Source organism: Elephas maximus, chromosome 17 (genome assembly GCF_024166365.1).
Source record: "Elephas maximus indicus isolate mEleMax1 chromosome 17, mEleMax1 primary haplotype, whole genome shotgun sequence".
Classification (NCBI taxonomy): Eukaryota; Metazoa; Chordata; class Mammalia; order Proboscidea; family Elephantidae; genus Elephas; species Elephas maximus.
In genome coordinates, this window is record NC_064835.1 from 45,392,280 (window position 1) to 45,464,368 (window position 72,089).

At 42.5% G+C, this 72,089-nt stretch overlaps 1 pseudogene and 3 gene segments (V, D, J or C); all 4 read left to right on the forward strand.

Moving 5' to 3' along the window:
- Positions 1-24,008: 24,008 nt before the first annotated feature.
- On the forward strand, positions 24,009-27,744 carry LOC126060244 (immunoglobulin kappa variable 4-1-like). The segment is given in 3 exon segments: positions 24,009-24,091; positions 24,316-24,667; positions 27,633-27,744. Coding segments are annotated over 3 exon segments (513 nt in total).
- A 2,807-nt stretch (positions 27,745-30,551) lies between these two features.
- Positions 30,552-31,358, forward strand: LOC126060454 (immunoglobulin kappa variable 3-11-like; annotated as a pseudogene).
- Positions 31,359-43,456: 12,098 nt separating this feature from the next.
- On the forward strand, positions 43,457-44,242 carry LOC126060442 (immunoglobulin kappa variable 3-15-like). The segment is given in 2 exon segments: positions 43,457-43,536; positions 43,761-44,242. Coding segments are annotated over 2 exon segments (486 nt in total).
- Positions 44,243-62,170: 17,928 nt separating this feature from the next.
- On the forward strand, positions 62,171-62,814 carry LOC126060245 (immunoglobulin kappa variable 3-15-like). The segment is given in 2 exon segments: positions 62,171-62,231; positions 62,456-62,814. Coding segments are annotated over 2 exon segments (408 nt in total).
- The last annotated feature ends 9,275 nt before the right edge of the window (positions 62,815-72,089 follow it).

The window sequence follows — 72,089 nt, forward strand, 5'->3', positions numbered from 1 at the left end:
CAGAGGGCCTGGCCTCAGGTAGGAGGACTGTCTGCTCAACTACAGTAATAGGAAGGAAGGAAGGAAGGCAGCACATGGGGTGTAGATGCCTGTGGGTCAGAAGATGCATGAGAGGAGCTAGTGGAAGCTCTTCTAAGACACAGGAAATGAGGTCATTTGCTGAAAGGTGGGATGAGAAGTAGGTGTTAAAATTGAAGAGAAAAGAAAAGACAAAGGGTGGAGACTGAATGAACCAGGTAAATGAAGTAGGATTGTGAGGCAGGATTAAGGGCTGTCCTGAGGTAGTGTGCATAAATTTACGATGAGAGAATCAGAGTCATTACGTGTTTTTCCCCAGCCACATTACAAACATGGATGCAGGTGTGTGGAGGGTGGAGTTTTTTCCAGGGTTTAGGTTTTGCAAGATAAATGTGATGAAATAAGGGAGGGGCCGTGGCATTCTTTGTTTAGGTGAGGGCACTATTATAAAGGAGAAGCTTGGAATTTACAGTGGGTTTTTATGGATTGAATATCAACTTAGTGGCAGCTAGCAACAAGAAGTAGGGAAATGGGAACATGAGGGGTGCAGAGAAAGCCAAAATAGATATGTTAAAAACTTAAGAAAAAGGTAAAATTCTGTCTTATAAAATACAAAAAAAAAAGGAGACACTCCATTTTTTAATTTTTCTTTTGATTGAAGGATCTTACTTTCTGTTCCTCAGTTTTATACTAGGAATTTTTTTTTTAATGTATTTGGGAAGATATAACTTGCATTGCTTTTTTACAAAAGGTAAGCAGGGACCTAGTATTTTTCATTCCCGAGATGTTTTCTCTGACATAAACTTGAGTGGGGAAACAGGGATTGGAATGCTCAGGGGATAGTGGCTCTAGCCTTTGGCCTAGAGAGGAGGTGCTGTTCCGGGGCAGCAGTAAAGGAATTTGGGAGTCAGGATTCACACAGATTAGAGAGGGTCAGATGGGACTGCAAATGACCAGGTAGTGAAGCCCAGAGTAAGGGCTGAGAGCAGATTTGAAGGAACTAAGCAGAATGGGCAGGAGGCCTGCTATCTTTTGGAGCCAGAGAAGGCCCAGCTGCCAATTTTCTGACTACTTCATGCCAACTTTTTTGCGTGATCAAAACAAATAAACCGAGAAATAGTATAAACTGAGAAGAACTCATACTTTCTGGTTACGAGGAGGGGAGGGAGGGAAGGTGGGAGAGGGTTATATACTGATTAGTTAGTAGATAAGAACTACTTTAGGTGAAGGGAAGGACAATCCTCAATACACGGAAGGTCAGCTCAACTGGACTGGACCAAAAGCAAAGAAGTTTCCGGGATTAACTGAATGCTTCGAAGGTCAGCGGAGCAAGGGCGGGGGTTGAGGACTATGGCTTAAGGAGACTTCTAAGTCAGTTGGCATAATAAACTCTATTATGAAAACATTCTGCATCCCACTTTGAGCTGTGGCGTCTGGGGTCTTAAATGCTAACAAGCGGCCATCTAAGATGCATCAATTGGTCTCAACCCACCTGGATCAAAGGAGAATGAAGAACACCAAGGTCACACGATAACTATGAGCCCGAGACAGAAAGGGCCACATGAACTAGAGACTTACATCATCCTGAGACCAGATTGTGCCCCGCCACAACCGATGACTGCCCTGACAGAGAGCACAACAGAGAACTCCTGAGGGAGCAGGAGAACAGTGGGATGCACACCCCAGATTCTCATAAAAAGACCAGACTTAATGGTCTGACTGAGACTGCAAGAATCCCGGCGGTCATGGTCCCCAAACTTTCTGTCGGCCCAGGACAGGAAACATTCCCGAAGACAACTCAAGAGACATGGAAGGTGCTGGACAATGGGTTGGAGAGAGATGCTGATGAAGAGTGAGCTACTTGTATCAGGTGGACACTTGAGACTGTATTGGCATCTCCTGTCTGGAGGGGAGATGGGAGGGTAGAGAGGGTAAGAAACTGGCAAAAAGTTCACGAAAGGAGAGACTGGAAGAAGGGAGTGGGCTGACTCATCGGGGGAGAGTAAATGGGAGTATGTAGTAAGGTGTATAAAAGCTTATATGTGACAGACTGACTTGATTTGTAAACTTTCACTTAAAGCACAATAAAAATTATTTTTAAAAAAATTGATGAAAGGAAAGAAATATTAGGCAACTTTTGTGCACGTGTTTAGAACAGTGGCAACACAGAAAGAGGCAGAAACGTTGAGGGCTGTAAAATAAACTGACCAGGGGTGGATCTTGAGCTAATTGCTTAACTTCTTTAAGCCTCATTTTCCTTATCTATGCAGCTTTTTTTTTTTTTATGCAGCTGAGCTATCAGTACATAGTTCAGACATGTAATGAAGAATACATGAAGGAATATAAATAGCCCAGTGTTGTACATGGTTTATGTCATACATGTTGTTTTCCTTCTTCTTCATTTCTTCTTTGAGTGAGAAGTTATTTTACAAACTACTTAAGTTGCTGTTCACACATATATAACCAAGTTAAATAAAGAAATAAATTAAAAAAAAACAAAAACAAAAGGTACAACATAAATGTAATGAGTTAATGATCAAGTAAAGCTTCAATTTGGACAATTCATGAATTAAAAATAAGTTACGCTGATGATCGACTAGCTTAGAGCATTTTCTAACATCAATCAGTAACTTTTTCCCTTGCACTGAAAAAATATACTCAAATGACTGCTTTATTTCCTTGGTAGCACTGAATAAGAAAATCTGCATTAAAACAAACAAATAAACCCCTGAAATCTCTGTGACAGTTTCTAGTGAGTGGGACCCTTCCCTCACCGCTGCCCTGGTAAGATGTTTATATCTGGGGTCACTTTATTATGAGAGGATATCTTGATTTTGGAACACAGTAATTTGTTGTACTATCTTTGATCCGATGATGCTGATAGCAAGAGAGAAGAAGTTGGCCCCAGATCCACTGCCAGTGAAACAGATAGACGCGGTATCAACGTTGGTGGAAGTGGGGTAAATGAGGACCCTAGGAGTCTTTCCAGTTAAGTGGTGCCTCAGGTCATTGTAGAGAAGACTCTGACTGGCCCTTCAGCTGATGGAGACTCTCTCCCTGGGAGACAGCCAGGGGTTCTGGTGCCTGTGTCTTCGCCATCTGCTGGCAGAAACCCGTAATGACAGGCACAGGGGTATGATGCAGAGATGCTGGGCAATCAGGCATAGAAGAAATAACCAAACCAAAATAGGTGCGATAGGTGGATGGGACTGTGTTGCTGTGCCACTTATTTCATATCTCATTTTAAAATTGTAGATGGGAATGGAAGGATTAGTCTGGAGAGAAAACTCTGTCTCTAGGATTGCACATATCCTCTCCCCTGGAACAGAGCAGAGCAGGAGCCTGAGGTTCTGGGTGGTGTTACCTTCCTGTAGCTTCTCTCTTGTGTGATGTTGCTCAGGTTCCACCCTCCAGAAAAGGCTCCACTACGAGGCTCAGGTCAGCCCAGGCGGGGTGGTGGCAAGGAGACATTTACACCAAAACCCAGGGAGTATGATGGTGACGCCTTAGAGCACAGGATTGTGGTAGAAAATCTTGTAGGGTGCTCTCTTCTAAATTCCATTTTATATATGGCAGTCATGGACACCTTTCACCTTGTGTTCTCTGTCCAAAACTAAGATTTATCTAGAGATGTGGAGCAAATGTTTCATGCTGGACCACTTACAGAGAAAGTTAGCAGTTCGAATCCACCCATGAGGCCTTGGAAGAAAGGACTGAGAATCTTCTTTTACAAGATTAATAACTGTTTGCAGTTGAGTAGATTCTGACTTATGGTGACCCAACCTGTGTCCGAGTAGTACTGTGACCACAGCATTTTCAAAGGCTGATTCTTCAGAAGTAGATTGTCAGGCATTTTGTTTGCTTGTTTTTTTCTGTTTTTGAGGTCACTTTTGATAGCCTAGGAGCTGAGGATGTTATCCATTAAATGTAATTTTTATTAATTAATTCTTTTTATTGTTGTTTCCTGTTTGAGGGTAAATTTTGTCCTTGTTATTGCATCTAGCCTACAAGTGGAAGTCTTTCTTCCACTGACTTTTACAATTTTAAAATTCCATTTCTAATTTCTAGAAATTCAATTGGTTGTTTTTCAGATCTGAAGTGTCCCTGTTTTAGTTTCCTGCAGTTCCTCATTTATCTCTTTAAAAAAAACTCCTATAATGCCCAAATCTGAAGTGTGAATAGAACTCCTTTTTTTGTTGTTGTTGTTACTTCTGTTGCATCACGTTTGTATTCATATCCTGTTGTTGTTGTTGTTGTTGTTAGGTGCCATCAAATCAGATCCAACTTATAGTGACCATAAGTACAACAGAAAAAACACTCCCTGGTCCTACACCATTCTCAAAATCTTTACTATCTTCAAGCCCATTTTTGCAGCCATTGTGTCAATCTATCCCATTTAGGATCCTCCTATTTTTGCTGACCCTCTGCTTTACCAAGAATGACGTCCTTCTCCAAGTACTGGTCCTTTCTGATAACATGTCCAAAGTAAGAGAGATGAAGTCTTGCCACCCTGAAGGATACTTTAAAGTCACTGCAAACACTTGAAATAGGATTCAAGGACTGTGCCTGGAATTCCAGGACTATGCCAGACAAATGGAAGACAGGCCCAAAATTTAGGCCTGTGCAAAGTCCTCAGGGACCCTATTGAGCTAGGGTCCAGGAGAGCTGGAATCATTGGCCAGCAGCATTCTGGCTCAAAAACAGATCGGTTCATTCTTCTGTCAGTTCATGGTATACTCAACACCATAATTTAAAAGCATCAATTCTTCTTTGGTCTTTCTTATTCATTGATGTTCAACCATTTCAAGAGGTAGTATATGATCAGGAACCAGTGGTGCTAAAGGAAGAAGTCCAAGCTGCCCTGAAGGCATTGGCTAAAAGCAAGGCTCCAGGAATTGGCAAAATATCAACTGAGATGTTTCAACAAATGGATGCAGTGCTAGAAGTGCTCACTCATCTAATCAAGAAATTTGCAAGACAGCTACCTGACCTACCAACTGGAAGAGAGCCACATTTATGCCTATTCCCAAGAAAGCTGATCCAACAGAATGAGGAAATTATCAAACAATATCATTAATATCACACACAAGCAAAATGTTGCTGAAGATCATTGAAAAGCAGCTGCAGCAGTAGTATATCGACAGGCAACTGCCAGAAACTCAGGCTGGATTCAGAAGAGGATGTGGAACCAGGGATGTCAGTGCTGAGGTCAGGTGGGCCTGGCTGAAAGGAGAGAATACCAGAAAGATGTTTACCTGTGTTTTGTTGACTGTGCAGAAGCATTTGACTGTGTGGATAATGACAAATTATGGATAACACTGCAAAGAATGAGAATTCCATAACACTTAATTGCGCTCATCAGGAACCTGTACATAGATCAAGAGGCAGTTGTTCGGACAGAACAAGGGGATACTGAGTGGTTTAAAGTCAGGAAAGATATGCGTCAGAGTTGTATTTTTTCATCATACCTATTCTATCTGTATGCTGAGCAAATAGTCTGAGAAGCTGGACTATATGAAGAAAAACATGGCCTCAGGGTTGGAGGAAGACTCATTAACAACCTGTGTAATCCAGATGACACAACCTTGCTTGTTGAAAGTGAAGAGGACTTTGAGCACTTACTGATGAAGTCCTAAGGCCACAGCCTTCCGTATGGATTACACCTCAACATAAAGAAAACAAAAATCCTCACAACTAAACCAATAAGCCACATCATGATAAACAGAGAGAAGACTGAAGTTGTCAAGGATTTCATTTTCCTTGGATCCACAATCAACACCCATGAAAGCAGCTGTCAAGAAATCAAAAGATGCATTGCATTGGGCAACTCTGCTGCAAAGGGCCTCTTTAAAGTGTTGAAAGCAATGATGTCGCCTTGAAGTCGAAGGTGCGCCTGACCCAGGCTGTGGTATTTTCAATCGCACCACATGCATGTGAAAGCTGGACATGAAAAAGGAAGACCAAAGAACAATTGATGACTTTGATTTGTGGCATTGCTGAAGAATATTGAAGAGTTCATGGAGTACCAAAAGAACAAACAAATCTGTCTTGGAAGAAGTACAACTAGAATGCTCCTTAGAAGCAAGGATAATGAGACTGTGTCTTACATACTTTGGACATGTTGTCAGGAGGGATCAGTCCCTGAACAAGGACATCATGGTTGGTAAACTACAGGGTCAGTGGAAAAGAGAAAGGCCCTCAACAAGATGGATTGACACAGCGGCTTCAACAACGGGCTCAAGCATAACAATGATTATAAGGATGGTGCAGGACTGGGCGCTGTTTTCATTCTGTGCTACGTAGGGTCACTATAAGTTGGAACCAATGTGACTGCACCTAACAACAACAGCTACATTCATTGGCCAGCTTTTCCATACATATGAGGCGATTGAAATACCATGGCTTGGTCAGGCTAACGTTAGTCCTCCTAGTAACAAAAAAAAAAAAAATCACCGTCCAGTTGGTTTTGACTCATAGCAACCCTATAGAACAGAGTAGAACTGCTCAATAGGGTTTCCACAGAGCTCCTGGTAGATTCAAACTGCCGACCTTTTAGTTAACAGCCGTAGCTCCTAGTGACACATTTGCTTTTCAACACTTTAAAGGGGTCTTTTGCAGCTAATTTGTCCAAATCAATACATTGTTTGATTTCTTGACTGCTGCTTCCAGGAGCATTGACTGTGGATTCAATTAAAATGAAATCCTTGACAACTTGAGTATTTTCTCCATTTAATATACTGTTACTTATTGGTGCAGTTGTGAAGATTTTTTTATGTGAGGTGTAATCCATTCTGAAGGCTGTAGTTTTTGATCTTCATCAGTAAGTGCTTCAAATCCTCTATGCTTTTAGCACGCAAGGCTATACTAGTTATGTTTTGTCCTTGGATGTCAAGAGTCTCTGAATTCTTGGTGATATTGGCCCTTGAAAAATTATTTGTGAGGTTTCCTGAAGATTTATGAAGGGCGTGCCCTCTTCCAGAGGGGCTTCCATTTGTTGGCCCTACCAGTTGGTCTACCTTAAAACAACTTCAAGATTGAAGAGTTCCAGGCACACCAAGGCCTGGAATGAAACTCCTTGAAGTGTTCACGTTTAATCACAACTTCAAAATGAAATCCTGTATTTTTTTTTTTTCCTGTCTATTTCCACAATGAATCTAGAGCCTTATTATCACTTCCTAGCCATTTTTTTTTTTAGCCATGGTGGGCATGATAGATTCCACTTTCTCTTTGGTTCACACTTACTTTGAGATTCGAGCTCTCCTGGACTCTATTTAATAGGGTCCCCGAGGACTTTCCGCAAGGGTAAATTCTGGACCTGTCTTCCATTTCTCTGGCATAGTCCTGGCATTCCAGGCATAGCCCTGGAATCCTATCTCAAGTGTTTGCAGTGTCGTTCAAGTATCCTTCAGGATAAAAGTATCTTTGGAGCTCATTTTCTAGGTATAAATTTTTATGAAAAATTGAGGCAGAAATTTTCCATATTCTTCCATTTCCCTTGTTATTTTTTTCCAGCATTTTTTATTATTTCTCAAAACTGTTGATTTGAGGAAACTAGTCCATCATTTATGGAATATTAACCCATTTGAAACTGTTTCTGAGTTAGAACAGAAGCCATTCTTTAGATCACGGTGCTTCAAGCAGTTTGTGACGGGCTGTCAACCTGAAGGTTAGCACTTGGAACCCAACTAGTGGTGCCACAGAAGAAAAGTCTGACAATCTGCTTCTGTAAAGAACACAGGCAAGAAAACCCTATGGAGCAGTTCTACGCTGTACCACATGGGGTCTCCGGAAGTTGGAATACACTGAGTTGCAACAGATTTTTTTGTGTGTGTGTAAGTTGATATTAGAGCTTCTAAGTCACTACTGTGTCTTTTCTAGTCATAAAATTACACTTTTTGTGAAAATATTTTTGGCTCTTAATGTCTATTGGTTAATTTTACAAATCACTGCCCATGAAATTTGCATTCAGTTCACTGAATGCCCCTCCACACCAGGCTGGCTGCTCAGATATTATAAATGGGGCCTTTGCAGTGTGACCTTATCTGCATCAGGAAGGCAGGGGCAGCAAGATGGAGCCACAGACTCTAGTTCCCATGTCCCTGTTGCTCGGGGCCCCTGCTGAGAAATTAAAAGTGCTTCAATCCCTCTAAAACAGCTTCTTTGTAGAGCTGAAAAATGGTTTTAAGACATAGTGGGTAATGATTGCTATTTGCAAAATGAAACCAATTACATGCTGATATGTAATATCACTAAACGTTGTGGTATAAATAGTATATTTAAATGTGTGTGTATATATGTCTGAAAAGTAATTGTCCACTGTGATTACAGGTGCCAGTGGGGACATTGTGATGACCCAGTCTCCAGCCTCTCTGGCTATGTCTCAAGGGGAAACGGTCACCATCGACTGCAAAGCCAGCCAGACTGTGAGCAGCTACTTAGCCTGGTACCAGCAGAAACCAGAAGAGGGTCCGAAGCGACTCATCTCCGGGACGTCTAACCGGGATCCTGGGGTCCCTGACCGGTTCAGTGGCCGTGGGTCTGGGACAGATTTCACTCTCACCATCAGCAACTTCCAGGCTGAAGACGCCGCAGTTTATTACTGTATGCAAGGTTATAATAATCCACCCACAGTGCTTCAGCCTCAAAAACAAACCTCCTCCCGAGGGCTACAGGCCAGTGAGTCTTCACTACACCAGCTACTTCCTTTCTGCTCAGCCCTGAACATGCACGCTTCCTCTGTCTGCCCCAAAGGCCACATCTCCTGACGAATTCCTCATAGTATTTGCAGGTTCCGGGGAAAATAAAGGGATGTGGCTTCTTCTGGATCCCCTTTTGTGGGAAATTATAAAAAAAAAGAATGCTGTAAAAATCCCTTGTAGGCTTTGTCAGGAGTTTTCATATCACAGGAACCTCCTTGTTTCGCATGGATAGATCACATGACTGGTTCGGGAAAGGGTCCAGTGAGTTTTCTACCCTGAAAGATCAGTTCTCTCTTCATTGTGCCTTCTTGACTCTAGAACGTTCTCATTTTAATTTCTTATTTTTCTGGACATTCTCCCTTTTCTGCAATCAACCCTCACAACTCTGCACCTAACCCGATATTCAACCTGGGTCATTCATATTTGAAATCTCCCTCACAGAAGGTAGTATCCTCTCTTACTTTTTTCCTTCCATGGATCCTGTTTTCAGGCAAGCCATCCTGGTCAATGTCAATGAAGGCATTTCCTGCTCTAAGCTCCCTTTGTAGTGCCCTTTTCTCCTCTCTCCATGTCTTTCAGTGGCACTCATTCTTTCAAAGGCCAGTCTCGAACTCATTAAACCTATCACCCTAGAAACATGTGACAGCTTTCCCATGTTCTATTTTCATTAGTTGTCAATTCCTCTTTAAAGGAATCCCATGGGCACCCAAGATTAATTTAGTGACTGAAGGAAATCATGGTTCCTTCTTGTTAGTTGCCATCTTGTCAGTCCCTAAGTCATGATAACCCAAAGAACAATAAGATCTGAATGTTGTCATCCATAGGATTTTCACTGGCTGATTTTTCAGAAATAGATCACCAGGCCTTTCTCTCTAGTCTCTATTAGTCTGAAAGTGCTGCTGAAGCCTGTTCAGCATCACAACACGCATAGAGGAAGTGAGGTAAAGGAGGCCTGTGGGCCCCTCCTCAGGTTTATGCAGATGCCAGCCTGAGTAGAGTTCCCAGTCAGTGTAGAGGAGACTCCAACTGGCCCTGCAGCTAATGGAGACTTTCTCTCCTGGGAGACAGCAGAGATTCTGACCCCTAGTGAGCAGGATCTGCCCGCTGTGACCTAAAAGGACAGGCATCCGAGGATGATCCAGAGATACTGTGCAGTCAGGGACAGAAGGGAAATCAAACCAAAATGGGCTCTAACTGAGACACATGGACAGGACTGTGTGGCTTGTAACATTTATTTCATATCTCTTTTCAAACTGTAGACCTATCTGAATAGGAGGATCACCCTGGAGAGAAAACTCCATGTCTAGGTTTGTCTCAGCTGGAACATAGTAGAGCAGAAGCCTAGCATCTGGGTGGTGCCTGTCCTACAGCTTCTCTTTGTGTGATGTTGCTAAGATTCCATCCCCCAAGAAATTCTCTTTCATAGTTTTTTTTTTTTTTTTCAATTTAGTATTTTGTTGTAGGAGCACTGGTTGCACAGTGGTTAAGAGCTATGTTTGCTAACCAAAAGGTCAGCAGTTCAAATCTACTGGCTACACCTTGAAAATTCTATGGGGCAGTTCTACTCTTTCCTATATGTTACTATGAGTTGAAATTGTCTTGATGGGAAAGGGTTTCGTTTTTGTTGTTGTTGTTGTTATTGCTGTTGAGAATATACACAAGAAAGCACACACAGGTTCAACAGTTTCTATCCTGCATAGCTTTTTATGAGGTTCAGGTCAGCAGGTGTGAGCTAAGGTTGAGTTGTGGCAAGGGGACATTTATGCAAAGAACCTTGGAGAGTAATGGTGAACTTCTTAGATCACAGGATTGTGGTTAATACAGTTGTAAACTGCATGTCTCTTACTTTTTGAAAAGGGCAGTACTATTTGAATATGGCATATACTACTTTTGTGGATTCTCTGATGAAAATAATTATATTTTAGTTTTCCTCTTACACTTGCTGTAGGTCCCTGAGTGGTGCAAATAGTTTGTGCTCAGCTACTAACCGAAAGGTTGACAGTTGGAACCCACCCAGTGCAGCCAGAGAAGAAAGGCTTAGTGGTCTGCTTCCATAAAGATTACAGCACAGAAAAGTCTATGGAGCTCAGGGCTGCTCTGTAACACATGTGGTCGCTATGAATTGGAATCAAGTCAATGGTAATGGGTTTGATTTTGGTTGATTACACTTTCTGCGAATGAAAATAAATTCTTGAAGAGCACTTTTTGAAACTGCTCATAAGGAAATGGTACTAATAATGCTCAATTCACAGAGCCAACAATGTTTGCAAACAGAATGGTAGCAGAGGCTTCCAATATTCGTTAGGATATTGCTCATTTTTGTTGTTGTTGTTAGGTGCTGTCCAGTCAATTCTGACTCTTAGTGAGCCTATGAACAACCTGATGAAGCAGTGCCCAGGCCCGGGCCAGCCTCACTATTTTTGTTATTTGAGCCCATTGTTGCAAGCACTGAGTCAATCCATCTCGTTGAGCGTCTTTCTCTTTTTTTGTTGACCCTCCACTTTACTAAGCATAATGTCCTTCTGCAGGGACTGATCCTACCTGATAACTTATCCAACATATATGAGACGAAGTTTCGCCAACCTCCCTCCTAAAGATCACTCTGGCTGTACTTCTTCCAAGACAAATTTCTTCCTTCTTCTGAATATCCACGGTATGTTAAATATTCTTCACCAGCGCAATAATTGAAAGACGTCATTTCTTCTTTGGTCTTCCTTCTTCCTTGCCCAACTATCACATGCAAAAGAAGTGATTGAAAACATCATGGCTTGGTTCAGATGCCTCTTAGTCTTTAAAGTGACATCTTTGCTTTTTAACACTTTAAAGAGGTTTTTTGCAGCCAAATTGCCCAGCGCAATGCATCCTTTGATTTCTTGAATGCTGTTTCTGTGGGCATTGATTGCGGATCCAAGGAAAAAGAAATCCATGACAATTTCAGTATTTTCTCCATTGGCCCAGTAGTGAGGGTTTTTATTTTCTTTTTGTTGAAGCATAATCCATACTGAAGGCTGTGGTCCTTGAACTTCATCAGTAAATGCTTCAAGTCCCCTTCATTTTCAGCAAACAAGTTTGTGTCATCTGCATCATGCAGGTTGCTGATGAGTCTTCCCCCAATCCTGATTCCTCATTCTTCTTCATATAATGCATCTTCTCAATTTGCTCAGCATATTTTTTTTTTCATAGACTGAATAAGTATGGTGAAAGGATACAACCATGACACAGCAAATTTTTGACTGTGAACCAAGCCAAAAAAAAAAAAAAAAGTACCATCAAGTAGATTCCGTCTCGTAGCGACCTTATAGGACAGAGTAGAACTGCGCCATACAGTTTCCAAGGGGCGGCCGGCGGATTCAAGCTGCCGACCCTTTGGTTAGCAGCCGTAGCACTTAACCACTACGCCACCAGAGTTTCTGTAAACCATGCAGTATGTTCTTATTCTGTTTGAATGACTGCCTGTTGATCTACTCCTCATGAGTACATTTAGGTGTTCTGGAATTCCCATTCTTCCCAATTGTTATCCATAATTTGTTACAAATCACACAGTTGAATGCTTTGCATAGTCAATAAAACACAGATTAACAACTTTCTGATACTATCTGCTTTCAGCCAAGATCCATCTGACATTAGCAATGATATCCCTTGTTCCACTTTGTTTTCTGAATCTGGCTTGCATTCCTAGCAGTTCCCTGTTAATATACTGCTGTAGCCACTTTTCAAAGAATATTGTTCAATAATTTCTACACCCGGTTCGATTACCTCTCACGGGAATAGGCATAAATGTGGAACTTTTCCAGTCGGTTGGCCACGTACCTCTCTTCTGAGTTTCTTGGCATAGACGACTGAGAACTTCCAGCACTGCACCTGTTTGTTGAAACACCTCGATTGGTATTGGGTCAATTCCCAGAGTCTTGTTTTTCCCCAATGCTTTCAGTGCAGCTTGAACTTCTTCCTTCAGTTCCTGATCATATGTTACCTCCTGAAATGTTTGAACGTTGACCTATTCTTTTTGGTATAGTTACTCCGTGTATTCCTTCCATCTTCTTTTGATGCTTCATGTGTTGACTAGTATTGTCCTCATAGAATCCCTCAATATTGCAACTTGAGACTTGAATTTTTCCTTCAGTTCTTTCAGCCTGAGAAATGCTGAGTATGTGCTTCCCTTTTGATTTTCTATCTCCAGACCTTTGCACATGTCAGCATAATACTTTACTTTGTCTTCTCGAGCTGCCCTTCAAAAACTTTTGTTTAGCTTTTTTACTGCATCATTTTTTCCTTTTGCTTTAGCTCCTTGACATTCAAGAACAATTCTCAGAGTCTCTTCTGACATCCATTTAGGTCTTTCCTTTCCCTCCTGTCTTCTTCATGACCTCTTGTTTCCTTCATGTGTGATGTCCTTGATGTCATTCAACAACTCGGCTGGTTTTTGGTCATTAGTGTTCAACGTGTCAACTCTGTTCCTGAGATGGTCTCTAAATTCAGGTGGGATCTACTCAAGGTCATTCTTTGGCTCTCCAGGACTGGTTCTAATTTTCTTCAGTTTTGACTTGAAATTGCAAATGAGTAGTTGATGGTCTGATTTGCAGTCAATGTCTGACCTTGTTCTGATTTATGATATTGAGCTTTTCCATCATCTCTTTTCACAGGTGTAGTTGATTTGATTTCTGTGTATTCCATCTTGTGGGGTCCATGTGTATAGCCGCCATTTATATTGGTGGAAAAAGGTATTTGCAATGAAGAAGTTTTTGGTCTTGCAATACTCAATCATGCAGTCTCTGGCATCATTTCTATCACCAAGGCCATATTTAACAACTACTGACCCTACCTTTTTTTTTTTTTAACCAAATTTGCTTTCCAATCACCAGTAATTATCAGTGCATCCTGATTGCATATTCGATCAATTTCAGACTGCAGACGTTGGTAAAAATCTTGTATTTCTTCATCTTTGACCTTAGTAGTTTGTGGATAAATTTGAGCAATACTCGTATTGACTGATCTTCCTTTAGATGTCTGGATGGTAGTCTATCACTGACAGCACTGTACTTTGTTTTTTTTTTTTTTTGATGATGCTGAATGCAATGCCATTCCTCTTCAAGTTATCATTCCCTGCATAGTAGACCATATAATTTTCTGATTCAAAATGACCATTGCCTGTCCATTTCAGCTGACTAATGACAAAATATTGATCTTTATGCATTCTATTTCATTTTTGACAATTTTCATTTTCTGAGACTCGTATTTTGCACGTTCCACATTTAGATCATTAATAGATGTACTGAGCTGTTTCATCTCATTTTGAGTCATGCCACATCAGCACATGAATGTCCTGAAAACTTGACTCCATGTGTTTCATTAAGGTCAACTCTACTTTAAGGAGGCAGCTCTCCCCCAGCTCTCTTTTGAGTGTCTTTCAACCTAAGGGCCTCATCTTCTGGCACTACTTAACAGATATTATTCTGTTGCTATTAATAAGGTTTCACTGGCTAATTCTTTCAGAAGCAGACCACCAGGTCCTTTTTCTAGTCTGCCTTAGTCTGGAAGCTCAGCTGAAACCTGTCCACTGTGGTGACCCTGCTGGTATTATTATATTGGCAGTATAGCATCCAGCATCAAAGCAACACGCAAGTCCCCACAGGATGACAAACTGACAGAAGTGTATTCTGCATCTAATTTCTAGAAAAAAATTTTTTTCAGATCTATAGTACCTCCGCTTTTAGTTTTCTGTGCCTTGCATGGAATGTAAAGGTTATCATTTATTTCTTTATAAAAACTCACGTAACTCCCGAGTCTCAAGTGTAAGGAGAACTCCTTTTGTTCACTGTTATTTCACTTTCATCACGTTCATATTCATATCCTAGTTATCTTATGTTCTTGGGTATCAAGAATGTCTGACTCCTTGGTGGTAACAGTCTTTGAAAAATTATTTGTGAGGTGTTCTGTGGATTTATGATGGGCGTGCCCTCTTACAGAGAAGCTTCCATTTGTTGGTTCTATCAGTTGGGCTGTCTTAAACTAATTTCAAGGTTGGAGAGATCCAGACACTCATAGACCATACACACTTGGAGTTAAACTCCTTGGAGCACTGACTTTCACAAGCAACTTTACAAGGAAACTTGCTTATTTTTTCTGTCCATGTAGTTTGCTTCCACGTTCAATGATGGCTTTGTATAGACCCTCCAGGCCCAGTCTGACTGCTCAGATTATATAAATGGGGGCTTTGCAACGTGTGCTGATTTTTATCAGGCAGATGGAGGCAGCGAGATGGTGTTCCAGGCTCTGCCCTCATGCCCCTGTTGCTCTGGGTTTCTGGTGAGAAATGAAAAGTGCCTCAATTCCTTGAGAGAAGTATTTTTGTAGAGTTGAACAATGATATTAAGACGTAGTGGGAAATGATGGCTATGTCCAAAATTGACTCAATTATGTGTGACATGTATTCCACTAAAATGCACATTTAAAATGGTATATATTAATGTGCCTATGAAAAAGTGCGTGTATACATGTATGTATGGTAATTGTCCTCTCTGATTGCATGTGTCAGTGGAGACATGGTGATAACCCAGCCTCCTGTCTCCCTGACTGTGTCTCCAGGAGAAACGGTCACCATCAGAGGAAGTCCAGCCAGAGTGTTACCAACGCCTTAACCTCATACAAGCAGAAACCAGGGTAGTCTCCTAAGCTTCTTATCTCCTTGGCATCCAACTGGACATATGAGATACCTGACAGGTTTAGTGGCATTAGGTCTGGGACAGACTTCGCTCTCACCATCAGCAGCCTCCAGGCTGAGGGTGTGGCAGGCTATTGCTCTTAGCAACTTTATGGCTACCCTCTCACAGTGCTTCAGCCTGGAACGCAAGCCTCCTCACCAGGGCTGCAGGCCTATGAGTCTTCACTGCACCTGCTGCTTCCTTATCACACAGTCCTGAACAAGTACACTTCCTCTCTCTGCCCCAGATGCCTCATCTCCTGACTAATTCCTTGAGCCCTTCAGGAAAGTAAGAGCCACGGACTTTCCTAAACTACTTTTTCCGGGACATTACGGTAGAAAAGTGCTTTAACCCTTTCTTATAGCCTTTGTCATGTCAGGAATTTTCATAGTACAGAAACCTGCATGTTTCACATGGCTAGATCACAAGGCTCATATGGAGAAGCATTCAGTGAGTTTTATACCCTGAGAGATGAATTCTCTCTTCCCTGTGCCATCTTGACTCTGGAATATTCCCAATTTAATTCCTTGTCTCCCTGGCTTTTCCCTTCTCTGTAATTACCCCTTATCTCTTGACTTTCCCAAGATTAAATCTTTAACCCTTCATATTCTGAACTTCCTTCATAGAAGGTAGTATTCTTCTCTTGCTTTATCCTTCCACAGATCCCCTTTTTGACCAAGCCTTTCTGGTCAATGTCACTGATGGTGTTTTTCTGTTCTACTTCCTTTTTTGTTCACCCTTCTCTTCTCTCCATTTCCTTCAGTGGCATTCATTCTTTCAAAAGCAAGTGTCTAATTGATTAACCCTTTCACTCTATAAATATGTGAAATTATTTCAATCTTTTTTCATTAACTGACAACTCTAAGTTCACCCCCTGGGCACCCAGTCTAACTTTTTAACTGAAAGAAATCATGGTTCTTTTTATTCTTAGCTGCTATGGTTCCTAGAACAATGGTGATTTCATGAAAAATGGGATTGGGTCATGGTGATTCATAGGGTTGTCACTGGCTGATTTTTCTATGTTGATCTCTAGGACTTTCTTCCCAGTTGTTCTTAGTCTTGAAGGTTTCCTAAAATCTGTTCAACATCATAGCAATATACAAGCCTCCACTGACAGAGGAGTAGTGCCTGTGTTTGAGGAGAAATGGATTGGCATCAAACCCAGGTCTTCTGCATGGAGGCGAGAATTTTACCACTGAACCACTGTTGCCACCCAGGGTTCTTTGTTCAGCTATAATTGAATCCTTCTGACAACATTTAATTAACATTCTCATCTCAGTGTAATAATACAAAAACTCCAGGTATTCTAGTGTTATTCCTATATCTCCTTCTGAAATACATGTATTGATAAAATTTGGCATCGGGGTGATCTCAAAAAAATTGATCGGTATACTGTGAACATTCTTATGTACATAACAGCACCTTTTCTCTAACAATGAGAAATATTTTCAAAGAATGGATGTTAAAGTTTCCATGTCATTTATTCACTCAAGATATATTAATTGAGAGCTTACTCTGTGTCATACTCAGATACATTGCTATCATCCTAGTTGGGGAAGATGGAAAATAAACACATGGATAAGTAAAAATTTACTAAGTAATTTTGTAATCAGTATGAAGAAAAATAAAGAGTGGGAAGGAAGAAGAGCTTGCTGGTGTAAGATGTTATATTAGTTATCTAGTGCTGCTTATAACTGAAATATCAGAAGAGGATGGGTTTAATGAAGTGAAATTTATTCTCTCACAGTCTAGGAGGCTAGAAGTCCCAAATAAGAGTCCCAGCTCTAGTAGAAGGCTTTCTCTCTCTTTTGGCTCTGGAGAAAGGTCTTTGTCATCAATCTTCCCCTGGTCTAGGAGCTTCTCAGCACAGGGACACCCAGTCCAAAGAACGAGCTCCCCTCCTGGTTCTTCACTCTTGGTGGTGGAAGTCTCTACTATCTGCTCGAGTCTTACTTTTATATTTCAAAAGAGATTAACTCAAGGTAATCCTAACCCTGTAGTTTGAGTCCTGCCTCATTAATGTAACTGCCTCTAATCCTGCCTCATTAACATCATAGAGGTAGGATTGATAACACATAGGATAATCACATCAGATCAAAAAATCTTGGACAACCACCCAATACTGGAAATCATGGCCTAGCCAAGTTGGCATACATTTTTTGGGACACAATTCAATCCACAGTAGATGAGTAGCAATGTAAATAAGGATGATATATCAGTTCGCTCTTGCCATCCACAAAACCCAGTGGCTAAAAGCATTAAGCATTTTTATTGCTTTCATGTTTATTGGTGAGTTGGACCAGTAAAGAGTTCTGTTGATATGCACCAGTCTTCAGTGATCTTGTCTGGAAAGTTCATGCATTTACAGTTATCTGGCAGGTCACCTGGGTGCTAGCTCATCTAGAAAGGCTCAGGTAACTTTCACATGTCTCTAGTTGGCTGGCCATCAGATGCAGCTATTGAGGTGACTTGGCCACATTTCTCTAAACACTTGCCAGAGTGAAACTAGTTTGTTGTGATAGCAATTGGCAGAATTCCAAGAGAGTAAGTAAAAGCACATAAGTACCGTTGAAGTCTAGGTTCAGTACTGGCACAGTGTCTCTTTTGCTGCATGTTATCTATCAACACAATTCACACAACCAACTCTTATTGAAGGAGAGGGCAAATAGCACTTATCCCCGAATAGGAACAACTATAAAGTCATGTCACCAGTAGTATGGATACAGGGAGGGATAAAGAATTGGGGTGTTTTTGCAATTCCTGTACAATAGATGGTGATGGAAGGCTGCACTGAGAAGGAATGCACTGATCAAAGTCTTAATGTTGGTGAGAAAATGAGTCATAGGAATAATTCCTGCCAAAAGTGTTGTAGTTAGACGAAATCACACATTTCTGAGGCAGAAATGTAACCAGCATGCTGGGAAAGAGGCAAGGAAGCCAGTGTTGGTGAAGCAGCGTTGTGAAGGGTAGTGTGGGCGATAAAGACAAAGAAATAATGAAGGGGCTCATTTTGTAGGATTTGTAGACTACTTTAAGGATTTTCTTTTCATTTTAAAGGATGTGATAATAACTGGAATAGTTTTCAAAAGAGGACAGGTTTTGATTTGTAGCTTAACAGGAAATCCTTGGGGGACAAGGGCAGGAGAAGTATCAGTTAGCTGGCCATTACCGTCATCCAGGTAGAGAGGACAATTGCTTCAGTGATGGTAGTAGCAGTGGAGGGGATGAGGAGTGGCACATTTTGAAAATAGATATACCATGCTTAGTCTGACAAGTGTGAGTCCTGCTCCCTGTGACCCTTCAATTCAATTGAGAGACACCAGGCCTTTGAGAAAGATAAATTAGAATTTATTGCAAGCCAGTCAAGCCAGGAGTTCAGAGACTAAGTCTAAAATCAAGCTCCCCGAAGTCGGGGGTTTTAGGGCAGTTGTAAGGTTGTGCAGAATTCATGAAATTTCTGAGAATACGTTGGCATTTTCAGGAACCAGACACCACATATCAGAGTGCACTAGGGGTGCAATATGGCAGCAAGAAGGGCAGCTTTGTGGCTAATTGCCCCTGTCTGAATGGAGGGGGTGAGGCAGTGGGCGGTGAAGCGGTCTGGAGAAGAGCAGCAGTAAGTTGCACGTTGGGCTGTTGCACAGAATGCTTCATCAGGAGCTCACAGGCCCTGATATGATGGGAGTGGTGGGAACAGTTTAACCCTGTCGGTACAGCACCCTGAAGATTTTGTCAAAGAGCATGAGAAGTCTCAAGATGACTTCAAGGTTTCACTGTGAGTAACTAGAAGGGCAGAGCTGACAATTATTCAGATAGGAAAGATCTTGGGAGGGGTGGATTTGGGAGGGAAAATCAGGAATTTTAGGTTTGAGTTGTGTATTAGACCTCCCCCTGTGGCTGTCAAGTAGACAATTGGACTTGAGTTTGGAGTTCAGCAGAGAGATATGGGCTGGAGAATTAAATCTGATAAGCAATGAATTGAGTGTTGCATAGATGAAGAGCAAAAGATGCCCAGGGACTGAGCTTTCAGGCAACGGAGACTAGGAGGATCCAGCAATGAGTCTGAGAAGGAGCAGTGTGGACGGAAAAGAAGACGTGTGATGCCCGGGAGCTCAGTGAGGAGGCTGTATTAAGGAGGAAGGCATTACCAATGTGTTTAATGCCACTGGTGTATTTGGTAGGAGGACTCAAAAGTGACCACTGGATTCATCAGTGTGGAAGTCTTCGGTGGCTTTGAGTAGAGCAGTTTCTATGAAAAGGTGGAGTTAACAACTTCAATGGAGGGAGCCCAAGGGAGTATGAAAAGTGACAGTCTGTGTTTGGTGACTACATACAAGTGTTTCAATGAGCTTTAAGGTAAAGGAGAAGAGTGAAAGAGGACATAACTGGAGGGAGGTATGAAATTGAAAGATTTTTTTAAAAATACTGTTTCATGCTGATAGGAATGATGCTAAAGTGAGGGGAACATGGACAGCTTACAAAAGAGAGGTGAGGAATGCCAAGAAATACCCTTGGAAGGGACAGGGGTTTAAGAGCAGAGGGTCGGGCCTCAGGTAGGAAGGCTGTCTGCTCATCTATAGTAATAGGAAGGAAGGAAGGAAGGAAGGAAGGAAGGAAGGAAGGAAGGAAGGAAGGAAGGAAGGAAGGAAGGAAGGAAGGAAGGAAGGAAGGAAGGAAGGAAGGAAGGAAGGAAGGAAGGAAGGAAGGAAGGAAGGAAGGAAGGAAGGAAGGAAGGAAGGAAGGAAGGAAGGAAGGAAGGAAGGAAGGAAGGAAGGAAGGAAGGACACACATGGGGGTGTAGACGCATGTGGATCAGAAGAAGCATGAGAGGAGCTAGTGGAAGCTCATCCAAGACACAGGAAATGAGGTCATTTGCTGAAAGGTAGGATGAGAAGTACGTATTAAAACTTGAAGAGAAAAGAAGAGAGAAAGGGTGGAGACTGAACCAACCAGGTAAATGAAGTACCAGTGTGAGGCAGGATTAAGGGCTGTCCTGAGGTAGTGTGCATAAATTTGTGGTGAGAGAATCAGAATAATCATGTGTTTTTCTCCAGCCACATTAGGGCCATGGAGGCAGGTATGCGGATGGTGGAGTTTCCAGGGTTTAGGTTTTGCGAGATGAATGTGATGAAATAAGAGAGGGGCCGTGGCGTTCTTGGTTTGGCTGAGGGCATTATTATAAAGGAGAAGCTTGGAATTTTAAATATCAAATCGACTTAACAGCAGGTAACAACAAGAAGTAGGGAAAAGGGAATGTGAGGGGTGCAGACACAGCCAAAATAGATTTTTTAAAAACCTCTTTTCAGAAAAAGGTCAAATTCTGACTCATAAAATACAAGAAACATTTTGTTTTTCCCCCCGATGGAAGGAACTTATTTTCTCTTCCTCACTTTCATATTTGGATTTGTTGTTGTTGTGAAAATGTGTTTGGGAAGACATAACCTGCATTGCTTTTACACAAGACTAAGCAGGGGTCTAGTACTTTCTCAACCCTGAGATGTGTTCTCTGACATAAACTTGATCAGGGACCCAAGGACAGGAATGCCCAGGGGATAGGGGCTGTAGCCTTTGGCCTAGAGAGGAGGTGCTGTTCCGGGGCAGCAGGAAAGGCATTTGGGAGTCAGGGTTGACGCAGGTTAGAGAGGGTCAGATGGGACTGCAAATGGCCACCTAGTGACGCCCAGGGTGAGGGCTGGAAACAGATTTGAAGGAAGCGAGCAGGAAGGGCAGGAGGCCTGCTCTCTTTTGGAGCCAGAGAAGGCCCAGCTGCCGATTTTCTGACTACTTCATGCCAACTTTTTTGCGTGATCAAAAGAAATAAACCACAGCAGTCTCTGTGACAGTGTCTAGTAAGTGAGACCTTCTCCCACCTCTGCCCTGGTAAGAGGTTTATATCTGGGGTCACATTATTTTGGGAGGATATCTTGATTTTGGAACACAGTAGTTTGTTGTACTACCTTTGATCTGAGGGTGAGGATGGTGAGAGTGCAGTTGGCCTCAGACCACCACCACTGAAGCGGGCGGGCACCCCATCAACGCGGGTGGAAGTGAAGTCGATGAGGGCCTTAGGAGTCTGTCTAGGTTAAGTGGCCTCTCAGGTCAGTGTAGAGAAGACTCTGACTGGCCCTTCAGCTGATGGAAGCCCTTCCAGGGAGAGCTGTGAAGCCTGTGTCACCGCCATCTGCTGGCAGGAACCTGCAATGACAGTCACCCGGGATGATGCAGGGATTCTGTGCAATCAGGGATAGAAGAAACAATGAAGCCAAAATGAACTCTGTCTACGATAGGTGGACAGGCCTGTGTTGCTGTAGCATTTATTTCATGTCTCATTTTAAAATTGTAGCTCTGAATGGAAGGATTACTCTGGAGAGAAAACTCCCTCTCTAGGTTTGCAAGTATCCTCTTCCCTAGAACAGAGCAGAGCAGGAGCCTGAGGTTCTGGATGGTGTCACCATCCTGCAGCTTCTGTCTCCTGTGATGTTGTTCAGGTTCCATTCTCCAGAAAAGGCTCCATTAATGAGGCTCAGGTCAGTAGGGCTGGGCCCAGGGTGGGGTGGTGGTGAGGGGACATTTAAAGCAAGCGCCAGGGACTTTGATGGTGAAAGTCTTGGGACACAGGGTTGTGGTAAAAAAATATTGAAGGTGCTCTTTTCTGACTTACTCTTTGAATATGGCAGTGATGGGCACCTTTGATCTTGGATTATCTTCCCCAAATGAAGATTTAGCTAGCAATGTGGAGCTAATGTTTTGTGCTAGACTACTACTGAAAGGTTAACAGTTCAAATCCACCCGGGACGGCTTGGAAGAGAGACCTAGCGATGCATTTCTGTAAGATGAAAACCCATTTGCTGTTGACTTGATTCTGACTCATGGTGACCCCACGTGCGTCAATGGTGTGATTTTCAATGATTCATTTCGCAGAGCAGATCGCCAGGCTTTTGTTTATTTTATTTTACTTGATTTTGAGGCTATTGTTTTTGGACTAGGAGCTGAGTGCATTAACTGTTAAATATGATTTTTCATGAGTTAATTATTTTTCGATTGTTTCATGCGTGATGGTACATCTTCTCCTTGTTATTCCGTTTAGCCTACAAGTGGAAGTCTGTCTGCTGCTGTGTTTTAAAATTTTGGTGACTCTATTTCTAATTTGTAGAAATTCAACTCGTTCTTCTTCAGATCTGAAGTGTCCCCATTTTTGTTTTCTGTACCTTGCATACAATGCTAGGTTTGTCATTTGTTTCTTTGAATAAACTCATATAATGGCCAAATGTGAAATATGAACAGAGCTCCTTCTGTTCCCTGTTATTTCTGTTGCATCACATTCGTATTCATATCATGTTGTTGTTCTGCATCATCACATTGGGGCCAACTGATAGTGACCCTCTGTGTACAACAAACCGAAACACCCCCTGGTCCTGAGCCGTCCTCACAGCCTTTGCTATGTTTGAGCCCAATGTTGCAGCCACTGTGTCAACCCATTTCCTTGAGGCTCTTTCCCTTTTTCTCTGACACTCTCCTTTATGACGCATGATCTCCTGCAAGGACTGGTCCCTCCTGATAATACATCCAAAGTAAGAGAGATGAAGTCGCACCTTCAAGGCTGAAGAGGCCCAGGCCCACAGAGGCCATCCATACCTGGAATGAAACTCTTTGAAGATTTGGCATTCAATCACAACTTTACAAGGAAATCCTGCTTGTTTTTCCCTCTCCATTTCCACAAATGATTCTAGAGCCCTCTTATCATGTCCTACCCAATGTGGGCATGAAAGATTCCACTTTCTCTTTGGTTCACATTTCCTCTGAGATCTAAGCCCTCCTGGACACTAGCTCAATATGGGCTCCCTGAGGACTTTCAATACGAGTAAATTCGGGGCCTGTCTTCCATTTCTCTGGCCCCTCCATAGCCCCGGAATCGATTATCAAGTGCTTGCAGTGTCTTTTAGGTATCCTTCAGGATACAAGTATCTTCAGAGCTATTTTCTAGCTATAAATTTTTTATCAAACATTGAGGAAAAAATTTTCCATATTCTTCCCTTTCCTTCAATTTTTTTCCAGCTTTTTTTATTGTTTTATGAAACTGTTGTTTTAAGGAAACTAATCCAACATTTATGTAGGCTGAACTGATTTAAAATTGTTTTTAAGTTAAAATTGAAGCTCCTCATTAAATTTTAGGTGTTACAAGCAGTTCAGTTGTGATGGGCTACTAACCTAAAGGTTGGCAGTTTGAGCACACCCAGTGGTACCCTGGAAGAAAAGCCTGTCAGTCTGCTTCTATAAAGAATATAGGCAAGAAAACCCTATGGAGCAGCTCTACTGTGTAACACATGTGGTTGTCATGAGCTGGAATCCACTGGTCTACGAGTTTTCTTTTTTTTTGCTTTGAGAGATTTTAGAGCTTCTGTGACCCTGCTTTGTCTTTTCTAATCATAAAATTATACTTTATGTGATATATTTGGCTCTTGAAGTACATTGGCTAGTTTCACAACCTGTCGCCCATGTAATTTGCTTTCCACTCACTGACTGCTTTGCATAGGCCCCTCCAACACCAGCCTGGCTGCTCAGATACTATAAACAGGGCCTTTGCTATGGGAGCTGATCTGCATCAGGCAGGCAGGGGCAGCAAGATGGTGCCACACACTCTGGTCCTCATGTCCCTGTTGCTCTGGGCCTCTGGTGAGGAATTAAAAGTGTTTCAATCTCTCTAGAGTAGTATGCTTCTAGAGTTGAAAAATGGTTTTAACATAGAGTGGGAAATGACAGTTATTTGCAAAATGGAACCAATTATTTGCTGATATTTAATATCACTAGATGTTTTGGTATAAATGGTATATTTTAATGTATGTGTGAAAAAGAGTGTGTACATATGTATGCATGGTAATTGCCTACTCTGATTGCAGGTGCCAGTGGGGACACTGTGCTGACCCAGTCTCCAGCCTCTCTGGCTAAGTCTCAAGGAGAAACGGTCACCATCAACTGCAAGGCCAGTCAGAGTGTGAGCAGCTACTTAAACTGGTACCAGCAGAAGCCAGGACAGGCTCCTAAGCTGCTCATCTATAGGGCATCTAGCCGGGCATCTGGGGTCCCTGACCGGTTCAGTGGCAGTGGGTCTGGAACAGACTTCACTCTCACCATCAACAACTTCCAGGCTGATGATGCTGCAGCTTATTATTGTCAGCAATTTAATAAGGCACCTCCCACAGTGATTCAGCCTCGAACACAAACCGCCTCTGGAGGGCTACAGGCCAAACGGTCTTCACTGCACCAGCTGCTTCCTTTCTGCTCAGCCCTGAAGATGCAGGCTTCCTCTCTCTGACACAAAGGCCACATCTCCTGACTAATTCCTTGGAGTATGTGCAGATTCCAGGAGAAACTTAAGGGATGTGGCTTTTTCTGGATCTGCTTTTGTGGGAAATTATAGAAAAAAGAATGCTCTAAAAATCTCTTGTAGGCTTTGTCAGGAGTTTTCTTATCACAGGAACCCGCTTATTTTACAAGATAGATCACATGACTGATTTGGGGAAGGGTCCAGTGAGTTTTATACCCTTAAAGATTAGTTTTTGTGCCTTCTTTACTCTAGAACAGTCTCACTTTAATTCCTTATTTTCCTGGACCCTTTCCTTTCTCTGCAATTACCCCTCATAGCTCTGGACCTGACCCAGTATTAAACCTAGGCACTTCATGTTTAAAACTTCCCTCCTAGATGGCAATCTTCATCTCTTTCTTTTCCTTCCATGGATTCTTTTTTCAAGCCAAGCCTTCCTGGGCAATGTCAATGAAGGTGTTTTCTTGCTCTAAGCTCCCATTTTACTGCGCTTTTCTCCTCCCTCCATTTCTCTCAGTGGCACCCTTTCTTTCAAATGCCAGTCTCTAACTCATTAACCTTATCACTCTAGAAACAGGGGCCAGCTTTTCCATGTTCTTTTTTCATTATTGCCTCTTTAACTTAATCCGTTGGTCACCCAAGATTAATTTTGTGACTGAAGGAAATCATGGTTCTTTCTTGTTGTTAGTTGCCGTCTTCTCAGCCCCTGAGTCATGACAACCCAATGAACAATAAGATCTGAGTGTTGTCATCCATAGGATTTTCACTGGCTGACTTGGCCTGGGAGGTCTATGAAAAGCCATCATTGAATATGGAGCAAAGTACACAGACAGTCGGTTTTGAAACTAAGCAATGTACATCAAGAGCCAATGACTAGAAAACACAAAGTAGTCAACTTAGAAGCTCTAATATCAACTAAGAAGCTCTAAAATTACAAACATTAGCTTCTCTTAAGAAGAGTTTCTATTTGAAATAAGGAAAAAAAAAATGAAATGGGTTCAAAGTCCATAAATGATGGGCTAGTTTCCTGAGATCTACAATCCTGGTGAAATAATACAAAATGCTAGAAATGTATAAATGAAAGAACAGATGACAATGGAGAACTTTTGGCTCACTTTTTGATAAAAATTTATGGCCAGAAAATGTCTGAGCTCTAAAGCCACTTTTTATCCTAATGGACAGTTTAAGGTCACTGCATACACTAAAGATTTAATTCTAGGGTATGTAAGATCCAGAGAAGTGAAAGACAGGCCCAGAAATTACCCATGTGGGGAGTCCTCAGGAACCCTATGTTGTGCTAGAGCCAAGAGGGGAGGACTACAATCTCAAAGTAAGTGTGAAGCAAAGAAAGCAAACCTATCCTTCCCACAGCTCCTAGGAAATGCTCAAAGGGCTCTAGGGCCATTGTGGAAATGGACAGGAAAAAATAAGCAAGATTTCCTTGGGAAGTTGTGTCTAAAAGTCAACCTTCCAAGGAGTTTCACTCCAGGTGTGCATGGCCTAGGTGATTCTGGAACTCTGCAACCTGGAAATTTGTTTAAGAAAGCCCTGTAGATAGGTCCAACAAGTGGAAGCTGCTCTGAAAGAGGGCAAACCCATCATAAATCCTCAGGACACCTCACAAATAATTTTTCTAAGACTGATACTGCCAAGAAGTCAGAGATCCTTAACATCCAAGAACATGAGATAACTGGGATATGAATATGAAGGTGATGCAACGGAAAGAACAGGGAACAAAAGGCATTCTCTTCACACTTTAGATTTGTGAGCTGTGCGAGTTTATTTAGACAAATAAATGATAAACTTTATGTAGCATGCAAGGCACAAAAACTAAAAGCAGGGCACTACAGATCTGAAAAAAAAATTTCCAGCAATTAGATACAGAATTCATGTCTGTCAGGTTGTCATACTGTGGGGGCTTGCATATTGCTGTGATGCTGGTAGCTATGCTGCTGATACACAAATACGAGGAGGGTCACTGCAGTGGACAGATTTCAGCTGAGCTTCCAGACCAAGACAAACTAGGAAGAAGGACCTGGTGGTCTGCTTCTGAAAGAATCAGCCAGTGAAAGCCTTATTAATAGCAGGAGAACAATGTCTGTTACAGTGCCTGAAGATGAGCCCCTCCGGCTGGAAGGCACTCAAAAGACGACTGGGGAAGAGCTGCCTCCTTAGAGTTGACCTTAATAACACGCATGGAGTCAAGCTTTCGGGACATTGGTGTGGCGATGTGGCATGACTCAAAATGAGAAGAAACAGCTGAAAACATCCAATAATAATTGAAATGTGGAACGTATGAAGTACGAGTCTTAGAAAATGAGAAATTGTCAAAAATGAAATAGAATGCATAAAGATCAATATCCTAGGTATTAGTCAGCTGAAATGGACTGGTATTGTCATTTTGAGTCAGAAAATCGTATGGTCTTCTATGCCGGGAATGACAGCTTGAAGGGAATGGCGTTGCACTTTTCATCAAGAAGAACATTTCAAAATCCATCCTGATGTACAAGGCTGACAGTGACAGAATAATATCTACAGCCCCACAAGTAAGGCCAGTTAATACAAGTATTATTCAAATTTACCCACCAACCACTAAGGCCAAAGACGAAGAAATAGAAGATTTTTATCAAGTTCTGGGGTCTGAAATTGATTGAATATGCAATCAGGATGGTGATTGGAATGAGGAAGTTGGAAATAAAGAAGGATCAGTATATGGAAAATATGGCCTCGGTGGTTGAAAGAATTGTGGAGAACGCATAATTTGGGGAGTATGAAAAGATACGGCCTTGGTTTGGTTACTACCTAGAAGTCTTTCAATAAGTGAAACAGGACATAACTGGAGGGGGATGTGAAACCGGCAGAGTTTTTAAAAATGATGTTTCATGCTGACAGAAATGATGCTAAAGTGAGAGGAACATGGATAACTCAGAAAAGAGAGGTGTGGAATGCCAAGATGCCCTTGCAGGGACGGGGGTATAGGAGCAGAGGGCCTGGCCTCCGGTAGGAGGGCTGTTTGCTCATCTACAGTAATAGGAAGGAAGGAAGGAAGGAAGGCAGCACATGGGGTGTAGACGCCTGTGGATCAGAAGATGCATGAGAGGAGCTAGTGAAAGCTCTTCCAAGACACAGGAAATGAGGTCATTTGCTGAAATGTGGGATGAGAAGTAGGTGTTAAATCCTGAAGAGAAAAGAAAAGAGAAAGGGTGGAGACTGAACCAACCAGGTAAAGGAAGGAACATAGTGAGGCAAGATTAAGGGCTGTCCTGAGGTAGTGTGCATAAATTTACAATGAGAGAATCAAAATAATTATGTGTTTTTCTCCAGCCACATTGTGAACATGGATGCAGGTGTGTGGAGGGTGGAGTTTTTTCCAGGGTTTAGGTTTTGCAAAATGAATGTGATGAAATAAGGGAGGGGCTGTCGCGTTCTTGGTTTGGGTGAGGGCGTTATTATAAAGGAGAAGCTTGGAATTTACAGTGGGTATCAATTAAATTGAAAAAAATGTTTTTTTTTTTTTTTATGAGTTGAATATCAACTTAGTGGCAGCTAACAACAAGAAGTAGGGAAATGGGAATATGAGGGGTACAGAGAAAGCCAAAACAGATTTGTTAAAAACTTCTTCTAAGAAAAAGGTAAAATTCTGTCTTATAAAATACAAAAAAAAAAAAAAAAGGAGACACTCCATTTTTTTTTTTAAGTTTTCTTATAATTGAAGGACCTTATTTTCTGTTACTCAGTTTTATACTAGGAATTTTTTTTTTCAACGTATTTAGGATAATATAACTTGCATTGCTTTTATACAAAAGGCAAGCAGGGATCTAGTTAGTATTTTCTCGTTCCTGAGATGTTTTCTCTGACATAAACTTGAGTGGGGAAACAGGGACCCGAAAGCCCAGGGGATAGTGGCTCTAGTCTTTGGCCTAGAGAGGAGGTGCTATTCCTGGGTAGCAGTAAAGGCCTTTGGGAGTCAGGGTTGACACAGGTTAGAGAAGGTCAGATGGGACTGCAAATGGCCACCTAGCGACGCCCAGGGTGAAGGCTGAGAGCAGATTTAAAGGAAGCGAGCAAGAAGGGCTGGAGGCCTGCTCTCTTTTGGAGCCAGAGAAGGCCTAGTTGCCGATTTTCTGACTACTTCATGCCAACTTTTTTGCGTGATCAAAACAAATAAACAACAGCAAGCTCTGTGAGAGTGCCTAGTAAGTGAGACCTTCTCCCACCTCTGCCCTGGTAAGAGGTTTATATCTGGGGTCACATTATTTTGAGAGGATATCTTGATTCTTGAACACAGCAGATTGTTCTACTATCTTTAATCTGATGGTGAGGATGATGATGAGTGAAGTTGGCCTCAGACCACCACTGCTGAAGCGGGCGGGCACCCCATCAACACGGGTGGAAGTGAAGTCAATCATGGCCTTAGGAGTCTCCCCAGGTTAAGTGGCCTCTCAGGTCAGTGTAGAGAAGACTCTGACTGGCCCTTCAGCTGATGGAAGCTCTTCCAGAGGAACTTGAGAAGCCTGTGTCACCGCCATCTGCTGGCAGGAACCTGCAATGACAGGCACACGGATTGATGCAGAGATTCTGTGCAATCAGGGATACAAGAAACAATGAAGCCAAAATAGTCTAACTGTGATAGGTGGACAGTTCTCTGTTGCTGTAGCATTTATTTCAGGTCAATCCATTTCTTCGAGGCTCTTTCTCTTTTTTGCTGAACCTCTGCTTTATGACATGATCTTCTGCAGGGACTGGTCCCTCCTGGTAATATATCCAAAGTAAGAGAGATGAAGTCTCACCTTCAAGGCTGAAGACTTCCAGGCCCACCGAGGCCATCCATAACTGGAAGGAAACTCTTTGAAGAGTTGTCATTCAGTCACAACTTTACAAGGAAATCCTGCTTATTTTTTTATCTCTCCATTTCCACAAATTATTCTAGAGCCCTCTTATCAGGTCCTACCCACTGTGGGCACGATAGGTCCCACTTTCTCTTTGGTTCATACTTCCTTTGTGATCTAGCCCTCCTGGACCCTAGCTCGATATAGGCCCCCTGAGGGCTTGTAATACGAGTAATTCGAGTAGTTGGGGGCCTGTCTTCCATTTCTCTGGCCCTTCCATAGCCCTGGAATCCAATCACAAGTGGTTGCAGTGTCTTTTAGGTATCCTTCAGGATACAAGTCTCATCGGAGCTTAGACATTTTCTAGGTATAAATTTTATCAAACATTGAGGCAAAAATTTCTCATATTTTTCCCTTTTCTTGTTTTTTTTTCCAGCATTTTTTATTGTTTCTGAAAACTGTTGATTTGAGGAAACCAGTCAACATTTATATAACCTAAAATGATGTAGGTTTTTTTTTAAGTTAAAATTGAAGCTATTCATTAGGTTATAGGTGTTTCAAGCAGTTGTGAAGGGCTGCTTACCTGAAGGTTGGCAGTTTGAACACACTGAGTGGTACCCTGGAAGAAAAGCCTATCAGTCTGCTTCTATACAGAACACAGACAAGAAAACCCTATGGAGCAGCTCTACTTAGTAACACATGTGGTTGTCATGAGTTGGAATCCGTTGGACGATAAGTTTTTTTTTTTAAGATATTAGAGCTGCTATGACCCTGTTTTATCTTTTCTACTCATAAAATTATACTATATGTGATATATTTGGCCCTTGAAGTACACTGGCTAGTTTCACAATCTATCGCCCATGTAATTTGCTTTCCAGTTACTGACTGCTTTGCATAGGCCCCTCCAACACCAGGCTGGCTGCTCAGATACTATAAACAGGGCCTTTGCTATGGGAGCTGATCTGCATCAGGCAGGAGGGGCAGCACGATGGTGCCATACACTCTGGTCCTCATGTCCCTGTTGCTCTGGGCCTCTGGTGAGAAATGAAAAGTGTTTCAATCTCTCTAGAGTAGTATCTTTCTGGAGTTGAAAAATGATTTTAACACTGAGTGGGAAATGACAGTTATTTGCAAAATGGAACCAATTATTTGCTGATATTTAATATGACTAGATGTTTTGGTATAAATGGTAAATTTTAATGTATGTGTGAAAAAGAGTGTGTACATATGTGTGCATGGTAATTGTCTACTCTGATTGCAGGTGACAGTGGGGACACTGTGCTGACCCAGTCTCCAGCCTCTGTGGCTAAGTCTCAAGGAGAAACGGTCACCATCAACTGCAAGGCCAGCCAGAGTGTGAGCAGCTACTTAAACTGGTACGAACAGAAGCCAGGACAGGCTCCTAAGCTGCTCATCTACGATGCATCGAAATGGGGATCTGGGATCCCTCACCGGTTCAGTGGCAGTGGGTCTGGGACAGACTTCACTCACCATCAGCAACTTCCAGGCTGAAGACGTCTCAGTTTATTATTGTCAGCAAGGTTATAATAATCCACCTCCCACAGTGCTTCAGCCTCGAACACAAACCCTCCTGAGGGCTACAGGCCAGTGAGTCTTCACTGCACCAGCTGCTTCCTTTCTGATCAGCCCTGAATATGCACGCTTCCTCTGTCTGCCCCAAAGGCCACATCTCCTGAAGAATTCCTTACAGGATTTCTAGGTTCCAAGGGAAAATTAAGGGATGTGGCTTCTTCTGGATCCCCTTTTGTGGTAAAATATAGAAAAAAGAATGCTGTGAAAATCCCTCGTGGGCTTTTTCCGGACCTTTCATATCACAGAAACCTCCTTGTTTCGCATGGATAGATCACATGACTGATTCGGGAAAGGGTCCAGTGAGTTTTCTACCCTGAAAGATCAGTTCTCTCTTCCTTGTGCCTTCTCGACTCTAGAAAGTTCTCATTTTAATTCATTTTTTTATGGGGCTTTTTCCTTTTTCTACCATCATCCCTCAAAAGTCTGCACCTAACCCAATATTAAACCTGGATCCTTCATATTTTTAACCTCCCTCACAGAAGATAGTATTTCTGCCTTACTTTTTCCTTCAGTGAATCCTGTTTTCCAGCCAAGCCATCTTGGTCAATGTCAATGAAGGTGTTTTCCTGCTCTAAGCTTCTATTTTACTGACCTTTTCTCCTCTCTCCATGTCTTTCAGTGGGACTCATCCTTTCAAAGGCCGGCCTGTAACTCATTAACCCTATCACCCTAGAAACATGTGACAGCTTTCCCATGTTCTATTTTCATTAGTTTTCAACTCCTCTTTAAATTAATCCCTTGGGCGCCCAAGATTAATTTAGTGACTGAAGGAAATCAAGGCTCTTTCTTCTTGTTAGATGACATCTTGTCAGCCCCTGACTCATGATGACCCCATGCACAATAAGATCCGACTGTTTTCATCGGCTGGTTTTTCTGAAGTAGAACACCAGGCCTTCCTCTCTAGTGTCCAGTATTCTGAAAGTGATGCTGAAACCTGTTCAGCATCACAACAACATGCACAGGGGAAGTGAGGTGAATGAGGCCTGTAGGTCCCTCCTCAGGTTTATGCAGATGCCAGCCTGAGTAGTGTTTCCAGTCAGTGTAGAGGAGACTCCGACTGGCCCTGCAGCTAATGGAGACTTTCTCTCCTGGGAGACAACAGACATTCTGGCACCTAGTGAGCAGGATCTGCCTGCTGGGACCTAAAATGACAGGCACCCGAGGATGATCCAGAGATACTGTGCTATCAGGAATAGAAGGGAAATCAAACCAAAATGGTCTCTAACTGGGAAATGCAGACAGGCCTGTGTGGCTTGTAACATTTATTTCACATCTCTTTTCAAATCATAGACCTACCTGAATAGGAGGATCACTCTGGAGAGAAAACTCCATGTCTAGGTTTTGTCTCCCCTGGAACATAGTAGAGCAGGAGCCTAGCATCTGGGTGGTGCCCGTCCCGCAGCTTCTCTTTGTGTGATGTTGCTCAGATTCCATCCCCCAAGAAACTCTATTTCATAGCTTTGTTTTTTCTTTTTTTTTCAATTTGCTTGTGTTAACCCTGGTTGCACAGTGGCTAAGAGCTATGGTTGCTAACGAAAAGGTTAGTAGTCCAAATCTACTGGCCGCTCCTTGGGATCTTTATGGGGCAGTTTTGCTCTGTCCTATATGTCACTGTGTGTTGGAATCGACTCGATGGGAAAGAGTGTTGTTTTCTTGTTGTGGCTGTTGAGAACATGCCCAAGACAACACACACTGATTCAACAGTTTCTGTACTTCGTAGCTCGTTATGAGGTTCAGATCAGCAGGTGTGAGCTCAGGTTGGGGTGTGCCAAGAAAACATTTATACAGAGAACCGTGGAGTGTAATGGTGAAATTCTTAGATCAATGGATTCTGGTTCAAAAACTTCCACACTGCATTCTTCTTACTTTTTGAATTAAAAAAAAAAAAAAAAAATTTTTTTTCTTTTGAATACGGCAGTACTATTTGAATATGGTAAAAATGGTTTTTTTGGATTCTCTGATGACAATAGTTATATTTTAGTTTTCTTGCCATAATTGCCGCAGGTGACTGAGTGGTGCAAATGGTTCGTGCTCAGCTACTAAACTAAAGCTTGGCAGTTGGGACCCACCTAGTGGAGCCGCAGAAGAAAGGCTTAGTGGTCTGCTTGCATGAAGATTACACCACAGAAAAGTCTATGGAGCTCGGGTCTGCTCTGTAACTCATGCGGTTGCTAAGAATTGGAATCCAGTCAATGGTAATGGGTTTGATTTTGGTCGATTACAGTTTCTGGGAATGGAAATACATTCTTGAAGAGCACTTATTGAAACTGCTCATGAGGAAATGGTACTAATGCTCAATTCACAGCGACAACAATATTTGCAAACAGAATGGTAGCAGAGGCTTCCAATATCCAGTGTTCCATCACTTTTGTCCAGTGCTGGTAGAGCCAGTCCATCTGTGGTGGTGGTGGGATCATATACAAACAACTTCTTTCTCTGATTTATCATGAACTGTGCTTTTGCCAGCTCATTTCATGTACATTTTCTACACCATGATCTGTACAATTTCACTCAAATCTGCATGTCACCCAGTAATCATTTCATTTTCTGCTTAGTTTAGACTTGGTTGGTTTCTCTTCTTTGCTATCAAAATCCCTGACTGATAAGAATATATTTCAATATTTGACAGTACCAGATTTTCATCAATATTTTTTCACCTTTAATATTACTATTCATACTAACCATTTTACATTTCTGATTTTTGGTGTCGCAGAAAAAAAAATCTCATCAGTATATTACTCATTTTTGTTGTTGTTGTTAGGTGCTATCCAGTCAGTTCCAACTCTTAGCAACCATATGAACAACACAATGAAACACTGCCCAGTCCTAGGCCATCCTCATAATTCTTATTGTGCTTGAGCCCATTGTTGTAGCCACTGAGTCAATCCATCACATTGAGAGTTTTCCTCTGTTTTGTTGACCCTCTACTTTACCAAGCATTATGTCCTTCTGCAGGGACTGATCCCTCCTGAGAACATATCCAAGGTATGTGAGTCGAAGTTTTGCCACCCTCCCTCCTAAAGATCACTCTGGCTGTACTTCTTCCAAGACAAATTTGTTCCTTCTGGAAGTCCATGGTATCTTCAATATTCTTCACCAACACAATAATTCAAAGGCATCAATTCTTCTTTGGTCTTCCTTATTCATTGCCCAACTTTCACATGTACAGGAGGCGATTGAAAACATCATGGCTTGGTTCACATGCATCTCAGTCTTTAAAGTCAAGCCTTTGCTTTTTAACACTTTAGAGAGGTCTTTTGCAGCCAATGTGCCCAGTGCAATGCATCCTTTGATTTCTTGTATGTTGCTTCCATGGTCATTGATTATGGATCCAAGGACAATGAAATCCACGACAATATCAGTGTTTTGTCCTTTTATTATGATGTTAATTATTGGCCCAGTTGTGAGGATTTTTGCTTTCTTTACGTTGAGGTGTAATCCATACTGAAGGCTGTGGTCTTTGATCTTCATCAGTAAATGCTTCAAGTCCTCTTCATTTTTAGCAAACAAGTTTGTGTCATCCGCATCATGCAGGTTGCTAAAGAGTCTTCCTCCAATCCTGATTCCTCATTCTTCTTCATATAATCCATCTTCTCAAATTATATGCTCAGCATAGAGACTGAATAAGTATGGTGAAAGGATACAACTGTGACACACACATTTTATGACTTTAAACCATGCAGCACCTCCTTATTCTCTTTGAATGACTTCCTGTTGACCTATGTACAGGTCCTCATGCACACATTTAGGTGTTCTGGAATTCCTATTCTTTGCAATGTTATCCAGAATATGTTACAAACCACACAGTGGAATGCCTTTGCATAGTCAATAAAACACAGGTAAAGAACTTTCTGGTATTATCTGCTTTTAGCCAGGATCCATCTGACATTAGCAATGATATCCCTTGTTCCATGTTGTTGTCTGAATCTGGCTTGCACTTCTAGCAGTTCCCTGCCAATATACTGCTGTACCCACATTTGAATGAACATTGTTCGATGGTTTCCACATTCAGTTGGATTACCTTTCATGGGAATAGGCATAAATATGGACACAGTCTTAAAATTCTTACCTTTAGAAAGAAAAACATTTCTGTCATTCTGTATCCTTCTGGTAGTTTATGGAGTAAATGTCATTCTACATCTTTCACTTTGCTGTTTATTTTTAAAACCCAACTTATAAAATTCATCGAAATCATTTTTCTCAAAACAAAGTAATTGGGGAAATTCATCGGTTGCGGAATTAGCATCTTGTGCCTCCTATACATTTACAAAAGGCTTTCTGGAAGCTCAAAAACCAGCATCTTCACAATTTCTTCTCAGCCACACTCCCGCTGAGGACATATAATATAGAATGATATTTCAATTAGCTTAATTCAAGGGGAACCGCAAGTGGTAAAATAAGAAGCAGGGTGTTGGGAAAATGGGAAAATACTAAAGGCTAAATATCACCAAATATTATCCTGATGAAATATACAAAAAGCCTACTTAACCTCCACATGTATTCAACTTGTGTTGCTACTGTCTCTGTCAAATGTATGCCTGTCAAGCTGAACAAATTTAACTGACAAATGTACACAGGCAGGAGGTTCAGGATGAGCTCTCAGTCAGCTCTCCTGACATCTTGTCTAGTTGCTCAGAGGCACTTGGACCTCCTCCATCCTCCCTGCTGGCTCTGCCATGTCAAGACTGGTGCAGCTGACCAGCCACGAACAGGCAGTAGCTAACGTGTAGCAGAGGCACTCATGGTCTAGAGTCCTCAGCTTCAACCTATTCCCCTGAGGTCTCCGATGCCTTCCTCTTAGCAGACTCAGAGAATCTGCTGGGACTACTCCCCACATAGGCCACACATTTGGGCAGCTGGGCCACCCCAAGCAGAGAGGTGTGCGTGCACGGCTGGACCACTGAGGGAGGAAGTCGTATACTTTGCTGGCAGTAATAAGCTGGAACATCCTCAGCCTCCACCCTGCTGATTTTCAAAGTGAAATCTGTTCCTGACCCACTGGGACCCGAGAGAACAGGCTTGATGCCCTATAGATTAGGAGCTGTGGAGGCTGGCCTGGCTTCTGCTGGTCCTAGTTCAGATAGGTGTAACCATCACTATGTGAGAGGCTCTGACTCTACTTGTAGGAAATGGTGGCTGGCTCTCTGAGCATGACTGGCCAAGAGACTGGAGTGTGAGTCACCACAGTATCCCCATTGGAAGTTAAAATTATGAGAGAGAAGTGAAAGGTTACATAGCAATATTAAGCATGATTTTCAAGATTCCCTTTTGCTATTTATTTCAGGCTAATTAATTGTTTTATGTGAGTGCGTGAGTGTGTTTGTGTGTGTGTGAAATTTTTATTCATACACCAAACCAGACAATTAAAAAAAAGAAAAATAGCCTGAGAATGCCAGGCATAAAAGAGCCTCTTTCTTTTCTAAAATCTTCACCAGAGAGCAGGTCCCTCTTGTTCTTGTTCTCCTGAGTTTCACAGGTCTGAACACCACATTTCTCCCACAGTGTGTGTGACATCGTCATCTAACTTGAGAACAGAATGCACAGTGGAAGAAGTGGTGCCCTGAGAGCTGACCCTCCCCTCCTCCTTCTCCTTTCCCATCCCCCTTCTGTCCTCACCAGGGATCCAGAGCATTAACAGCCCCAGGAGCTGAGCAGGAAACCTCATTTTAGAAGTTGATCTCATGAGTCCTGGTAAGGAAAGGCAGATTAGAGCTGAACTTATATCTCAGACTTTGTCAGGGAAGGTCCTCCCTGGGGAACAATATGCAAATCCCTTGGTGGGTGCAGCAGTGTGGAGAGGACCAAGGGGAGGGTGGGCCTCTCCGATGAGCAATTAACAAAGTGTCTTCTGTGTTTGGAGGAAAACCAACAGAGAGAAAGTTGGTACTGCCTGCTGTAGTGGTTACTTTGGATTGTTTTAAAAGGCTGCATTCATGTCCAGGACACAATGCACATGGCCCTGACACTGTAAGAAAACATCAGAGACCCTGAAGTTGGACAGATGAGTGTCTAGGGCCATCCTGCATGGTTCTCGCTCAGCTAACCTAAAAAAGGAATCATTCCCCACACCCACCATGTTGATCCACAGAGTGTCTACAAATAATGAGCTGGACCTGAGATCATTCGAGATTATCTGGTATCCAGTAGTTAAGTAGAAACTTTAGTGAAGGGTAAGGCAGTACACAATAGCACAGAAGCCAGCACAACTTGTACAAGACAAGGTCATGGTAGCTCTATAGATGCATCCAAACTCCCTAAGGGACCGAATTGCTGGGCTGAGAGCTGAGAGGACTGTGATCTCGGGGATTATCTAGCTCAATTGCCATAACATAGTTTATAAAGAATATGTTCTACATTCTACTTTGGTGAGTAGTGTCTGGGGTCTTAAAAGCCTGTGAGCTGCCATCTTGGATACTCCACTTGTCTCACTGCTTTGGGAGTAAGGAATAATGAAGAAAACTAAAGACACAAGGGAAAGATTAGTCCAAAGGACTAATGGACCAAATCTACCACAGCTTCCACCAGACTGAGTCCGTTACGAGAGGGTGTTTTGCTACCATCACTGACTACTGTGACAGAGACCATAATAGAGGTTCCCAGAAAGACCTGGAGAAAAATGCAGAAAAAAATTCTAACTCAGAAAGAAAGACCAGACCTGTTGGCCTGACAGAGACTAGAGAAACCCTGAGATTATGGCCCCCGACATGCTTTCAGCTCAGTAATGAGTACACTCCTGAAGTTTACCCTTCCGCCAAAGATTGAACAGACCCACGGAACAAACCAAGGCTAAAGGAGTGCACCAGCCCTGGGACAGGAATTGAAAGGCAGGAGAGAATAGGAAAGATAACAATAGGGAACAAAGGATTGAGAAGGGAGTGTTGATATGTCTTGGGTTGGTCAACTAATGTCATAGAACACTGTGTGTGCTAAATGTTTGATGAAAAAGAAGTTTGTTCTGTAAACCTTCATGTAAAGAACAATTAAAAAAACAAAATCCTAGTAAAAAATATTGTCCGGTATATGCTGATACCAGGTTAATTGTTTAAGAATTTTGGAATCTAGTGCTACAAACTCTCTTTCCCTGGGACTCAGTGAATGAAACTCCTAAAGAGCCTCAAGTCAAAACAGCTTGATAGGGAAGAAAAAATTTTCTCTTATACATAGACAGCTATTAGCCCAGTTTAAGGCAAGGGGAAAAGAGGAAAGAATTTTTATGCCTCAGGTAGTGAATATGATATTCCTGGTAACCACTTGTTGACCTTGATGAATATTCTATCTTATTTGTCTTTCTTTATATGCATATATAAAGTTGTTCTGTTAGGTTCAGTAATAAATCAAATATAATCAAATCAATTTGAATCAAATCGAATCGAATTAAATAGGATAGAATGAAATAACAAAATATGATAAAATGAAACCTTATCAAAGAAATTTGAGCTCCCTAGAATAGTCAGGGAAAACCATAAAGTTGAACACAAATTTAGAGGGTTTAAGAACTAGATAGAAACTTACTTGGGCAGATCTCACTCCTCTTTCATTTTGTTTTCCTTGGAAATTAGGAACCTCCTTATTTGGTTCTCTCTTAGGCGAATATCTTGGCAGCCCCGGGTGAAATTTGAAACTAATTATGAGAATTAATCTTAATTGTCCGTCCCAGAATGCACCAGCATTATTTATTTCAGGCAAAGTAAAGATTCAAGTAGTCTCGGGGTGGCACAAACAATTTGCACTTACCTACTAATCCAAAGACTGGTGACTCAAACCCCCCATCGGTGCCAACAAAGAAAGGCCAGGAAATCAGTTTCCGTAAGAATTACAGGGAGGGAAACCCTGTGGAGCTCACTTCTGCTGTGACACACATAGAAAAGAGTAACCATCATTTCGAAGTACCATGAAGATAATGGGCTTGGTTTTCTTTTTAATTATTTTCATTTTTAAAAGGGCAAAACTTGTTGATTATATAAAAAAAAGTATAGCAAATGTTTACTTGTCAATCATATTTCTGAGTAGCAAAAGAGCAACATCTTTTATTTCTGTCTTGATACTAAAGTTACAAGATTCATGAAAACTGATGTACCCTGGATTCAAACAGTACAATTAATATTGCTCGTAACAGTAGCTCTTTTACCCTCAGAATTTCTACAAAAAAAAAAGATAGTGGAAAAACTCTGATAAAAGTTGCCCGAGATTGATATCTGCAGGCAAACAGAGGGACAGGGACAGGAAAAGGGAGACAGAGAGAGAGGAAGAATTTGACTCAATGGCAGTGAGTTTGGTTTTTTTGGTTTTACAACAGTAACACCTTAATGTGTCAGGCAAATACAGACATTTTGGACTCCAAGCTGAAACAGGAGAAACATGTCAACAATTTGACCTGAGTGCCCCCTAGTGTGCTGCTGACTTAGGACCAAAAACCAAAAACCAAACTTGTGATGGAGTGGAAAGGGACTCATAGTTATCCCAAAGGACAGAGTAGAATCACCCCATAAGGTTTCCAAGGAGCGCCTGGTGGATTCAAACTGCCAACCTTTTGGTTAGCAGCCGGACCCTTAACCAGTACGCCACCATGGTTTCCTAAATACAAAAGAAGTACAGAATCTCCACTCTCCAATGTTTGGCCCTCCGAACAAGGAGCCCTGGTTTTGCAGTGGTTAAAGTGCTTGATGGTAACCAAAAGGTCTGTGGCTTGAATCCACCATCCGCTCTGCAGGAGAAAGATGGGGCAGTGCTCTTCCGTTAAAGATTTACACCCTTGGAAACTCAATGGAGCACTTCAACTCTGTCCTAGAGGGCCGCTATGAGTCAGAATCAACCCAAGGGCAATGGGTTAACTAGAGCACCTGCTTCCATAAAGAAACCCTATGGGGCAGTTCTACTCTGTCCAAAAAGGTTTCTATGACTCGGAATTGACTCAACAGCAGCAGGTTATTAAACTAGAGCTCAGGAGGCCCTGGGTGGTGCAAGCAGTTCAAATACTTGGCTGCTAAGCAAAAGGCTGGAAGTTTGAGTCTCCAAGAGGCTTATCAGGAGAAAGCCATGTTGGCCTGCTTCAGAACAGTCAGCCATTGAAAACCCTATGGAGCCCAGTTCTACTCTTAAAACCTGGGGTCACCATGAGTCCCAGCTGACAACATGGTAAACGGTTAAGTTGAGCACAGATCCAGGGATCATGTCAAGATGAGCTAGGGGGTCTGAAAACGACCCAGAGGCTCTTCCTGGGTCACCAGGCAGCATGTTGGCTGAGGTCTGGTGGCTAATGTCCCCTAGTTGAAGGTGATCTTAAGCTCTTATTTCTGAGAACTGTCCTCTATAAAAAAAATTTTTTTTTTTTTTTTTTTTTAGCTGGCACAAAATGGAGTGAAATATTGTGACCACTGTAATATAAATGTTGTGTGCCCCATAGATAAGGTGTAAGGGGGAATATACATTCTACCTCAGCATCTTTATTGTGTGCCTTTTTTCTTAAAGGAGGGAAGCACCTGGTAGGCCTCTTTGAGCTCTAGACCTTCATTCCACCCCCAGGTATACTGGTGTGGCCCATACACCAGGTACATGGAGTCGGCCAGTGTTGAGAGGGCCTCAGAGTAGTAGAGGCTCTGTAGCACGTCCAGCATGCAGTGTGGCCAGTTAGGATGTAGGAGGCTGAACAAGGTTATCAACCATCCTGACATAACTGACACTTAGAGGACACTCTCCAAACAACAGCAGGAAACACTTTTCTTTTAAAACAGTTGCTAAGATAGGCTATGTTATGGCCTATAACCTCTGTCAATAAATTCAATGAGTTCAAATCATGGGAATTATGGCCCTTCAGCTGCTGGAGACACTCTCTCAGGGAGACAGACAGGCATCTGGAGAATGTGTCACCGCCATCTGCTGGCAGGAACCTGCAATGACAAGCACATGGGATGATGTAGAGATGCTGACCAATCAGGCAGGGATCCAAGAAACAACCAAACCAAAATAATCTCTATCTGCTATAGGTGGACAAGCCCGTGTTGCTCGTAGCATTTATTTCATATCTCATTTTCAAGTCGTAGCTCTGAATTGAAGGATTACTCTGAAGAGAAAACTCCATCTCTAGGTTTGCAAATATCCTCTCCCCTGGAACAGAGCACAACAGGAGCCTGAGGTTCTGGATGGTGTCACCACCCTGCAGCTTCTCTCTCCTGTGATGTTGTTCAGGTTCCACTCTCCAGAAAAGGCTCCATTTATGAGGCTCAGGTCAGCAAGGCTGAGCCCAGGGTGGGGTGGTGGTGAGGGGACATTTACGGCAAGACCCAGGGAGTTCGATGGTGAAAGGCTCAGAGCACAGGGTTGTGGTAAGGAATCTTGTAGGTGCTCTTTTCTGACTTACTCTTTGAATATGACAGTGAGGGGCACCTGTGATCTTGGATTATCTTCCCCAAACAAAGATTTAACTAGTGATGTGGAGCTAATGTTTTGTGCTAGACTACTACTGAAAGGTTAGCAGTTCGAATCCACCCGTGGGGCCTTGGAAGAAAGGCCTAGCGATGCATTTCTGTAAGATGAAAAGCCATTTGCTGTTGACTTGATTCTGACTCATGGTGTCCCCACGTGTGTCAATGGTATGATTTTCAATGATTCATTTCTCAGAAGCAGATCGCCAGGTTTTTTGTTTTACTTTAGTTTTGAGGCTACTGTTTTTGGACTAGGACTTGAGTGCATTAACTGTTAAATATTATTTTAAATTAGTTAATTATTTTTTGATTGTTTCATGTGAGATGGTGAATATTGTCCTTATTATTCCATCTAGCCTACAAGTGGAAGCCTCTCGGCCTCTGCGTTTTAATGTTTTGGTAACTCTCTTTCTAATTTGTAGAAATTCAATTCGTTCTTTTTCTGATCTGAACTGTTCCCATTTTTGTTTTCCGTACCTTGCATACAATGTTTAGTTTGTCATTTGTTTCTTTGAATAAACTCGTATAACGCCCAAATGTGAAGTATGAACAGAACTCCTTTTGTTCCCTGTTATTTCTGTTGCACCACGTTCATATTCATATTATGTTGTTGTTCTGCATCATCACATTGGGTCCAACTGATAGTGACCCTCTGTGTACAACAAACCAAAACACCCCCTGGTCCTGAGCCGTCCTCACAGCCTTTGCTGTGTTTGAGCCCAATGTTGCAGCCACTGTGTCAACCCATTTCCTTGAGGCTCTTTCTCTTTTTCCCTGACCCTCTACCTTATGACGCATGATCTCCTGCAAGGGCTGGTCCCTCCTGATAATATATCCAAAGTAAGAGAGACGAAGTCTCACCTTCAAGGCTGAAGAGTTCCAGGCCCACAGAGGCCATCCATACCTGGAATGAAACTCTTTGAAGAGTTGGCATTCTATCACAACTTTACAAGGAAATCCTGCTTGTTTTTTCCTCTCCATTTCCACAAATGATTCTAGAGCCCTCTTATCAAGTCCTACCCAATGTGGGCATGAAAGATTCCACTTTCTCTTTGGTTCACATTTCCTTTGAGATCTAAGAACTCCTGGAAGCTAGCTCAATATAGGCTCCCCGAGGACTTTCAATACGAGTAAATTCGGGGCCTGTTTTCCATTTCTCTGGCCCTTCCATAGCCCCGGAATGCAATCTCAAGCGCTTGCAGTGTTTTTAGGTATCATTCAGGATACAAGTATCTTCAGAGCTCCGACATTTTCTAGCTATAAATGTTTATGAAACGATGAGGCAAAAATTTCCCATATTCTTCCCTTTCCTTCTATTTTTTTCCAGCTTTTTGTATTGTTTTACAAAACTGTTGTTTTAAAGAAACTAGTCCAACACTTATGTAACCTGAACTCATTTAAAACTCTTTTTAAGCTAAAATTGAAGCTCTTCACTAGATTTCAGGTGTTTCAAGCAGTTGTGATGGGCTACTAACCTAAAGGTTGGGAGTTTGAACACACCAGTGGTACCCTGGAAGAAAAGCCTGTCAGTCAGCTTCTATAAAGAATACAGGCAAGAAAACCCTATGGAGAGCTCTACTGTGTAACACATGTGGTTGTCATGAGTTGGAATCCAATGGACTACAAGATTTCTTTCTTTGTTTTTTTTTTTTTTTTTTTTTTGAGAGATTTTAGAGCGTCTGTGACCCTGCTTTGTTTTTCTAGTCATAAAATTATTCTTTATGTGATATATTTGGCTCCTGAAGTACATTGGCTGGTTTCACAATCTATTGCCCATGTAATTTGCTTTCCATTCACTGACTGCTTTGCATAGGCCCCTCCAAAACCAGGCTGGCTGCTCAGATACTATAAACAGGGCCTTTGCTATGGGAGCTGATCGGCATCAGGCAGGCAGGGGCAGCAAGATGGTGCCACACACTCTGGTCCTCATGTCCCTGTTGCTCTGGGCTTCTGGTGAGAAATGAAAAGTGTTTCAATCTCTCTAGAGTAGTATCTTTCTAGAGCTGAAAAATGATTTTAACATAGAGTGGGAAATGACAGTTATTCGTAAAATGGAACCAAGTATTTGCTGATATGTAATATCACTAGATGTTGTGGTATAAATGGTATATTCTAACGTATGTGTGAAAAAGTGTGTGTATAAATGTGTACATGGTAACCATCCACTCTGATTGCAGGTTCCAGTGGGGACATTGTGCTGACCCAGTCTCCAGCCTCTGTGGCTAAGTCTCAAGGAGAAACGGTCACCATCAACTGCAAGGCCAGCCAGAGTGTGAGCAATAACATAGCCTGGTACCAGCAGAAACCAGGACAGGCTCCTAAGCTGCTCATCTACGATGCAACGACCCGGGCATCTGGGGTCCCTGACCGGTTCAGAGGCAGTGGGTCTGGGACAGACTTCACTCTCACCATCAGCAACTTCCAGGCTGATGATGCCGCAGTTTATTATTGTCAGCACGAAAATAACCCACCTCCCACAGTGCTTCAGCCTCGAACACAAACCTCCCCCAGAGGGCTACAGGCTAGTGAGTCTTCACTGCACCAGCTGCTTCCTTTCTGCTCAGCCCTGAACATGCACGCTTCCTCTCTCTGCCCTAAAGGCCATATCTCCTGACCAATTCCTTGGAGTATTCGCAGGTTCTAAGAGAAAATTAAGGGATGTGGCTTCTTCTGGATCCTCTTTGTGGGAAATTATAGAAAAAAGAATGCCCTAAAAATCTCTTGTAGGGTTTCTCAGGAGTTTCGTATCATAGGAACCTGCTTCTTTTACAAGGATAGCTCACATGATTGATTTGGGGAAGGGCCCAGTGAGTTTTACACCCTGAAAGATTAGTTCTATCTTCCTTGTGCCTTCTTACTCTAGAACAGTCTCATTTTAATTCCTAATTTTCCTGGACTCTTTCCTTTCTCTGCAATTACCCCTCACAGCTCAGGATCTAACCCAGTATTAAATCTAGGCCCTTCCTGTTTAAAGCTTCCCTCACAGAAGGTTATCTTCCTCTCTTTCTTTTTCCTTCCATGGGTTCTGTTTTCCAGCCAAGCCATCCTGGTCAATGTCAATGAAGGTGTTTTCCTGCTCTTAGCTCCCATTTTACTGCCCTTTTCTCCTCTCTCCATTTCTTTCAGTGGCACTCATTCTTTCAAAGGCCAGTCTCTAAGTCATTAACCTTATCACTCTAGAAACAGGGGCCAGCTTTTCCATGTACTTTTTCATGACTTCCTCTTTAAATTAACCCCTTGGGCACCCAAGATTAATTTTGTGACTGAAGGAAATCTTGTTTCTTTCTTCTTGTTAGTTGCCATCTTGTCAGGCCCTGAGTCATGACAACCCAGCGAACAATAAGATCTGACTGTTGTCATCCATAGGGTGTTTACTGGCTGAATTTTTAGAAGTTGACCACTGGACCTTTCTCCCTAGTCTCTATTAGTCTGAAAGTGCTGCTGAAACCTGTTCAGCATCACAACACCATGCATAGAGGAAGTGAGGTGAATGAGGCCTGTAGGTCCCTCCTCAGGTTTATGCAGTTGCCAGCCTAAGTAGTGTTTCCAGTCAGTGTAGAGGAGACTCCGACTGGCCCTGCAGCTAATGGAGACTTTCTCTCCTGGGAGACAGCAGACATTCTGGCACCTAGTGAGCAGGATCTGCCCGCTGGGACCTAAAATGACAGGCACCCGAGGATGATCCAGAGATACTGTGCCATCAGGGATAGAAGGGGAATCAAACCAAAATGGCCTCTAACTGGGAGAAGTGGACAGGCCTGTGTAGCTTGTAATATTTATTTCACATCTCTTTTCAAACAATAGACCTATCTGAATAGGAGGGTCACTCTGGAGAGAAAACTCCATGTCTAGGTTTTTTCTCACCTGGAACATAATAGAGCAGGAGCCTAGCATCTGGGTGGTGCCCATCCTGCAGCTTCTCTTTTTGTGATATTGCTCAGATTCCATCCCCCAAGAAACTCTATTTCATAGCTTTTTTTTTTTTTTTTTCAGTTTGGCTGTGGTAACTCTGGTTGCACAGTGCTTAAGAGCTATGGTGGCTAACGAAAAGGTTAGCAGTTTGAATCTACGGGCCGCACCTTGGAAACTTAATGGGGTAGTTTTACTCTGTCCTATATGTCACTATGTGTTGGAATCGACTCAGTGGGAATGGGTTTGTTTTTTTGCTGTTGCTGTTGAGAACCTACACAAGAAAGCACACACTGATTCAACAGTTTCTATACTTCGTAGCTTTTTATGAGTTTCAGGTCAGCAGGTGTGAGCTCAGGTTGGGGTGTGCCAAGCGAACATTTATGCAAAGAACCATGGAGTGTAATGGTGAGATTCTTAGATCAAAGGATTGTGGTTCAAAAACTTCTAAACTTCATATTTCTTACTTTTTGAATAGGGCAGTACTATTTGAATATGCCAAATATGGTTTTTTTTGGATTCTCTGATGACAATAGTTATATTTTAGTTTTCCTGCCATAATTGCTGAAGTTGCCTGAGTAGTGCAGACAGTTCGTGCTCAGCTCCTAACCTAAAGCTTGGCAGTTGGGACCCACACAGCGGAGCCACAGAAGAAAGGCTTAGTGGTCTGCTTGCATGAAGATTACAGCAAATAAAAGTCTATGGAGCTCAGGGCTACTCTGTAACTCATGCGGTTGCTGGGAATTGGAATCAAGTCAATGGAAATGGGTTTCATTTTGGTTGATTACACTTTCTGGGAATATAAATACATTCTTGAAGAGCACTTATTGAAACTGTTCCTGAGGAAATGGTACTAATGCTCAATTCACAGAGTCAACAATGTTTGCAAACAGAATGGTAGCAGAGGCCTCCAATACCCAATGTTCCATTGCTGGTGTCCAGTGGTGGTGGAGCCAGTCCATCTGTGGTGGTGGTGGGATCACATCCAAACAACTTCTCTCAATGATTTATCGTGAGCTGTGCTTTTGCCAACGAGTTTCATTTGCGTTCTCTACACTATGCTCTGTAGTCTTTTAGTCAAATCTGCATGTCACCCAAGAATCATTTCATTTTCTGCTTAGTTTACACTTAGTTTGTTTCTTTTGTTTGGAATCAAAATCCCTGACTGATAAGAATGTATTTCAATATTTGACAGTATTAGATCTTCGTCAAAGTTTTCACCTTGAATATTAATGTTTATATTAACCACTTTACATTTCCGATTTTTGGAGTTGCAAAAAAAAAAAAAAAAAATCTCATCAGTACATTGCTCATTTTTGTTGTTGAGTTGTTGGGTGCTGTCCAGTCAGTTCCAACTCTTAGTGACCGTATGAACTACACAATGAAACACTGCCCAGTTGTAGGCCATCCTCTTAGTCCTAGTTATGCTTGAGCCCATTGTTACAGCCACTGAGTCAATCCGCCTTGGTGAGGGTCTACCTCTGTTTTGTTGACCCTCTACTTTATCAAGCATAATGTCCTTCTGCAGGGACTGATCCCTCCTGATAACATATACGAAGCATGTGAGACAATGTTTCGCCACCCTCCCTCCTAAAGATCACTCTGGCTGTACTTCTTCCAAGACAAATTTGTTCCTTCTGGAAGCCCATGGTATCTTCAATATTCTTTGCCAACACAATAATTCAAAGGCATCAATTCTTCTTTGGTCTTTCTTATTCATTGCCCCAATTTCACATGCATAAGAGGCAATTGAAGACATCATGGCTTGGTTCAGGTGCATCGTAATATTTAAACTGACGTCTTTGCTTTTTAACACTTCAGAGAGGATTTTTCCAGCCAATTTGCCCAGTGCCATGCATCCTTTGATTTCTCGAATGTTGTTTCCATGGTCATTGATTAGGGATTCAAGGACAGTGAAATTCATGACAATTTCAGTGTTTTGTCCGTTTATCAGGATGTTACTTCTTCGCTCAGTTGTGAAGATTTTTGTTTTCTTTATGTTGAAGTGTAATCCATACTGAAGGCAGTGGTCCTTGATCTTCATCAGTAAATGCTTCAAGTCCTCTTCATTTTCAGCAAACAAGTTTGTGTCATCTGCATCATGAAGGTTGCTAAAGTGTCTTCCTCCAATCCTGATTCCTCATTCTTCTTCATATAATCCATCTTCTCAAACTATTTGCTCAGCATAGAGACTGAATAAGTATGGTGAAAGGTTACAACAGTGACACACACATTTTATGACTTTAAACCATGCAGCATTTCCTTATTCTCTTTGAATGACTTCCTGTTGACCTGTGTACGGGTCCTCATGCACACATTTAGGTGTTCTGGAATTCCCATTCTTCGCAATGTTATCCAGAATATGTTACAAACCACACAGTGGAATGCCTTTGCATAGTCAATAAAACACAGGTAAATATATTTCTGGTATTATCTACTTTTAGCCAGGATCCATCTGACATTAGCAATGATATCCCTTGTTCCAGGTTGTTGTCTGAATCTGGCTTGTATTTCTAGCAGTTCCCTGCCAATATACTGCTGTAGCCACTTTGGAAGGAATATTGTTCGATGATTTCCGTATTCAGTTGGATTACCTTTCATGGGAATAGGCATAAATATGGACACAGTCTTAAAATTCTGACCTTTAGAACAAAAAAAAAAAAATTTTTTTTTTTTTGTTCTTAGAAAGAAAAACATTTCTGTCATTTTGTATCCTTCTAGTAGTTTATGGAGTAAATGTTGTTCTACGTCTTTCTGTTTGCTTTTTATTTTTAAAACCCAACTTATAAAATTCCTTGAAATCATTTTTCTCAATACGAAGTTTGGGGAAATTCATCGGTTGCGGAATTAGCATCTTGTGTCTGCTATACATTTACAAAAGACTTTCTGGAAGCTCAAAAACCAGCATCTTCACGAATTCTTCTCAGCCACACTTCCCCTGAGGACATCTAATATAGAATGATATTTCAATTATCTTAATTCCAGGTGAACCGTAAGTGGTAAATTGAGAAGCAGGGGTTTGGGAAAGTGGGAAAATACTAAAGGCTAAATATCACCAAATATTATCCTGATGAAATATACAAAAAGCTTACTTAACCTCCAGATGTATTCCACTTGTGTTGCCACTGTCTGTGTCAAATGCCTGCCTGTCATGCTGATTAAATTTAACTGACAAATGTATGGAGGCAGGAGGATTAGGATAAGCTCTTAGTCAGCTCTCCTGACATCTGGTCTAGTTGCTCAGAGGCACTTGGACCTCCCCCATCCTTCCTGCTTTCTCTGCCATGTCAAGCCTTGTGCAGCTGACTGGCCACAAACAAGCAGTGTCTGAGTTGAAACAGAGGCACTCATGGTCCAGAGTCTTCAGCTGCAACCCATTCCCCTGAGGTCTCTAAAGTCTTCCTCTTAGCAGCCTCAGAGGTCTGCTGGGACGGCTCATCACTCAGGCAACACATTTAGGAAGCTGGGCCGCTCCAAGCAGAGAGGTTTGCTTGCAGGGCTGTATCACTGCAGGAGGAAGCTGTATACTTTGCTGGCAGTAATAAACTGCAACATCTGCAGCCTCCACCTGTTACCACAAATTGCAGATTTGAGCCACCTGCCGAAAGCCAATAGTGAGACAGGGGGAGGTAAGCAAAAAGAGGGATTTATTGAACACCGTGTTCAAGAGACAGAGGGGGCAAAGTTGCCCCCAGATTCTGTCTGCCCCAAGAGGGCTACAGAAGGGTTTTATAGGGAAAGGGTCAGCGTTTAGAAACTCCCAGGAATGTTGATTCTTCTTTGAGAGGGACGTAATGACGAAATGACTTATTGTTGACGTCCTCAAGTCCTCATTATGCCATCCTGGTTTCGGTCACTGGATGGGTCCGGGTTTTGTTCAATTATCTCGGGTCCTGATGGTATCACTCATTGTTTTTGTCACCTCGGAGAGAAGCATGATTTAATCAACAACAAAAATCTTGATTACCTCGTTTTTCTACAATGGAATTTGTTCTTCTACAATGGTACAATCGTGAGACAGATTCCAGAGCAAATAGTTGACGTTTTTAAAGACTAGAGATTTTACTCACAGCTTATACAGCTAAACTGGAAAATATATTCTCTCTTATTTTAATACTAAAACACTACAGACAATGTATTTTCTCTACTTCAATCCCCCCTTATTTCTGAAGCTTTCTCAATCTTGGGAAATGGAGCGCAGCTCAATCTGTTTCCTACTGAAGAGGGGCATGAAGTCAGGGAATGTTTATTTAGGGTGCGTGTTAGAAGTAGAGTTAATATAAAAGGCAATAGTGTTTAATGGAATCAGATGGTGAACATCCCCTTGGTTGACTGAAAAATTTCCTCGGACATTTAGGGCAAATGTGTTTCTTGCTTTTAAGGTGGTCTCAGTTCCTTTGGCCCAGATTTTTAGAAAACAGGGAACACAAATACACACCATTAAAATTATAATTCTCAAGGTGACAAGAGGGACTAACCAAGATTCTATGGATGGGAATAGATTCGAGATCCAATCCTACAGTCCACTGGGCCGTGCTATGGGATTTGTCCATTCAGCAACTTTGTGGATTGCTTTTAATTTGATGTTCACTTCCTCCAAAGTGTTAACCCAGGTACAACCAGTCTTATTAATTATGGTGCAAATGCCCCTTGATTCTGCCAATAAGAATTCCAACGCAATTCTGTTGTCGAAGACCACTTCAACCAGGGAATTCAGATACCACCAACCAAAACCATTTTTTTTTAACACCGAATTATATCTATTATTCTTAGTTTCTAACGTAACGGGATCTACGGAGAAAATATCATGCTTTTTTTCTTGATGGATGTGCAATGATGATGGTAGAATGGACTTGGGTGGGAAAGACTAGGAACCCTATGGTGCATTGACCCACAAAGTGGATTCCATTTAAGCATTGGATGGCCAAAGTCCAGGGTGAATTACCTGAATTGGGCAACTCACTATTGAGGTATGGCTTACCTCCACATAGAAAAGTATAACCTGGAGGGGCAAATAAGACTTGAATTAAAATGTAACAAATAAGGGTTGACAAGAGAGTCACTGAATGAAGAGAGGAGCTGGAAATCCCTGAAAATTTCCTGATCTATTTGTACTCAGGGTACTTGGGACTTTAATTCCCAATTCCCTATTTCACCATGCTATACATTTCAGATGCGACAGGATAAACAAGGGATGGAAAAAGGATATTGCACTAATCTTGCCCTTATAGGTGCTCAGGGAGCATGCTGTGTTAATACACCCCCAGACATAATTTTATCATAGCCGAAAACCGGGGCAGCCATAGAACTTAGGGGTGCACCAGATCATGGCCAATGGTGGCACACCCAGCAATCCCTGAGATTCCCTCCCTTAGGCACAGCTTGGGATGTGGTAAATAGACCATTAGATGACCAGTTCCAGCCATCTGGAAGGTGAGATGATTCTTTTTTCCCAATAATAATCACATGAGTCCCCTACCCCCAGCTGATTTTGACATCCATAGGAAATCCTTTCCTATATTTCACACAGGAATATGTACTTGTATCAGATAGACTAACATTCTGGATAATAATAGAAAAATTACCATTTTTAGACTGAGTAATGTCTGTCATGGGGGAAGCTTGAAGAAAATCCCCAGTAGCTCCCCAAACTATAGATTGCCCTTCATCTGAAGATTCCCGAATCCACTTAATAGGACCTAAAGGAGTTAAAGTTGAAATAACACAAGGGAGAGTCAGGGTGTCTCCTACTTGTAAAGTCAAGGTGCTTCCTGACTGGAGAATTGTAGGAGCCTGGCTTGACTCTTCTCCGGTCGAGGTAGGCCCGACCTGGAATAGAAAAGGAATAAGGATTTAAGTCATGTGTAAATCTTTGAGAAGTGATATTTTAGGCCTTGAACTGGGGTGCAGGCATATGAGGATTCTTCAGTCCTTCTGCTAGGTTCTTCTGGAGGAGGCGGGGTCTCTTTCACTCTAGTATGATGCACCTATGCATTTACTCCAGCCAGTTTCGGAGAGGAATGAGTAGTCAGGAGGACTTCATATGGTCCCAACCAGATGGGGGCCAGTTGATCTTCTAGATGTTAATTTTTCTAAACCTTTAACAGGACCCGATCCCCTGGCTTGAACCTATGAAGAGGCACATTAGAGGGGGAAGACAAACGGGAAGAGGCATATTTGTTAATGGTACTTATAACTGCTCCTAAGGATCAGACCCAATCTCTCTTTTCAACTTCTGTCATGACAGAGGTGTGGAAAGTTGACCCTTTTAGGAATGGTCTCCCATATATAAGTTCATAAGGACTCAACTTAAGTTCACTTCGAGGGGCCACCCGAATCCGAAGTAGGGCAATTGGTAATACTTGTAACCAAGTGGAGTGGGTTTCTTGGCAAACTTTAACTAGAGTCTTTTTCAAAGTATGGTTCATGTTTTCAATCTTTCCAGCAGATTGCGGTCTCTATGCTGAGTGCAGTTTCCAGGTGATGTCTAAGGCCTTATTAAGTTCTTGATTTACCTGGGCCACAAAGGTTCCCCCATTGTCGCTCTGAATTGAGAGTGGCAAACCAAATCGGGAAATAATCTCTTTGAGTAATGCCTTAGTCACTTCTTGAGCTTGTTCAGTCTGGCAGGGAAAAGCCTCTACCCACCCAGAGTATGTGTCTACAAAAACCAGTAAATATCAGAAGTTTCCAGGTGCTCGAGGCATTACTGTAAAATCTATTTGCCAATTTTCTCCCATGTTCATTCCTCAGTGCTGGATTCTTGGCTCTACTGGGTGGGGTGCCATCTTTGGATTGTTTTTAGCACATAACGGACATCTTCTAGTGACCTCACATACTGTCTTAAGAATCTTTGGTCCCCCAACAATTTGTTGAATCCATTCGAGACTTGCGTCTCTTCCACACTGTGTGCTTTCATGTGGAGTTGATATTATATTATATTGTACACTTGGTCTTCTGGTAACAATATTTATTCTTCAAAATTAGTCAGCAAACTAGAACGTGGTGAATACTGAGACCCCCACTCTTTTGCTCTATCTAAATCATGGGGATTATATGTTGGGTTGGAGAATTCATTGGGGTTTAAATGGGGAATCAGGGCTAACTGTTTTCCTGCCTTTCTCTATTCTTGTAAGGTAGCCCTTTTTGCTTCTATGTCAGCTTTTCAATTTCCAATGGCCTCAAAGGATTGGCCCTTTTGATGCCAATATACCAGTGCCACCTGAAGGGGATAGTGAACAGCTTTTAAAAGCTCTAGGATCTCAGACACATTTTTTATTTCTTCATTAGCAGCTGTCAGGAGTCTTCTCTCTTTCTATAAGGCTCTGTGGGAATGTAAAACTAAATGAGCGTACCTGCTGTCTGTGTAAATGGTCACTCGCTTCCCTTTTCCCAGACGGAAAGTCCAGCTGAGAGCTACGAGCTCAGCTTTTTGGGCTGAAGTTCCCTATGTCAAGGGGTCAGCCTCCAAGATATTTGTCAGGGTTACCACTGCATATCTTGCCGCTCGATGTCCTTCAAGCATGAAGCTACTTCCATCTGTGAATATTTGAAATTCAGAATCCTGTGGTGCGACATCAGACAGGTCAGACTTACTTGAATAGACTTCTTCTGTGGCCTCTACACGGTCGGGAATTGGGGGGGTCCTCAGATACTGGCAGCAAGGTAGCAGGGTTCAGGGAGGAGACAGGTTTTAAAACAACATTAGGGTTATCTAATAGGATGGCCTAGTACTGTCCCATGCGGACGGCTGTAAGCCAGAACCCTCCTTTTTTGTTCTAAAAGAGGAAGAACTGTGTGGGGGGTATTTACAGTCAGCTTTTGGCCAAGTATGAACTTTTCAGCTTCCAGGAGCAGGTTGCAGCCACCGCCTGTAAACAGGGTGGCCATCCCTTAGCCACAGTGTCCAATTGCTTTGAGAAATATGCCACAGGGTGCTGGGCTGGGCCCAAGGTCACTCAGAACTCCCACAGCAATCCCCTTCCTCTTATGCACAAAACAGTTCAAAAGGCTTTTGTAAATCAGGCAGTCCCAACGCTGGGGCCGTCATTAACTTACATTTAATTTTTTTCAAAGGCTTGCTCCAGTTTCCAAGATAAAGTCTATGGGACGTCCTCCCACCTTAAGGGTCACCCGGGGCTCAGGGAGGGAGATGGCCAATGGCGATATTGGTCCTGGCTTCCTCCCTCCGACTCACCTCCAGGGGATGGTCCTTCCTGGTAAGCCTGCAAGGTGGCTGGCTACACCGGTTTCTTTGGGCTATTCCACGCTTTTTGCAATATGCACACCGGCCTGACCCCAAAGAGGGTCTTGGTCTATGCTCTGGCCTTAACCACTTCCTAGGCCCCTTCTCTTTCTCAGAACTCGGAGGTGACAGTGCAGCAGTCAGTAAAGCAGCCTTCTGTTTCATTTTCTGTTTTTCTTTTTGTTCGGCTGCCTAGTCTCCGTTATTATATAATTTAAAAGCAATTTCGAGCAGCTCTCCCATAGGCACGCCCAAACCTCCTTCTAGCTTCTGTAACTTTTTACGTATGTCTGGGGCACTCTGGGAAATGAAAGTCATATTCACAAGTACGGAATTTTGGGGGGTCTCAGGGTCTACATCCGGATATTGCCGGAAAGCATTTGTCACCCTCTCCAAAAAGGTGGAAGGGTCCTCTTTTTCTCCTTGTATTATTTCTCTTAATTTTTGCAAACTCTTCGGTTTAGGGACCCCAACCTTTAAACCCACAGTAAGACAATTCTGATATAGTTGAAGCCGACCCCGCCCATCAGCGCTATTGTGATCCCGTCCCGGATCTGGGGTAGGGACAGTTTCCACACCTGGGGCCTTGATTCATTAAAAAAAAAAGTGGGGTCTAAATCATGTAGTGTATCTGCCTTCTTTTGTGCCTGTTCTAACACCATCCGACGCTCTTCTACAGTAAGGAGGGTAGTTAGTAAAGTTTGTGTATCTGCCCAAGTGGGGCGGCGAGTTGAGAACACAGAAAGAAAAAGTTCAGTCATGCGATTAGGGTCACTCCGATACGGCGGGTGTGATTTTTCCAACTATATAAGTCAGAGGTGGAAAACGGAGTCTATCCCAGTATCGGCCTGCGGGAACGGCCTGCTTCATCCATCCCCGTTGGTGCCTCTGGAAGGGGATAACGCCCTGCTTGGTGTTCGGGGCTCCCTCACCGAAAACTGTACCCTGCCAGGGACGAGAATGGGATACCATACCTGAAGCTGTGTCTCCACCGCCCATCTCCTCCGTGTCTCCCCTTTCTGCTCCCCTTGATGGCCTAGTACTAGAGTCTGGTTCTGGCCCTGGTGGGGAAGTGTGCGTTCTCTTCCTCCGACACTGTCCTCCTCCACCAGAGGCATCACCGCCACCATAAGGAGGAGGAGGGGCCGCAGCTGAAACCAGAGCCCATCCCTCCAGCAAGGGGTCCTCACGGGAAGAATCACAAACCACTTTTGGCTTCTCTTTGCCTTGAAAAAGAACTTGGTTAGAAGGGTGCATTCTGATATAATGACATAAAAGCTTGAACCTAGCGGACTTCGCCCCATTTCTTTTCTTTTCTAAAAAACAGGTCCAGTTGAAAAATTGTATTAAAGTTTAATGACCCAAACCTAGGCAAAGCTTCCTGACTTGCCAATTTATCTTGTGGTCAAACACTATTGCATAGAAAAATCATCTTTTTAGTCATTGGGGCGTAGCTATAGCACCCAGAACTGGTCAAAACGCATGCCAAGGGGGGCTCTACCAGTATGGAGGATCCCCCTCCCATCCCTGGTCCCCGGTGTAGTTTCTCAACTGTGATGGAAGGACGGGCCCTTCTCCTTTCTGCTTGAATGCAATCTCTGGCCCGATCTACTTGAAATTCAACCTCTGCTGTTATCACCTTAATTTCAGTTAAAATGCCCCTGATGCTGATTTTTGGTCCCCAATTCTCACTGAGACGGTTTTCCAACAACACCTGAGCTTGATGTGCTACTGAAAATTTATGAAACCAGTCGTCATGCTCTGAAAACTGGGACCAAAAGTATTCACGGATTTGGGAACAGGTTGTATACAGATAGGGGCTGACACAGCGACGGAGACGGTGCAGCACCTCGCATGCCTCAGTTGGACAATCTCCATCAGTCAAGTTCAAGTGAAGTTCCCACATTCACACCTTTGCATACACACATACGCATACACACATGCACCAACTACTTGGCCGGCCTCACATTCACCCTCGGCAATCTCAACCTCCCAGGCAATCCCTAGAATGACAGAGGTAATCTTGACAGCCTCATTCACAAACCCAAAAAACTAAAACCAAGACTCTAGAGCCACCAAGAGTCCCTTATACAAACCTACTCACAGGGTCAGTCATCGGAAACAGCACTGGCTTCAGAAACCAAGAGTCTAAGCCCCCTCTGGGCTTGCTCTATCTGCCCTGGCCCTGAGCATAACATGGAGAGGATTCGCAGACTCGCCCCAGCAGTTTTTCCTTAGCCAATCTTGCACCCTGCTTACCTTGTTTCTGCGCGGATAGGGACCTGCAGTGTCACTGCGAGAATAAGGACCCTGCAATGTTTCCCTTCTGAGGTTAAAAAAAAAAAAACCTCAGCAGCCACTTAAGGGTTAATTGGCCGGTCCTAGCCCCTCCCAGGGCCACCACCTCTCAAGGGAGAAAGTGCCCCACTTTGGGGGCCAGAATTTGTTACCTTAATTTGTAGATTCCAGCCCCTTGCCTCAAGCGAATAGTGAGACAGGAGGAGGTAAGCAGCAAGAGGGCTTTACTGAACACCCTGTTCAAGAGACAGAGGGGGCAAACTTTCCCCCAGATTCTGTCTGCCCCCCCTCAAAAAAAAAAGAGGGCCACAAAAGGGTTTTATAGGGAGAGGGTCAGGGTTTAGCAATTCCCAGGAATGTTGGTTCTTCTTTGAGGGGGATGTAATGAACAAGTGACTTGTTGTTGGCATCTTGCAGGCCTCTTTCCGCCATCTTGGTTTCGGTCACTGGATGGGTCCGGGTTTTGCTCAATTATCTCTGGTCCTGATGGTATTGCTCATTGTTTTTCTCACCTCGGAGAGAAACATGGTTTAATCAACAACAAAGATCTTGATTACCTTGTTTTTCTACAATGGAATTTGTTTTTCTACAATGGAACAATCATGAGATAGATCTCAGAGTAAATAATCGACATTTTCAAAGACTAAAGATTTTAATCACAGCTTATGCAGCTAAAGTAGAAAATATATTCTCTTATTTTCATACTAAAACACTACAGAAAATGTATTTTGTCTCCTTCAACACCACCTTTACTCTGATCACCCCCCCGATTCAAGGTAAAGGGAGTTTCCCCGGGGTGTGGCATGAACCACCTTTTATCTCTCAAGAGATAAAAGGAAAGGGAACCAAGCAGAGAGTTGCTGACCGCAGAGCACAAAGCAAGAGTGCTTCCTTTGGACCTTGGGTCCCTCAGCCTGAGAAGCTCCTACACCAGGGGAAGATTGATGACAAGTACTCTTCCTCCACAGCCAATAGAGAGAAAAAGCCTTCTCCTGGAGCCGAAACCCTGAGTTTGGACACGAAACCTACTAGCCTGTGAGAGAATAAACTTCTCTTTGTTAAAGTCATCTACCTGTGGTATTTCTGTTAATAGCAGCACTAGATGACTCAGAGTAGTTCTAGAAATTTGTATATTGACCCCTCTACAACAGCTCTTAGGCCAAGGGGAGAATGGAGGGTCAGTAATAAATCAAATATAATCAAATCAATTTGAATCAAATCGAATTGAATTAAATAGCATAGAATGAAATAATACATTAAGATAAAATGAAACCAAATCAAACCAATTTGGGCTCCCTAGAATAGTCAGGGGATAAAACTAGAAAGTTGAACAGAAATTTAGAGGCTATAAGAACTAGATAGAAACTTACTTGGGCAGATCTCACTCCTCTTTCATTTTCTTTTCCTTGGAAATTAGGAACCTCCTTATTTGGTTCTCTCATAGGCAAATATCTTGGCAGCCCTGGGTGAAATTTGAAACTAATTATGAGAATTAATCTTCATCGTCTATCCCAGAATGCACCAACAGTATTTATTTAAGGCAAAGTAAAGATTCAAGTAGTCCCTGGGTGGCACACACAGTTTGCACTCACCCACTAATCCAAAGATTGGTGACTCAAACCCCCCCAACGATGCCAACAAAGAAAGGCCAGGAACTCAGTTTCCATAAAGATTACAGCGAAGAAAACCCTGTGGAGCTCACTTCTGCTGTGATTCACATGGGGTAACCATTATTTGGAAGCACCATGAAAATAATGGGTTTGGTTTTTTTTTTTTAATTATTTTCATTTTTAAAGGACAAGACTTGTTGATTATATGAAAAAACGTATAACAAATATTTGCTTGTCAGTAATATTTCGGAGTAGCAAAAGAACAATAGCCTCTGTTTCTGACTTAGTACTAAAGTTACAAATTTCAGTAAAACTGATTTACCTTGGATTCAAACTATACAGTTAATATTGGTGGTAACAGTAGCTCCTCTACCCTCAGAATTTGTAGAGAAAAAAAGATAGTGGAAAACCTCTTAGGAAAGTTGCCTGAGATTAATATTTGCAGGCAAACAGAGAGAGGCGGAGAGGAAAAGGGAGACAGAGAGAGAAAGAGAGAGAGGAAGAATTTGACTCAATGGCAGTGAGTTTGGTTTGGTTTTCTTGGTTTTATAACAGTTACACTTTAACGATTCAGGCAAACACAGAAAACATTTTGAACTAAAAGCTGAAACAGGAGAAACATGTCAAGAATTTGACCTGAGTGCCCCCTAGTGTGCTGTTGACTTAGGACCAAAAACCAAAACCCAAACTTGCGGTAGAGTAGAATGGGACTTATAGTGACCCCCTAAGGTTTCCAACGAGAGCCTGGTGGATTCAAACTGCCAACCTTTGGGTTAGCAGCCGAACTCTTAACCACTATGCCACCAGGGTTTCCTAAATACAAAAGAAGTACAGAATCTACACTCCCCAATGTTTGGCCCACCTAACAAGGAGCCCTGGTTTTGCAGTGGTTAAAGTGCTTGATGGTAACCAAAAGGTCTTTGGTTTGAATCCACCATCTGCTTTGCAGGAGAAAGTTGGGGCAGTCCTCTTCTGTTAAAAATTTACAGCCTTGGAAACTCTATGGAGCACTTCAACTCTGTCCTAGAGGGCCGCTATGAGTCAGAATTAACCCAAGGGCAGTGGGTTAACTAGAGCACCTGCTTCCATAAAGAAACCCTATGGGGCAGTTCTACTCTGTCCAAAAAGGTTTCTATGACTCGGAATTGACTCAACAGCAGCAGGTTATTGAACTAGAGCTCAGGAGGCCCTGGGTGGTGCAAGCAGTTCAAACACTTGGCTGCTGAGCAAAAGGCTGGAAGTTTGAGTCTCCAAGAGGCTTATCAGGAGAAAGGCAAGTTGGCCTGCTTCAGACCAGTCAGCCATTGAAAACCCTATGGAGCCCAGTTCTACTCTTACACACACGGGGTCACCAGGAGTCTCAGCTGACAACATGGTAACTGGTTAAGTAGAGCACGAATCCAGGGATCATGTCGAGATGAGCTCGGGGGTCTGAAAACGACCTGGAGGCTCTTCGTGAGTTGCCAGGCAACATGTTGGCTGAGGTCTGATGGCTGATGTCCCCCCGTTGAAGGTGAACTTAAGCTTTTATTTCTGAGAACTGTCTTCTATAGCTGGCACAAAATGACAAGAAACACTGTCCCCGCTATAAATGTCATGTGCCCTATAGACAAGGTGTAAGGGGGAATATACATTCTACCTCAGCATCTTTACTGTGTGCCTTTTTTCTTAAAGGAACGAAGCAACTGGTAGGCCTCTTTGATTTCTGGACCTTCATTCCACCCCCAGGTATACTGGTGTGGCCCATACACCAGGTACATGGAGTCGGCCAAGGTTGAGAGGGCCTCAGAGTAGTCAAGCTCTGTAGCAGGTCCAGGATGTAGTGCGGCCAGTTAGGATGTAGGAGACTGATCAAGGCTATCCACTATCCTGACATAACTGACACTTAGGAAACACTCTCCAAACAACAGCAGGAGACACTTTTCTTTTAAAACACTTGCTAAGGTAGACCATGTTATGGCCTATAACAACTCTGAGTAAAATACAATGAGTTCAAATCATGTGAATTATGGCCCTTCAGCTGCTGGGGACTCTCTCCCAGGGAGACACCCAGGGGATTCTGGAGACTGTGTCATCGCCGTCTGCTGGCAGGAACCTGCAATGACAGGCACATGGGATGATGCAGAGATGCTGTGCAATCAGGGATACAAGAAACAACCAAACCAAAATAATCTCTATCTGCGATAGGCAGACAGGCCCGTGTTGCTGGTAGCATTTATTTCATATCTCATTTTAAAATTGTAGCTCTGAATGGAAGGATTACTCTGAAGAGAAAACTCCATCTCTAGGTTTGCAAATATCCTCTTCCCTAGAACAGAGCAGAGCAGGAGCCTGAGGCTCTGGATGGTGTCACCATCCTGCAGCTTCTCTCTCCTGTGATGTTGTTCAGGTTCCACTCTCCAGAAAAGGCTCCATTTATGAGGCTCAGGTCAGCAGGGCTGAGCCCTGGGTGGGGTGGTGGTGAGGGGACATTTACAGCAAGACCCAGGGAGTTTGATGGTGAAAGACTCAGAGCACAGGTTGTGGTAAAAAATCTTGTAGGTGCTCTTTTCTGACTTACTCTTTGAATATGGCAGTGATGGGCACCTATGGTCTTGGATTATCTTCCCCAAATGAAGATTTAACTAGTGATGTGGAGCTAATGTTTTGTGCTTGACTACTACTGAAAGGATACCAGTTCGAATCCACCTGTGGGGCCTTGGAAGAAAGGCCTAGCAATGCACTTCTGTGAGATGAAAAGCCATTGCCTTTGACTTGATTCTGACTCATGGTGACCCCATGTGTGTCAATGGTATGATTTTCAGTGATTTTCATGTGATTTTCAATGATTTATTTCTCAGAAGTAGGCCGTCAGGTTTTTATTTTATTTTATTTTATTTAGTTTTGATGCTACTGTTTTTGGACCAGGAGCTGAGCACATTAACTGTTAAATATAATTTTTAATTGGTTAATTATTTTTTGATATTTTCATGCGTGATGGTAAATCTTGTCCTTGTTATTCCATCTAGCCTACAAGTGGAAGTCTGTCTTCACTGAGCTTTAAAATTTTGGTAACTCAATTTCTAATTTGTAGAAATTCAACTTCTTCAGATCTGAAGTGTCCTCATTTTTGATTTCCGTTCCTTGCATGCAAAGTTAAGTTTGTCATTTGTTTCTTTGAATAAACTCGTATAATGGCCAAAGGTGAAGTATGAACAGAACTCCTGTTGTTCTCTTTCTGTTGCATCACATTCTTATTCATATCATGTTGTTGTTCTGCTTCATCACATTGGGTCCAACTGATAGTGACCCTCTGTGTACAACAAACCGAAACACCCCCTGGTCCTGAGCCGTCCTCACAGCCTTCGCTATGTTTGAACCCAATGTTGTAGCCACTGTGTCAACCCATTTCTTTGAGGCTCTTGCTTTTTTTTCCCTGACCCTCTACTTTATGACTCATGATCTCCTGCAGGGACTGGTCTTTCTTGGTAACATATCCCAAGTAAGAGAAATGAAGTCTCACCTTCAAGGCTGAAGAGTCCCAGGCCCACCGAAACCATACATACCTGGAATGAAACTCTTTGAAGAGTTGGCATTCAATCACAACTTTACAAGGAAATCCTGCTTGTTTTTTCCTCTCCATTTCCACAAATGATTCTAGAGCCATCTTATCAGGTCCTTCCCACTGTGGGCATAATAGGTCCCAGTTTCTCTTTGGTTCACACTTCCTTTGTAATCTGAGCCCTCCTGGACTTTCGCTCAATATAGGCTCCTTAAGGACTTTCAATACCGGTAATTTGGGGGCCATTTTTCCATTTCTCTGGCCGTTTCATAGCCTTGGAATCCAATCTTAAGTGCTTGCAGTGTCTTTTAGGTATCCTTCAGGATGTAAGCAACTTCAGAGCTCAGACATTTTCTAGCTATAAATTTTTATCAAACTTTGAGGCAAATATTTCCCATATTCTTCCCTTTCCTTGTTATTCTTTTCCAGCATTTTTTATTGTTTCACAAAACCATCGATTGGAGGGAACTAGTCCACCATTTATGGAACCTGAACCCATTAAAAATTGTTTTTATATTAAAATAGAAGGTATTCATTAGATTATAGGTGTTTCAAGCAGTTCTGACGGGCTGCTAAGTTAAAGGTTCGGAGTTTGAACACACCCGGTGGTGCCCTGGAAGAAAAGTCTGTCAGCCTGCTTCTGTAAAGAATGGAGGCAAGAAAACCCTATGGAGCAGCTCTACTGTGTAACACATGTGGTTGTCAGGAGTTGGAATCCACTGGACTGCAAGTTTTCTTTTTCTTTTTTTTTTTTTGAGAGATATTAGAGCTTCTATGATGCTGCTTTGTCTTTTCTAGACATAAAATTACAGTTTATGTCATATATTTGGCTCTTGAAGTACACTGGCTAGTTTCACAACCTATTGCCCATGTAATTTGTTTCAATTCACTGACTGCTTTGCATAGGCCCCTCCAACACCAGGCTGGCTGCTCAGAGACTATAAACAGGGCCTTTGCTATGGGAGCTGATCTGCATCAGGCAGGCAGGGGCAGAAGATGGTGCCACACACTCTGGTCCTCATGTCCCTGTTGCTCTGGGCCTCTGGTGAGAAATTAAAAGTGTTTTCTTGTCTCCAGAGTAGCATCTTTCTAGGGTAGGAAAATGATTTTAACATATAGTGGGAAATGACAGTTGTTTGTAAAATGGAACCAATTACTTGCTGATATGTAATATCACTAGATGTTGTGGTATAAATGGTATATTTTAATGTATGTGTGGAAAAGTGTGTCTATAAATGTGTACATGGTAAGTGTCCACTCTGATTGCAGGTGCCACTGGGGACATTGTGCTGACCCAGTCTCCAGCCTCTCTGGCTAAGTCTCAAGGAGAAACGGTCACCATCAACTGCAAGGCCAGCCAGAGGGTGAGCAGCTACTTAGCCTGGTACCAGCAGAAACCAGGACAGGCTCCTAAGCTGCTCATCTACGATGGAACGACCCGGGCATCTGGCATCCCTGACCGGTTCAGAGGCAGTGGGTCTGGGACAGACTTCACTCTCACCATCAGCAACTTCCAGGCTGATGATGCCGCAGTTTGTTATTGTCAGCAATATAATAACGTACCTCCCACCGTGCTTCAGCCTGGAACACAAACCTCTCCCCGAGGGCTACAGGCCAGTGAGTCTTGACTGCACCAGTTGCTTCCTTTCTGCTCAGCCCTGAACTTGCAGGCTTCCTCTCTCTGCCCCAAAGACCACATCTCCTAACTAATTCCTTGGAAGATTTGAAAGCTCCATGAGAAAACAAAGGGATGTGGCTTCTTCTGGATCCCCTTTTGTGGGAAATTGTAGAAAAAGAATGTTCTAAAAATCTCTTGTAGGCTTTGTCAGGAGTTTTCATATCACAGGAACCTGCTTGTTTTACAAGGATAGATCACATGACTAATTTGGGGAAGGGTCCAGTGAGTTTTATACCCTGAAAGATTAGTCCTGTCTTCCTTGTGCCTTCTTTACTCTAGAATATTCTCATTTTAATTCCTTATTTTCCTGGATTCTTTCCTTTCTCTTCAATTACTGCTCACAGCCCTGGACCTAACCCAGTATTGAATCTGGGCCCTTCATGTTTAAAACTTCCCTCACAGGAGGTAATCTTCCTCTCCTACTTTTTCCTTCCATGGATTCTGTTTTCTAGCCAAGCCTTCCTGGGCAATGTCAATGAAGGTGCTTTCTTGCTCTAAGCTCCCATTTTCCTCCCCGTTTCTCCTCTCTCTATTTCTCTCAGTGGCACACATTCTTTCAAAGGCCCCTCTCTAAGTCATTAACCCTATCACTCTAGAAACAGGGGCCAGCTTTTCCATGTTCTTTTTCATTACTTCCTCTTTAAATTAATTCCTTGGGCACCCAAGATTAATTTCGTGACTGAAGGAAATCATGGTTCCTTCTTGTTGTTAGTTGCCATCTTGTCAGCTCCGGAGTCATGACAACCCAAAGAACAATAAGACCTGACTGGTGTCATCCAGAGGATTTTCACTGGCTGATTTTTCAGAAGTAGATCACCAGGCCTTTCTCTCTATTCTCTATTAATCTGAAAGTGCTGCTGAAACCTGTTCAGCATCACAACACGGATAAAGGAAGTGAGGTGAATGAGGCCTGTGGTCCCTTCTCAGGTTTATGCAGATGCCAGCCTCAGTAGTGTTTCCAGTCAGTGTAGAGGAGGCTCCGACTGGCCCTGCAGCTAATGGAGACTTTCTCTTCTGAGAGACAGCAGAGATTCCGGCACCTAGTGAGCAGGGTCTGCCCGCTAGAAACTAAAATGACAGGCAACCGAGGGTGATCTAGAGATACTGTGCCATCAGGGATAGAAAGGAAATCAAACCAAAATGGTCTCTAACTGGGAAATGTGGAAAGGCTTGTGTGACTTGTAACATTATTTCACAACTCTTTTCAAACTGTAGACCTATCTGAATAGGAGGATCACTCTGGAGAGAAAACTCTTTGTCTAGGTTTTGTCTCACCTGGAACATAGAAGAGCAGGAGCCTAGCATCTGGGTGGTGCCCGTCCTGCAGCTTCTCTTTGTGTGATGTTGCTCAGATTCCATCCACCAAGAAACTCTATTTCATAGCTTTTTTTTTATTTTTAATTCAATTTGTTTGTGGGAACACTGGTTGCACAGTGGTTAAGAGCTATGATTGCTAATGAAAAGGTTAGCAATTCGAATCTACTGGCTGCACCATAGAAACTTTATGGGGCAGTTTAAGTCTGTCCTATATGTCACTATGTGTTGGAATTGACTCAATGGGAAAGGGTTGCGTTTTTTTGCTGTTGCTGTTGAGAACATACACAAGAAAGCACACACTGATTCAACAGTTTCTATACTTCGTAGCTGTTTATGAGGTTCAGATCAGCAGGTGTGAGCTCAGGTTACGGTGTGCCAAGCAAACATTTAAGCAAAGAACCACGGAGTGTAATGATGAAATTCTTAGATCAAAAGATTATGGTTCAAAAACTTCTAAACTGCATGTTTCTTACTTTTTGAATAGGGCAGTGCTATTTCAATATGGCAAATATGGTTTTTTTGGGGTTCTCTAGTTATATTTTAGTTTTCCTGCCATAATTGCTGAAGGTGCCTGAGTGGTGCAGACAGTTCGTGTTCAGCTACTATCCTAAAGCTTGGCAGTTGGGACCCACCCAGTGGGGCCCCAGAAGAAAGGCTTAGTGGTCTGCTTCCATGAAGGTTACAGCACAGAAAAGTCTATGGAGCTCAGGGCTGCTCTGTAACACATGTGGTTGCTGGGAATGGGAACCAAGTCAATGGTAATGGGTTTGATTTTGGTTGATTACAGTTTCTGGGAATGGAAATATATTCTTGAAGAGCACTTATTGAAACTGTTATGAGTCAAAATGTTTACAAACAGAATGGTAGCAGAAGCTTCCAATATCCAATGTTCCATCGCTGGTGTCCAGTGGTGGTGGAGCCAGTCCCTCTGTGGTGGCAGTGGGATCATATACAACCTCTTTCTCTGATTTATCATGAACTGTGCTTTTTGCCAGCTGGTTTCATGTGCATTTTCTATACCCTGTTCTGTAGATTTTCAGTCAAATCTTCATGTCACCTAGTAATGGTTTCATTTTCTGCTTAGTTTAGACTTGGTTGGTTTCTCTTGTTTGCAATCAAAATCCCGGACTGATAAGAATACTTTTGAATATTTGACAGTACTAGATCTTCATCGAAGTTTTTTCACCTTGAATATTAATAGTTATACTAACCATTTTACATTTCTCTTTTTTAAGTTGGCAAAGAAAAAATCTCATCAGTCTGTTGCTCATTTTTGTTGTTGTGTTGTGAGGTGCTGTCCAGTCAGTTCCAACTCTTAGCAACCATATGAACAACACAATGAAACACTGCCCAGTCCTAGGCCATCCTCATAATTCTTATTATCCTTGAGCCCACTGTTGCAGCCACTGAGTCAGCCATCTCATTGAGGGTCTTCCTCTGTTTTGTTGACCCTCTACTTTACCAGGCATGATGTCCTTCTGCAGGGACCGATCCCTCCAGATAACATATTCAAGGTATGTGAGCCGAAGTTTCGCCATTCTCCCTCCTAAAGATCACTCTGGCTGTACCTCTTCCACGACAAATTTGTTCCTTCTGGAAGCCCATTGTATGTTCAATATTCTTCGCCAACAGAATAATTCAAAGGCATCAATTCATCTTTGGTCTTCCTTATTCATTGCCCAAGTTTCACATGCATAGGAGGCGATTGAAAACATCATGGCTTGGTTCACATGCATCTTAGTCTTTGAAGTGACGTCTGTGCTTTTTAACACTTTAGTGAGGTCTTTTGTAGCCAATTTGCCTGGTACAATGCATCTTTTGATTTCTTGAATGTTGCTTCCATGGGCATCGATTATGGATCCAAGGACAGTGAAATCCATGAGAATTTCAGTGTTTTGTCTATTTATCATGATGTTACTTATTGTCCCAGTTGTGAAGATTTTTGTTTTCTTTTTGTTGAAGTGTAATTCATACTGAAGGCTGCGGTCCTTGATCTTCATCAGTAAATGCTTCAAGTCCTCTTCATTTTCAGCAAACAAGTTTGTGTCATCTGCATCATGCAGGTTGCTAAAGAGTCTTCCTCCAATCCTCATTCCTCATTCTTCTTCATATAATCCATCTTCTCAAACTATTAGCTCAGCATAGAGACTGAATAAGTATGGTGAAAGGATGCAACTGTGACACACACATTTTATGACTTTAAACCATGCAGCACCTCTTTATTCTCTTTGAATGACTGCCTGTCGACCTATGTACAGGTCCCCAAGCAGATGTTTAGGTGTTCTGGAATTCCCATTCTTTGCAATGTTATCCATAATGTGTTACAAACCACAGAGTTGAATGCCTTTGCATAGTCAACAAAACACATGTAAGTAAGTTTCTGGTATTATCTGCTTTTAGCCAGTCTCCTTCTGACATTAGCAATGATATCCCTTGTTCCATGTTGTTGTCTGAATCTGACTTGCATTTCTGGCAGTTCCCTGCCAATTTACTGCTGTAGCCACATTTGAATGAATATTGTTCGATAATTTCCACATTCAATTGGATTACCCTTCATGGAAATAGGTATAAATATAGACACAGTCTTAAAATTCTTACCTTTAGAAAGAAAAACATTTCTGTCATTCTGTATCCTTCTATTAGTTGATGGAATAAATTATATTTTCTACACCTTTCAGTATATTTTTGCTTGTTTGTTATTTTAAACCCAACTTTTAAAATTCCTATAACTCCTTTTTTTCTCAATAAGTAGCAATTGGGGAAATAATAACCTACCTCCCATAGTACTTCAGCGTCAAACACAAACCTCCTCCAGAGGGCTACAGGTCCGTGAGTCTTCACTGCACCAGCTGCTTCCTTTCTGCTCAGCCCTGAACATGCACACCTCCTCTCTCTGTCCCAAAGGCCACATCTCCTGACTAATTCCTTGGAGTATTTGGAAGTTCCAGGAGAAAATGAAGGGATGTGGCTTTTTCTGGATCCCCTTTTGTGGTAAATTATAGAAAAAAGAATGCTCTAAAAATCTCTTGTAGGCTTTGTCAGGAGTTTTCATATCACAGGAACCTGCTTGTTTTATAAGGATAGATCACATGACTGATTTGGGGAAGGGTCCAGTGAGTTTTATACCCCGAAAGATTAGTCCTGTCTTCCTTGTGCCTTCTTTACACTAGAACATTCTCATTTTAATTCCTTATTTTCCTGGACTCTTTCCTTTCTCTGCTATTACTGCTCACAGCCCTGGACCTAACCCAGTACTGAATCTGGGCCCTTCATGTTTAAAACTTCCCTCATGGAAGGTAATCTTCCTCTCTTACTTTTTCCTTCCATGGATTCTGTTTTCTAGCCAAGCCTTCCTGGGCAATGTCAATGAAGGTGTTTTCTTGCTCTAAGCTCTCATTTATTGCCCTTTTATCCTCTCTCCATTTCTCTCAGTGGCACTCATTCTTTCAAAGGCCAGTCCCTAACTCATTAACCTTATCACTCTAGAAACAAGGGCCAGCTGTTCCGTGTTCTTTTTCATTACTTCTTCTTTACGGATTAGTCTGCCACTCAGAGGATGGGGTAGACAGGGGTATCTCACTCAGAATGAGGAAGGGGTGAGAGAGTGGGGGCCTTAGTTTTCAGAATGAGTGAGAAGCCTGCGGCTCTCACTCCCCACCCCCACGCCCAAGATGTTTGGTGTCTCAGGTGGGCTGGCACAGGCGAGCCTGGTGGTCAGAACAGCACAAGCACACCTACCCTCCCCCAGTTAGTCCTGCTGGGCAGCTGACAGGGCCACTCTCTGCCTGCTGCAGCTTCTGAAAAACCAGCCACTGGCCCTCCCCGAAATGACAGCTTTCTGAATGGCAGCGGGACAGAGTGTCTTGGGAGTGACTTGGCCCCAAATCAAGTTTTCTTTAAATTAATCCCTTGGGCACTCAAGATTAAATTCATGACTGAAGGAAATCATGGTTCTTTCTTGTTGTTTGCTGCCATCTTGTCAGGCCCTGAGTCATGACGATGCAACGAACAATAAGATCGGACTGTTGTCATCCATAGGATTTTCACAAGCTGATTTTTCAGAAGTAGATCACCAGGCTTTCTTTCGAGCCTGTATTAACCTGCAAGTGCTACTCAAACCTGTTCAACATCTCAACAACATGTGTAGAGGAAGTGTGGTAAACGAGACCTGAAGTTCCCTGCTCTGGTTTATGCTGACAACACAAGTAGTGTTACCAGTCAGTGTAGATGAGACTCTGACTGGCCATGAAGCTAGGGAGACTGTATCTCCTCAGAGGCAGCAGAGATTCTGGCACCTAGTCAGCAGGATCTGCCCACTGGGACCTAAAGTGTCAGACACATGAGCATAATCCAGAGATGCTGTGTAATCAGGGAGAGAAGGAAGGTCAAACCAATGGTCTCTAACTGGGACAAGTGGACAGGCCTGGATGGCTTGTAGCATTTATTTGATATCTCAGTTCAAAATGTAGGCCTATCTGAATAGGAAGATCACTCTGGAGAGAACTCCATGCCTAGGAGATGAGACTTCTGGGGCAGATAGAGGAAGTGTGCATGTTCAGGATTGTGGAGAAAGGAAGCAGCTGGTGCAGTGAAGACTCACAGACCTCCAGCCCTGGGAGGAGGTTGTGTTCCAGGTTGAAGCACTGTGAGAGGGAAGCTACAATATTGCTAACAGCAAAAACGTGCCTCAGCCTCACCTGATGATGGTGAGAGTGAAGTCTGCCCCAGACCCACTGCCATGATGCCGATCAGGGATCTCAGGTGCCTAGTGGGATGCAAAGGAGATAAGCAGCTTAGGAGCCTGTGCTGCTTCCTGCTGGTACCAGCCTAAAATGCTGCTAACACTCTGGCTGGACTTGTACTGATGGTGACCTTTCCTCCTGGAGACACAGTCAAGGAGACAGGAGACTGTTACTATGATGTCCCCACTGACACCAGCGATCACAGAGGACAATTACTATACATACATACACACACTTTTTCCTACGCACATTAAAATACACCATTTTAAACCCATTATTAACCCATTATTCACCACTACGTCCTAAAATCATTTTTCAGCTCTACAAAGAAACTTGTCTAAAGGGATTGAAGTACTTTTCATTTCTCACCAGACACCCAGAGCAAAAGGAAAGTGAGGACAGAAGCCTATAACACCATCATGCTGCCTTCACCTGCCTGATAAAGATCAGCTCACATTGCAAAGTCCCCATTTATAAAATATGAGCAGCCAGGCTTGGCCTGGAGGGTCCATGCAAAGCCATCATTGAATACGGAAGCAAAGTACAAGGGCAGTGCGTTGTGAAACTAACCAATGTAAATCAAGAGCCAATGACTAGAAAAGACAAAGTAGTCAACTTAGAAGCTCTAATATCAACTAAGAAGCTCTAAAACTACAAACACTAGCTTCTCTTAAGAAGAGTTTCTATTTGAAATGAGGAAAAAAAAATTGAAATGGGTTCAAGGTCCATAAATGCTGGGCTAGTTTCCTGAGGTCTACAATCCTGGTGAAATAATACAAAATGCTGGAAATATATAAAAGAAAGAAAGAACAGATGACAATGGAGAACTTTTGACTCACTTGTTGATAAAAATTCATGGCCAGAAAATGTCTGAACTCTAAAGCCACTTTTTATCCTGAAGGACACTTTAAGGTCACTGCATACACTAAAGAATTAATTCTAGGGTATGTAAGATCCAGGGAAATGGAAGACAGGCCCAGAAGTTACCCATCTGAGGAGTCCTCAGGAACCCTATGTTGTGCTAGAGCCAAGCGGGGAGGGCTATAACCCCAAAGTCAGTGTGAAGCAAAGAAAGTGAACCTATCCTTCCCACAGCTCCTAGAAATTGATCAAAGGGCTCCAGGGTTATTGTGGAAATGGACAGGAAAAAATAAGCAAGATTTCCTTGGGAAGTTGTGTCTGAAAGCCAACCATGCAAGGAATTACACTCCAGGTTTGTATGGCCTAGGTGATTCTGGAACTCTCCAGCCTTGAAATTAGCTTAAGAAAGCCCAGTAGATAGGTTCAACACATGGAAGCTGCCCTGGAAGAGGGCACACCCATCATAAATCCCCAGGACACCTCACAAATAATTTTTCAAGAACTGATACCCCCAAGAAGTCAGAGATCCTTAACACCCAAGAACATGAGATAACTGGGATATGAATATGAAGGTGATGCAACTGGAATAACAGGGAACAAAAGGCATTCTCTTCACTCTTTAGATTTGGGAGCTGTGTGAGTTTATCTAAAGAAATAAATGATAAACTTTATATTGCATGCAAGGCACAAAAACTAAAAGCAGGGTACTACATTTCTGAAAAAAAAAATTTCCAGAAATTAGGTACAGAATTCATGTCTGTCAGGTTGTCATACTGTGGGGACTTGCGTATTGCTGTGATGCTGGTAGCTATGCTGCTGATATACAAATACCAGGAGGGTCACCACAGTGGACAGATTTCAGCTGAGCTTCCAGACTAAGACAAACTAGGAAGAAGGACCTGGTGGTCTGCTTCTGAAAGAATCAGCCAGGGAAAGCCTTATTAATAGCAGGAGAACAATGTCTGTTACAGTGCCAGAAGATGAGCCCCTCAGGCTGGAAGGCACTCAAAAGACGACTGGGGAAGAGCTGCCTCCTTAGAGTTGACCTTAATGACACGCATGGAGTCAACCTTTCGGGACATTGGTGTGGTGATGTGGCATGACTCAAAATGAGAAGAAACATCTGAACATCCATTAATAATTGAAATGTGGAACGTATGAAGTACGAGTCTCAAAAATGAGAAATTGTCAAAAATAAAATGGAATGCATAAAGGTCAATATCCTAGGTATTAGTCAGCTGAAATGGACTGGTATTGGTCATTTTGAGTCGGAAAATCGTATGGCCTACTATGCCGGGAATGACAACTTGAATGGAATTGTATTGCACTTATCATCAACAAGAACATTTCAAAATCTATCCTGAAGTACAAGGCTGACAGTGATAGAATAGCACCTACAGGCCCACAAGTAAAGCCAGTAAATATGAGTGTTATTCAAATTTACCCACCAACCACTAAGGCCAAAGACGATGAAATAGAAGGTATTTACCAAGTTCTGTGGTCTGAAATTGTTTGAATATGGAATCAGGATAGTGATTGGAATAAGAAAGTTGGAAATAAATAAGGAACCGTATAAGGAAAATATGGCCTTGGTGGTAGAAAGAATTGTGCAGATTGCATCATTTCGGGACTATGAAAAGAGACGGTCTCAGTTTGGTGACTACCTAGAAGTCTTTCAATGAGTGAAACAGGACCTAACTAGAAGGGGATGTGAAATCAGCAGAGTTTTTAAAAATGATGTTTCATGCTGACAGAAATGATGCTAAAGTGAGGGGAACACGGATAACTCAGAAAAGAGAGGTGAGAAATGCCAAGACGCTCTTGGAGGGACAGGGGTATAGGAGCAGAGGGCCTGGCCTCAGGTAGGAGGACTGTCTGCTCATCTACAGTAATAGGAAGGAAGGAAGGCAGCACATGGGGGTGTAGATGCCTGTGGGTCAGAAGATGCATGAGAGGAGCTAGTGGAAGCTCTTCTAAGACGCAGGAAATGAGGTCATTTCCTGAAAGGTGAGATGAGAAGTAGGTGTTAAAATTAAAGAGAAAAGACATAGGGTGGAGACTGAATGAACCAGGTAAATGAAGTACAATTGTGAGATAGGATTAATGGCTGTCCTGAGGTAGTGTGCATAAATTTAGGATGAGAGAATCAGAATAATTATGTGTTTTTCTCCAGCCACATTACGAATACGGATGCAGGAGTGTGGAGGGCAGAGTTTTTTCCAGGGTTTAGGTTTTGCAAGATAAATGTGATGAAATAAGGGAGGGGCCGTGGCGTTCTTGGTTTAGGTGAGGGCATTATTATAAA